Source organism: Notamacropus eugenii, chromosome 4 (assembly GCF_028372415.1).
Source record: "Notamacropus eugenii isolate mMacEug1 chromosome 4, mMacEug1.pri_v2, whole genome shotgun sequence".
NCBI lineage: Eukaryota > Metazoa > Chordata > Mammalia > Diprotodontia > Macropodidae > Notamacropus > Notamacropus eugenii.
In genome coordinates this window covers 56,567,593-56,639,681 of record NC_092875.1, presented here as the reverse complement: position 1 = coordinate 56,639,681, position 72,089 = coordinate 56,567,593, and the positions used below count along the sequence as shown (strand labels likewise).

Sequence of the window (72,089 nt, the reverse complement as noted above, 5' to 3'; positions counted from 1 at the left end):
GATTATCATTGTCCTTCCTAAAATGTTATCACAATGGACCAAACAGGTAGAGAAGAGAGCCTGAAACTTGTCTGAGCTCCAGAAGTATTAGTCAGCAAAGGAGAAGGATCAGGATGCAAACAGAAACATGATATTGTGGTCATAGTGAATGCATTATTTTTGCCTATAATACTATAGCCTTTTGTTAAGATTTTATTGAAGTTTTTACATCAATATCCATAAATACTATTCATCTATAGGTCTCTTTCTCTATCTTTTACTACTTTAGATATTAGGACCATAACTGTCTGAATGTGGAGTTTGGCAAGATGCTTCTTTTTCAATTATTAAGAATAATTTGTTTAGGGTGGAGCCAAGATGGTGGAGCAAAAGCAGGAACTTAACTGAGCTCTCCCACAAACTCCTTTAGATATCTCTAAAAATGAATCTGAACAGATTTTGGAGTGGCAGAATTCACTTGGAGACAGAATGTGGCAGATGCCCAGCCCAGAACAGCGATGGGAAAAATCAGTTACACAGGGCTGGGGACACACAGAGGGTGCAGGATTCACCAGTGCAGACTAGGCTGTAACAGAGCAGGAACAGGTCGAGGTGGACCAAATCAGAAGCAGCAGTGTGGGTTCTCAAATCTGTCAGCACAGAATAGGAGTCCAGAGTGTGAGAGAAGTACAGGGCCCCCAGTAGCAGCAGTAGCCACTCCTGAGGCTATCAGCCAACAGACTACATGTTTGAAAGTCACCTACTCAAACTTCTGGGAGCCAAGATGGCAGAATAAAGTGTAAGTGCTCTCACTTTCCCTTGTTGACCTTGAGAAATCCAGAGAAGTTTCCCCATAAAAACTCCTGGAATAGTGGAGGGTGCAGAAGGGGTAAAGCAGTTTTTCAGCTCAGGAGACTAAAGAAATTGATGAGAAGAGTCCCTCTTACTGTGGCTGAAGGGTACCAGCTCAGGACTGGAAGCATCCTAGCAAGCGTCCCCTCAGTGGATCAGCAGGAAATGCTGAGCCCCAGAGGGGTGGAGCTAGTAAGCACCAACACCAGGACCCCAGGAGTGCCTTAGCAAAGCCAGGGGAATTGGGCAGATACCAGCACAGATGGGGGTTCACCAGTCGCTGAGCCTGTCTGTGCTGTAGCTCAGATCTAAGGGAGTAGGAGACTTCCCACAGCCAGACCAACCTCTACCACACATCACACCATGAGATTCAGTATAACCCTGGGGAAACTGAGAAAGACTTCACCTCGTCTCAGCATTGCCACACACAAACCAGCTCAGCACCAGATAAGCTGCAACATTACATAGCTTCTAGCTTAAAGAACCAGAGTCTGCAACTCACAAAGTCAGTAACCAGGCCTCAAGATTTCAGCAAAAGAAACATGGGACAGAGCCTCCTGTGCCCTAGAAGTAGAGATTCACTTTAAAAGTCAGGAAAAGGGCAATCGCCACGAGCAAGAAGCAAATCAGAAAAACAAAGACTATAGAATCTTATTAGGGGGACAGGAAAGATCAAAATACAAATTCAGAAGAGGATAGCACTGACAGTATGCTCACATCTGAAACCTCAAAAGGGAATATGAACTAGTCTCAAGTCCAAAAAAACATTCTTAGAAGAACTCAAGAAGGATTTTAAAAGCCAAATTAGAGAGTTAGAATAAAAATTGACCAATAATTTAAAAAAATATAATTCAGGAGATGAAAAAAGAATTCACTGAAGAGAACAGCTCCTTAAAAAGTAAAATTGGTCAAATACATAAGGAGGTACAAAAGCTAACTGAAGAAAAAATTTGTTATAAGTTAGAATTGTGTAAGGAGAAGCTAATGACTCTACAAGACATCAAGAATCAGTTAAACAAAATCTAAAGAATGAAAAAAAGAGAAGGAAATGTAAACTATCTCAGTGGAAAGACAACTGACTTGAAAAATAAATCCAGAAGAGAAAATCTAAGAATTGTTGATCTACTGGAAAGTCATGTTGAAAAAAAGAGCCTTGATAATATCTTCCAAGAAATCATCAAGGAAAACTGCCCTGAGGTCCTAGATCCAGATCTAGTCATCAAAAGAATCCTGAAAGAGATCTCAAATTGAAAATGCCAAGGAACATTGTTGCCAAATGTCAGAACTATCAGGTCAAGGAAAAAATATTACAAGCAGCCAGAGAGAAACAATTCAAATACTGAGTAACTACAGTCAGGATCACACAGGACCTTGCAGCTTCTACACTAAAAGACCAGAGGGATTGGAATATGATATTCCGTAAGGCAGAGGAGCTTGGATTACAATCAAGGATCAATCACCCAATAAAATCAGGCATAATCTTTCAGGCAAGGAGATGACTAATTTGATGAAATAAAGGATTTCCAGACATTCCTGATGAAAAGGCCAGAGCTCAATAGGAAATTTGATGTTAAAATACAAGACTCAAGAGAGGCATAAAAAGGCATGTAGGAAGGGGAAAGGGAAAGAAAAGGGAGGGAGTGGTTAGAAGGGAGGGAAGAAGTAGTAAGGGTAAAGGGAAAAAAAGGAAGGGGGGCTGATAAAAGGAATGGAAGATTGAGGGAGGTGGTGGTCAAAAGTAAAACTCTTTTCAGGAAGGGAAGGGAGAAGGGAGAAATAAAATCATAAATGGGGGAGGGGAGAAATAGGATAGAGAGAAAGACAGATCGTAATCATAACTGAATGTGAGTGGGATGAACTCTTCCATAAAATAGAGGTGGACAGCAGAATGGATTAGAAACCACAATCCTACAATATGTTGTTTACAAGAAACATATCTGAAAGAGGGGGATACATACAGGGTAAAGATAAAAGAATGGAGTAAAATATACTATGCTTTAACTGATGTAAAAAAAGCAGGGGGTAGCAATCCTAATCTCAGACAAAGCAAAAAGCAAAAATAGATACAATCAAAAGAAATAATGAAGGAAACTATATCCTATTAAAAGGCACCATAACCAATGAAATAACATCATTATTAAACATATATGCACCAAATGGATTAGCATCCAAATTCTTAGAGGAAAAGTTAAGGAAGTTACAGAAAGAAATAGACAACAAAACTATACTAGTGGGGGACCTCAACCTCACTCTCTCTGAATTTTATAAATCTGACCTCAAAATAAACAAGAAAGAAGTTAAGGAGGTGAATAGAATCCTGGAAAAAATAGAATGCCAGAGAAAATTGAATGGAGATAGAAAGGAATATACCTTTTTTCCAATAGTACATGTCACATACACATACACATGTGTGTGTTCGTCCTTCCTTGCCAGAGAAGACCACACCATCAGAGAAATAATGACATGGCTTGCACTTGAGTTTGCTTTAAGTGAGGGAAGATTGCGCAGGTCACCAATCTCACTTCTCCTCCAGAGCCATCTGAATCCAGTGACCAGATATTCATCAGGATGACTGGTGATGACCTAGGCTGAGGCAATTGGGGTTAAGTGATTTGCAGAAGGTCACACAGCTAGTGAGTGTCAAGTGTCTGAGGTGAGATTTGAATTCAGGTCCTCCTGACTCCTGCACTGATGCTCTATCCACTGCACCACCTAGCTACCCCTCCCCCACACACATACACAAAAACTGACATGTACTAAGACATAAAAACCTAGTGCAGAAAGACAGAGATAGTCAATATAATCTTTTCAGATCATGATGCAATAAAAATTATATATAATAAAAGGTCATGGAAAGATAGACCAAAAATTAGATGGAGAGTAAATAATCTAATCCTAAAGAATGAGTGGGTCAAACAGTAAATCATAGAAATAATCAGTAACTTCATTCAAAACAATGAAAATAATAAGACAACCTACCAAAACTTATGGGATGCAGTCAAAGTAGTTCTTAGGGGAAGTTTTATATCATTGAATGTCTACATGAATAAAATAGAAAAAGAAGAGATCAATGAATTGGGCATGAAACTGAAAAAGCTAGAAAAAGAACAAATTGAAAATCTCCAAATTAAAAATATTGTAAACCAAAGGAGAGATTAACAGATTTGAAATTAAGAAAACTATTCAAGTAATAAATAAAACTAAGAGCTGGTTTTATGAAAAAACCAAAAAAAATGATGAACCTTTGATCAATTTGATTTAAAAAAGAAAGATGAAAACCAAATTATCCGTATCAAAAATGAAAAGGGTGAATTCATCTCCAATGAAGAGGAAATTAAAACAATAATTAGAAATTACTTTGCTCAACTGTATGCCTATAAATTTGACAATCTTAATGAAATGGATGAATATTTTCAAAAATATAATTGCCCAGATAAACAGAAGAGGAAGTAAAATATTTAAATAACTCCATATCAGAAAAGTAAAAATTGAACAAGTCATCAATGAACTCCCTGGGGAAAAAATCTCCAGGGGCAGATGTGTTTACAAGTAAATTCTATCAAACATTTCAAGAACAGTTAATTCCAATAGTATATAGACTATTTGGGAAAGTTGGTAAGGAAAAAGTCTTACCAAATTTTTTTTATGATACAAATATAATTCTGATACCTAAACTGGGAAGAGCCAAAACAGAGAAAAAATTATAAACCAATTTTTCTAATTAATATAGACCCAAAAATTTTAAATAAAACTAGCAAAAAGATTACAGGAAATTATCATGAGAATAATACACTTTGAGTAGGTAGGATTTATACCAGGAATGCAGGGCTGGTACAATATTAGGAAAACTATCAGCATAACTTGATCACATCAACAACAAAACTAACAGAAACCATATGATTTTCTTAATAGAGGCAGCAAAAGCTTTTGACAAAATACAACACCCAGTCCTATTGAAAACACTAGAAAGCATAAGAATAAATGGAGCCTTCCTTAAAATAATAAGTACTATCTACCTAAAACTACTAGCCAGCAATATATGTAATGGGGATAAGCTACAAGCATTTCCAATAAGATGAGAGGTGAAACAAGGATATCAGTTATCACCACTGTTATTCAATATGGTGCTAGAAATCTTAGCTTTAGCAATAAGAGAAGAAAAAGAAATTGAAGGATTAGAATAGGCAAAGAAGAAACGAAATTAATACTCTCTGTAGAAGATATGATGGTATCCTCAGAGAATCCACATCACTATTATGAGGACTGGAATTCTGAAAGCTTGTAGGTGATGGTGGCACTGATGAAGGAAGGTCTTGAAAATTTAAAACCTTGTGTCGTTGGTGGTGGTGAAGATTCAGCATGAAATTTATCTGGAAAAACTCTGCTCAATGTCAGATGTCTGGGATGCATGTAGTACCTGCCTAAGTAATTCCAGTCCAGCAGATCAGAGTCTTTCAGTTCTGTTCCTCTGGATAATTCTTTGGCTACGCAGAATCCATAGAGAAGCTGATTGCAGGACTTATCTGGTGAACAGGACCTCCTATCAACTGATCATAAGAGATATGATGAAGAAGAAGAAACTGAAAAGGATCTGCTGAATATTAAGTCTCCCTTTTCTTTGGATCGAGTCCCTCATGAAAAGAAAAAGCAATACTGTGTACACAAGAATTGAGTTTCTGTACTATTGCCTTCTCATGGACGTTTATTATCTATAAAACAAGAACTTCAAAACATAGGGATCACATATTAAGGAACTCAAGCTAATTTAACTAAAAAATTCTTCATAGAAATAAATTAAACTTTAGAGAAAGTGTCTTTTCTTCTTTTAATTAGGGATAATGGAAAACAGGTCACTACAGAAAAAGACAAAAAAGATTTAAAAAATGGCAACTTATTTCTACCATCTTTAGAATAAAACCCAACAGGTAAAATTCATTGTTTGATTTACTTGAGTTTTATTTATTTAGGTATTTTTCCTAATTTCTCCACTGAAATATGATTAGCTGGTAAACTAAAAATATGGAAAAGAAAACATTCCATTAGGAAAGGCTGACAATATTAAAATATACTTTTTTATATTAAGAAATTTTCTTTTAACTTTTTTTTGTTTTTGAAAATTATAACCAAGTATCACCTATAATTTGCTAAACATAAAGACGCAGTGATTGCCTTCCTGATAATTCAAACCATTTTTTCCCCAAAGGGTCCAGACCCTAGTAATGAATGCTCCAGAACTTATTTGAAACTGGCTTGAAAGTAGCCAGTTGAGTGAATCAATCAATAAACATCAATTGCACCTACTATATGCCAGGCACTGTATTAGACAATGGGGTCATAAATACAAAAGTGAGACAATCCCTGCTCTCAAGGAATTTGAACTCATGTTGGGGCATATATGAATACTATCATTCCCTGCATAAGAAAGGACTCTCTTTAGCTGATATGATTCAGAGACTCATCATCCACAAGAATATGTCTATCTTTGGTCCTTAAGAATTAATTTTCATTTTGAATATCACTCCCTACAAGCCAAAATTCATTTCTAAAATAATAATGGAAGAATATTGCCTTTCTCTCAGATATAAACTAGTACAAAGAATTTTACATTTTGTTAAATGTAAATCCTAATTCATTTCATATGCCTTTTCTTTCACAGGAAATAAATAAATAAAAATAAAGTAATATTTTATTATGTTGCGAAACCACCAACGTAAAAGAGCTACCATGCATTGATTATAGCAGCCAAGATTTATGCTACATTTTGCATACCTTATCTCAAGTATTCCTCACAACAGTCTTATAAGATAGGTCCCCCAGGTATTTTTGTTTCTACTTTATAGATGAGTAAACTCAAACCTGAGAGGCTATGAATGGCCTAATTAAACATTAAATGTCAAAGCTCTTCTGAATTCAAGTCCAGAGGTCTTTCCAATAGGCCATGTTGACTCATTTTTAACTTTTATGAGTATACAAGGTATATAAAATAAATTTGTTGTTATTCTTAAATTTAGAAGCATTTATGAGCATTTCTGATTCATGGTAGCTCTATTTGGCATGTTCATTCACACCGTGTCCAGTTCTGCCAAATTATACAGATAATTATCTCAAAAAAAAAGTAAATATTACCTTTGAGTAACTTACTGTCCCATAAGACAAGCAATTCCACTGTTGGACAGCTCTCATTATTAGGAAGCTTTCTGGCATTGTTCCCTGTTGACCTATAGGGAGCTGAGATATTCCAAAAATGGAAAGACAATTGCATAATTTACTAATGAAGAGCTATGAGGATTCAAATAATCATAAATATTCTCCTACCTGCTAATGCCCCCAGAGAAGCCATCAGTTCTGGCATAGGAAGTAGTCTACTTGTGCCTCACTGAGATATTAATCTCCAAACCTGAGGTCATCTCTTTTTTCCTTTGAGGGGGAGCTGGTGTCTTATTTCTTGACATTCATCTATGACAGAAGCAAGATCAGTCAAAGGTGGCTTCTTGGTGATGCCCAGTAAGTGCTATGAGGGAAGGGGAGGCAATGTGAAGGAAGGGAAAGCAAGGGCAAGAAGTACCCCTTTCTTCCTCAGAAACCCAGAAAGATCATGCAAAGACCAACAAAATCCAAATCATCTTCCAATGTAGCCCGGAGTCCAGTCCAGTCTGATTCAACCTTTTGGATGAGAGAGATTCTTACTCTTCCCTCCATTATGGAAGTTGGCACAGAATTCATCCTCATAAACACCTCTTGATGCATTCCTTAAAGAGTACAAACCTGCAAAGACCTTTGTTAGGATATTGTATCTCCCACCTGTGTCATCAAGGATCTGTCACTTCTGGACCTGTTTCTTGATCTGCTTAAAGCGGTGAGACTAGATAGTCTCTGTTTCTTTCAAATCTAAAAATATCACCCTATCATCCTATAATCCTACCTGGAAAGTTTATAAGACTCCTACCAGGTCAGGCAATAAGCATTCAGTAAGTGCCTATTGTGTGCCAACCACAAGTGCTGTGGATACAAAGAAAGGCAAAAGATATTTCCTGCCCTTGAGGAGCTCATACGATAAAGATGGAAACATAAAATAACTACATACAAAATATGCTATCTACAGAATAAATAGTAAATAATCAAAAGGAGAACAATTTTATTAGAGGGATTGGGAAAGGCTTCCTGGAGATGGTGGGATTTTCACTGTCTCTAGCTTCCTGGAAACTAGAATTTGATATCTAGAACAAGAATATATTGACTGTGCCTTTAGTCCTCTATTTTCAATCATCTCCCCAAGGAGAATATTCTCTCCTGCATTTTCTGATCTTTTCAATTCATCAATTTTTTCCTTATGTATTGATACCCACTGGTCTCTTCTTTGTTTTTAGAATTCAGGTCAACAGTAGTAACAAAGTTCTCCAATATTGTTTGAAAGTAAAAGCATATAAAATCTTTGTGTCCTTCTAATTAATAACAGGTCCAGGATTTTATCAGTGAGGCTATGACCTCCATGGCCATACATGATAATCCCTCTATGAGGAATAGATACTTGTGAGGAATTATTGTAGCCAAATAAATTTCCCATCCAGGGGCCAACCTGGTGATTATTTGCTTCAAATTTAGCTAAAATACTCTTCAGATAACAGTCATAGTCTGTCAATGGATCTCTATAGCTAGTATTCTATAACAGAGACATTCATATGGGAGTTGTAAATCAGTAGTGCTTTGTATATGTAGCTATTTCAAGTTTGATTCAAATTAAGTGGGACATTTCACCATATGTTGATGCCACATCTCTCCCCATTACATCTATCCACTTTTTCTACCCTTTGTCACCTTGCCCATTTCTTCTCTATGTTGTTGTGTCAGTAATTTTTTTCTTTTTTATCTTCATAAAGATTTAAAATTTATGTATTTATGAAAGAGCTGCCTCAGAAAACTGTTGCAGATGTTCAAAGAAAAGCTGAGTATACACTTAACAGGGATGTCACTGGAGATTATTATTTCATCAGGTGGACATTTGGCTAGATGATCTAGACCTGAAAGGCCATAATTCAATGAAACTGCAAACAGTGAGATTCATCACTGATATAAATAAAAATTTTCTAGAACTGGCCAGAGACAGTCTGACTTGTGAGATTGTGTATTCATCCTTAGGGGAGAATCTCAAAGTGGAAGACTGCTGATTCATTTTCTGAGATGTCATAAAGGGGAGTTCTTGTCTTAGTAGAGATTGAATTTAATGACTGCTGAACACTTATCCCATTAAGAAATGCTAGGAATCCATATATAAGAACAGTGAGATTCCTGATCATGGTGCTGAATTTACTCCATGAATATGACATGCCACAAATTCCAAATTAATGCAATATCTCTACCTTGCTGTGTTAATGAGATGGCAACAGGACTTTTCGTGGAGGCTTTAAAGACCGACATTGCCTCTAGAACCTGGAAACAAAGCCCTATTCTTTTCTGGTTTCCATTTATACAACTGTTTTTCAGGATGTTGAGGTGTTTTATCTAGAAGTTTCAAGAATATTAATTTTTAAGGCTCAAAATTTTGTTATCTTTAGGTATTTATATTCTCTCACTTCCTACATCCCCTCACATTCAAAGTGCTTTTGATTTTATGTCCAAAACATCTGCCATCCACTTTTTCTTCTTTATTCCCATTGTAATGATCTTAGCACAAGCTCTCATTACCATGTATACTCTTGAAACCTCTAGACAGGCTGTTTTGCTTATATTTGTCTGGTATCAACACCAACTAATTATTGAAGAAAAACTTCTTTTATATGAATGCCTGGCAATTAACATAATTGGTGCTGAAATATGTAAAGTGTCAAATAACTTCTTTGAATCTTATGAACCTGGAATAAATGCATTGATCTTTGCAGTCTTGATACAAAATTAATGCACAATTCACATTTGCAAAAATATAAAACAATGGTACTCTTATCTCTAAAATTTTTCTTTGAGAGAATATAGTTATTTTTTATTAAAATATATCATTTAAGTTAACATATAGTACGTTTTGCTGGTGTTCAGTCATTTCAGTTACATCTGACTCTCCATGACTCCTGTTGAGGTTTTCTTGGCAAAGATACTACAGTAGTTTGCCATTTCCTTTTCCAGCTCATTTTACAGATGAGGAAACTGAGTCATTTGCCCAGGGACATGTAGCTAGTGAGTGTCTGAGGTCAGATTTGAACTCAAGTTCTTCTGACTCCAGACCTGGCATTCTATCCACTTTGTCACATAGTCCTATAATGGATTCATTGCATGTAATTGAATTACTAAAATATTTTAAATATTTATTATTCTTAATTATTAACACAGTTAATATTGATATGAAACAAAAGCTCTTTCTCAGGGTCCTCAATAATTTTTAAGAACATAAATAGTTCCTGAGACCAAAATGTTTGAGGATCATTGCCTTGGATTAGATCATACTTGCTTTGCTTTGCTCCCCTGGACCAAACACTGAAGCACTGCTGATGTTGACTTCTGGATCTTGGGTTCACCTCCTCCCTCTGGCACCCGCCTAACTTTTTGCCTTGGGGCAGTGGATGAAGTGGTCCCAAATGACCTGCCCTCCTTGTCTATCAGTTCTGGAACAGTTGTCACTGCAGGACAAGCTTCCCAACCTCTACTTTCCCGCTGGATCATTATCCCTCTCTCCCATAATTGGCATCCCTCTGCAGATGATTAAAATTGGTTCTGGTCATACATTCTAAAAACACTATTTTGATTTATTATTTATCTTTTTATCATTCCTTTCTTTTTAAATTTTGAATTCCAGATTACCTTGTTCCACAGCTGATGAGAAGGCAGCAATATTATATTGACTGTATATGTGAAATCATGCTAAACACATCCCATATTAGCTATATTTCTTTAAAAAGCAAGAAAAATAAAGAGAAAAAATTATACTTCAATTTTCACTCATTTCATCTGTTCTCATTTTCTGAAGGTATGTAGTGTTTTTCATCAGGAATCCATTGTAATTGTCCTCTATAATTTTATTAATCACAGAAGCCAAGTATGTCACAGTTGATCATCCCTGATTGTACAGATTTAAAAAAAAATAAAATAGCAATAGGACCAATTAAACTTGATTAGCAGCTATTTACATTTACAATAATATATTTCAATGTATAAAGTATCATAGTAAATTTTTATCTACTTCCTCAAGGTCCTTATCAGGATTCTTTGTCCATTCTTTTATATTCACTTTAATTTTTGCATGATCATAACTAGTGTGCTCTTGGCATATGGCTCTGACTTTTTTTATTTGGCATTATTTCACAAGGGTTTTCCTCTAATATTTAATATTCTTTAAAATTGCTTTATATTGCATTACATTTTTGTAACAACAATAATGTATAACAAGAGGGAGAGGAGCCAAGATGGCAGAGTAGAAAGACACACATATGCTAGCTCCAAACCCACAGCCCATAAAATATCTGTAAAGAAGAACTCCCAACAAATTCTGGAGCAGCTGAAGCCACAGAACAACATAGCAGACGAGACTTCTGTTCCAGAGAGCCCTGAAAACCTAACATGAAAGGTCTGTAGCACACTGGACCTGGAGCAGAGCCCAGCCCTGCCTTGGCCATGCGTCACTGAGAGGAGCAGACCCGAGCAGGCTTCAGGGAAGGAATCTCCAGTGGCTGCATGGGTCCTGCCACCCACAGGTGACAAGGGTCAGTGAGAGAGTCTTTTTGGGTGGCCGACAGGGGAGTGGGGTGTCCCCATAACTCAGGTCCCCTCAGCAGGCAGCAGAAGGGGCAGTGGCAGACAGGGGCTCCCCAAGCAGGCAGGAGCCAGGATCCATTGTTGAAGGTCTCTGCATAAACCCCCTGAGGGAACTAAGCCCTGAGTGGTGGCCCTGCCCCCACCTGAGCACCTGAACTTAATCTCACACTGAATAGCAGCCCTGCCCCCACCCAAAGCCCTGAGGCTGGGAAGCAGCATTTGAATCTCAGACTCCAAGCACTGGCTGGGTGGATCTGGAGGCGAGGTGGGGGTGGAAAGAAAACTCAGAAGTCAAGTCACTGGCTGGGAAAATGCCCAGAAAAGGGAAAAAAAATAGAAGGTTACTTTCTTGGTGAACAGATATTTCCTCCCTTCCTTTTTGATGAGGAAGAACAATGCTTACCATCAGGGAAAGACACAGAAGTCAAGGCTTCTGTATCCCACACATCCAAAATAAATATACCATGGGCTCAGGCCATGGAAGAGCTCAAAAAGATTTCGAAAATCAAGTTAGAGAAGTGGAGGAAAAACTGGGAAGAGAAATGAGAGAGATGAAAGAAAAGCATGAAAAGCAGATCCATACCTTGCTAAAGGAGACCCAAAAAAATGCTGAAGAAAATAACACCTTGAAAAATAGGCTAACTCAATTGGCAAAAGAGGTTCAAAAAGCCAATGAGGAGAAGAATGTTTTCAAAAGCAGCCAAATGGAAAAGGAGGTTCAAAAGCTCACTGAAGAAAAGAGTTCTTTCAAAATTAGAATGGAACAGATGGAGGCTAATGACTTTATGAGAAACCAAGAAATCACAAAACAAAACCAAAAGAATGAAAAAATGGAAGATAATGTGAAATATCTCATTGGAAAAACAACTGACCTGAAAAATAGATCCAGGAGAGACAATTTAAAAAAATAATGTATAACAAACTAATTATTCCCTTATTGCAAGCTTGTCTCAATATTTTTTTCTTGCATTTATATGTAGTCTTACTAGGAAAATCTTTGAACCAATGAATTTTTAATGCTTTTATGATACAGTCCAAAAATGGAGTTATTGAGTCAAATTTTTGTTGTCTGTTTTTTATTAAAATAAGTAAAATTTTATTTAAAATAAATAAATTTTATTTATTATTTATTTTTAACCTTATATTATTTGATGTCAGATTTCTGTTCAAAAAGATTTTAGAATCCTGTGATTCCATCTTCATTTAATGAATGGGCCTATTCTCCCCCAAAATGATAAATTTTGGGGTTTGTTTCTTTTGATTATTTTTACCCAATTTCATGGGTGTTACATCTTTAAGATATCTTTTTGCATCCTTTTTAATTTTTAGCAAAATTAAGCATTATTTCAATGATTAGAGTTGAATCCTTCTTTTGGAAATTCTTCATATCTTTTACCATTTATACATTGTTGATCAAATTATCTCTGAGATTTTAAAAACTCAACTCCATATACACACACACACACACACACACACACACACACATAGTATATATATGTATTTGTAGATTCTCTACTTTTTTATGTATTAAAATAAATCAATTTATAAGTTTTAAATTTTCTCCATGACCTTCCATTTTCCTCTCTCCAAGAAGGTGAGCAATTTGATGTAAGCTCTATATATACACTCTTATTAAGCATATTTTCACATTAGCCATGTTGTGTAGAAGAACAGACGTGAAAAAGAGGAACCATGAGAAAGAAAAAAACAAAACAAAAAGGAGCAAATGGTATGCTTTGATCTGCATTCAGACCCTGTATTTCTTCCTCTGGATGTGGATGATATTTTCCATCATGACTCTTTTGGAATTGTTTTAGGTCTTTGCATTGCTGAGAAGAGCTAAGTCTATCAAAATCAGTCATCAAACACTGTGGCTTTTACTGTGTACAGTGTTCTCTTGGTTCTGCTCACTTCATTCAGTATCAGTTCATACAAGTTCACGTTTTTCTGAAGTCTTCCTGTTCATCATTTCTTACAGTACTATAGTATTTCATTACATTCATATACCACAACTTGTTCAGCGATTCTCCGATTGATAGGCATACCCTCAATTTCTAGTTCTTGGCCCCTACAAAAAGATCTCTGTGACACAGCCTTGGAAGTGGTATTGCTGAGTTAAAGGGTTTGCACATTTTTGTAGTCCTTTGGGCATAGTTTCAAATTGCTCTCCAGAATGGTTGGATGAGTTCACAACTCCATCAACAATGAATGTGTTCCAATTTTCCCACATTTTCTCCAACATTTGCCATTTTCCTGCTTTGTCTTGTTTGTCAGTCTGGTAGGTATGATGTGGTACCTCAGAGTTGTTTTGACTTGCGTTAAAACAAATAATGATTTAGAGCATTTTTTCATATGACTATAGAAAGCTGTAATGTCTTCCTCTGAAAACTGCCTGTTCATATGCTTTGACCATTTATTAATTGGAGAATAACTTATATTCTTATAAATTTGATTCAATTTTTCTATATATTTTAGAAAGGAGGCCTTTATCAGAGACACTGGTTGTAAATTTTTTTTTGCCAGTTTTCTACTTCCCTCCTAATCTTGGTTGCATTGACTTTGGGCAAAAGCTTTTCAATTTAATGTAGTCAAAATTATCCATTTCACATTTCATAATGTTCTCTATCTCTTGTTGATCATAATTTCCTCTGTTTTTCATAAATCTTACAGATAAACTATTCTTTGCTCACTTCCTAATTTGTTTATATTATCAGCCATTATATATAAATGGTGTACCCATTTGGACTTTATTTTTTTACATGGTGCCAGACCTTGGTCTATAACCAGTTTTTGTCATAGTGTTTTCCAGTTTTCCCAGGAGTTTTTTTCAAATAGTGAGTTCTTAGTCCAGAAACTGGAGTCTTTGGGTTTATCAAACAGTAGATTACTATAATCATTAACAACTGCGTCTTGTGTACCTAAGCAATCCCACTGATTGACCCCTCTATTTCTTAGTTAGCACCAAATTGTTTTGATAACTGCTTTATAATACACTTTGAGATCTGTTATACCTAGGCCACCCTCCCTTGCATTTTTTTCATGAATTCCCTTGATATTTTTGACCTTTTGTTCTTCCAGATGCATTTTGATATATTTTTTTGTATCTATAAAAGAATTTTTGGTAGTTTGATTGTTATGTCACTGAATAAATAAATTAATTTAAGTAGAATTGTTATTTTTATTATATTAGCTCGGCCTACCCGTAAGCATCTGATGTTTTTCCAGTTATTTAGATTTGACTTTATTTCTGTGAAAAGTGTTTTGTAATTGTGATCATATAGTTCCTGGGTTTGCTTTGGCAAGTAGACTCCCAAATTTTATAATGTCTACAGTAATTTTAAATGAAATTTCTATTTCTATCTCTTGCTGTTAAGCTTGTTAGTAATATATAGAGATGCTGATGATTTTTGTGGGCTTATTTTATATCCTGCAACTTTACTAAAGTTGTTTATCATTTCAAATAGTTTTTTTACTCGGTTTTCTAGCATTCTCCAAGTATATCATCATATCATCTGCAAAGAGTGAAACTTAGTTTCTTCTTTGCCTATTCTAATTCTTTCAATTTCTTTTTCTTCTCTTACTGCTAAATCTAACCTTTCTAGCACCACACTGAATAACAGTGATGATAATGGACATCCTTGTTCACTGCAGATCTTACTGCAAATACTTCTAGCTTATCCCCATTACATATAATGCTTGCTGATGGTTTTTAGTTCAATTCCTTATGTATTTTCAATGTCTTTTTTCTTTCAGCTACTGTAAATACTTTGTCTAATTTATTGTCTGTTTTTTTGAATTCAGTATTTATGCTTTAGAGATATTTCTATCTTCATATAGGAAAGCATATATATTTGGTCCCAATTCATTTATTGAATTGGAAAATTGAATTGGAAAAAATAGTATTTCCCCTTCAAAATTGAAATTAATTCTTCATTCCATGTTTCTCCATTTTTTATTGTTCTGTGCTTAATATTTAACTCACAGAACATTTTTAACTTCAATGAATGTTGTTGTTCAGAAGAGATTTCTCATTTCATTCAAAATTTCTTAAGTTCTAAGTATGATTCATGGAGTTTCCTGCGATGTGAGACCTGGAAAGAAACTAGACCACGTAGTCCAACTATATTTTACATATGAGGAATTTGAGTCTAATAAAGTTGGGGTGAATTGCTTAAGATCACTCAGGCATTAAATGGCAGATCTGGAATTTAAACGAGTCTTCTGAGTTCAAATCTAGTTTTTGTTCTGTTACAAAAGTATGAAGTGCCTGTATTTCCAATTTAGATTCTTACCACAACTTTTTCTTTGTAGATACACTAGATGCATGGGACCAGAAAACCAAACACATATATCAGAATTTCTCCTCCTGGGACTTTCTGAGAAGTCAGAGCAGCAGCTGCCCCTCTTTGGGCTCTTCCTGGGCATATACATGGTGACTGTGATTGGAAACCTTATTATTATGTTAGCCATTGGCTCTGACTCCCATCTCCACACCCCAATGTACTTCTTTCTTTCTAATTTGTCCTTTGTTGATCTTTGTCTGGTATCTACTACAGTCCCCAAGATGCTGCTGAACATTCTAACACACAGTAAGGTTATCTCCTATTCGGGATGCCTTACTCAAATGTGTTTCTTCATGGTTTTTGCTTTTCTAGATAATTTTCTCCTCACTGTGATGGCCTATGACCGTTTTGTGGCCATCTGTCACCCTCTGAATTATGTCACCATAATGAATCCACGAATTTGTGGCCTCCTGGTTCTGATCTCATGGACTATTAGTCTTATAAACTCCACTCTCCACACTGTCTTGGTGACAAAGCTATCCTTCTGTAGCAAACGTGAACTTCCTCATTTTTTCTGTGATATTAGTCAAGTTACAAAGCTCTCTTGTTCTGATACCCTCATCAATGACATCTTAGTGTACTTGGCAGCTGGTCTTCTGGGCATTCTCCCCCTCACAGGGATCCTTTTCTCTTATGGTCAGATATGTTCCTCCTTATTGAGAGTCCCATCTCCTGGGGGAAAATATAAAGCCTTTTCTACCTGTGGATCTCACCTCTCTGTTGTTTCATTATTCTATGGCACTGGTCTTGGAGTATATCTGAGTTCCTCATCTACCCACTCCACCTGGAAGACTTCAGTTGCCTCAGTGATGTATTCTGTGGTCACCCCTATGCTGAACCCTTTCATCTATAGCATGAGAAACAAGGATATAAAAGATGCCATGTGGAGAGTTATTAGAAAAATGCTCCCATCTCATTGATGTAGTCTGGTCCTAGCCCTGGAATGTGGCATTGATATGTAAGGTCAAAAGTCTGGGAGGCAGAAACTTTGAATGCAAACTCTAAAGGTCAAGATAGTCCAAAGGTCACAGTTCAGGGTGGTTTTCTTAGTTATATTATCTCTTTCACTATCACTCAGATTTTTCTCTTTCATGGCATTGGTTTATGGACTTTCTATAAAGTTACCATCATGTTTGCCCCAACATATTTTGTTATAACATCTGCTTTTTCTAAATGAGCATTAGATCTAGAATTAATAGACCTTGTTTTAATTTCTGGGGCATAATCTATGTGCCTTGGGCAAGTAACTTAATGCCTGTAAGTCTCAACATTTTTATTTGTATGATGGCAATTATGTGAACTGTTCTGTGCTATCTATGGATGAAATGAAACAATGTATGGAAAAGCATATTGTGCACCATACAATGCTATACAATTTAAGAAGAAACAGGAAGAGTAGAGAAGATACAATTTGGACCTTGCTCATGGTCCCTCCACAGAATTAGATGCCCATTTCCCTATGTCCTTAACAAATTGCCTTCGTGACTTCTTTTGAGCAAAATAAAAAACTGTCAACTGGTACCCGATTCTTCTTGTTTTTAACTAAGCTGGTCCTTGGACAACAGCATGTCATCTATCCATTCACTTATTCTCAAAACCCCTCCAGTGTGGTTAAAACCCAGCACAGATCATGTTTTGCTGCCTCAGTCTTCAAGAATCAAGTGTAGTTATCTGACATGATGAGGTACTGGAACAGACTATTTTCATAAGCATAAATATAAAATTTTGCTAGGAGGTAGCATTGCCTGGGCAATCAAATAGTGGATTTTTCCTCGGGAAGATATGGATTCATAGCACCTTTCAGACTCTTACTAGTTGTAGGATCTTGAACAAGTCACTTCATGTCTCGCAGCATCTGCCTGTTCACTTATAAAAGAATAATGATAATCATGGTAATAGCAATAATAATAAAAACCTAGCATTTATAGAGTTCTTTAAGGTTTGCAAAGCACTTTACATTCATTATCTCATCCATTATTGTGGGGATAATAGCGCCTACCCCAGAGTTGATGTGAGGACCAAATGAGATATTTGTAAAGTACTTTGTAAACTTTAAGGCATTCTATAATCTATTATCACTATCATCATTATTGTTGTTTTCTGCCTCCTTTCCTTCTTAGAATTATTAAGCCATAGAATATTGGCTCTGAAATAGTAGTCCTCTAGATCAGCTTCCTACAGATCAAAGTGTCCATTTTATAATATATAAGTTTCTAACTACTTAGCTATGTCTTTGAATAAGATTTGCTTTAAATCTGACCTCTATTATTTATTAGTTAGTGTTCTTGGCCAAGTCTCTTTACCTTTCCTAGCTCCAGTTTCCTCATTTGTAAAATCAGGGAGTTTTACTTCATGAACTGCAAGCAATCTTTAGATCTAAATTCCATTTGTCCTTTTACAGCGACAAGGAATTTACTATCTCATGTAACTATCTCGTAAAACAGTCCAGACCACTATTTATGGGCCTCTTTCATTGATATATTTGTTCTCCACGGATGCTGGCTAAAAGAATTGGTAGCACAAACTGCAAAGGACTGAAAATCTTGCTTCCAGGGGATATGGAGAAAGCACAAAAATCTACAGAGACCTGAAAGGTGGACCATGATTCGCTTTCTTCTAAAAGTAGTCAATTGTGATCTACACTCGAAGTGCAGGTTAGACTGATTCATAGGAAAGAAGGGAAGGGGCCTTAAAGATTTCATCTCCACTCTGTTGAATATTAGGGATAAGGAAGTGTTCCTTTCAAAATGGAAGGGAGTTTTGGTATTAAAATTAAGTTAAAAAATTCATGTGAAAGGGCAAAAGAAACATTGACATGTGAGAAAATTAAATGTGGGGGAAAGTACCATAAGGGAAAGAAATACAAACACTTGCAGATCATTAATAGATATGTATCTCTTTCAAAAGAAAAGGAAATTGGATTTTCTACCCCAAAATATGGCACTGTCAGATGAGAAGGCATTCAGGAAAAGCCAGATGAGAGAGAGGCGGGGGGTGGGGTGGGCGGGGAGAGAGATTTCCTATCTTCCTGGGGAATAGATTCAGGACATGAGGGAGAACTTCCCAAGATGTATAGAAAGCGTTGGTACTCGATTCACTCTGGCACAAATCTAACTGCCTGAAAGAATTAGGAAACAGTTGCTAAGAATTAAAAAATCTGAAATAAGAAACTAAAGACAGATCATGTTTTCATTGCTGCAGTTGTTTGCAGACATGACTATCAGAAGGGAAGTGCAGATATTGGAAAGCTGTAGGAGTTTAAGAAGGTACTGCTTACAAATAGGATTTGAATTTCTGGATCAGGTGAACAATGTAGAAATGAAGAGCTCTTAGCCATGCATAGCTAACAAGAATTGCATAACTCTATATATGCAGACCTGAGGCTATTCAAAAAGTATAGCTCCAGCAGCTGAGATGGAATAAAGAACTTGCTTTGGTGAGAATTTGAAAATGTATAGAAACGATCTCTAGTGATTGGTTTTTAGGACAAATTTAAGATTTAAGATGTAAGTCCTGGTAATATTCTTGATTAGTGAAAACTTTCATTGAATGCAAAGCCTCTGGGACCATTACAAATTGTGTTCTATTACTCAGAGAGAAATGTGACTGTTATAGCAGATCCTTCTGGTTCAGTTCAGGGGAAGGAATGTAGAAGGCCTTCCCTACTATGAACTCCATTTTTAATAAATTTTTCTTGATACTTTTTTGTGTGTGTCAAGGTCATCTCTAACAAGGGAATATGATAAATTTGGCCATTTTTGTCTCATTGTTGTCATTCTCTTTAATGAAAGTGTTATTTCTACAACCTGTGCTTTGACACACTTATTCTTTAGGATTAGATTATTTAGTTTCAAATTGATTTTCAATCTATCTTTCCATAGTCATTTATTGAATGTAATTTTTATCACATTATTATCTGAGAAAGGATAGTTTTACTGTCTATTTCTTCCTGTAACTAATTTAATTTCTCCTTTAAAAATCTGGATGCTATTTCATTTGGTGCATATATGTTTAGTATTGATATTACTTCATTGTCTGTGTACCTTTTAGGAAGACAGAGTTTCTCTCCTTATTTCTTTGAATTAGATCTGTTTTTGCTTTGCTTTGTCCAAGATCATGAATTTTACTCCTTTTTTATTTTTACTTAAAGTGAAGCATAATATATTCTGTTCCAGCTCCTTAGATTTGCTTTTTTTCTGTGTCTTTGTGCCTCATGTGTTCGTAGTAAACAGCATATTGTAGGATTCTGCTTTTTAATCCATTCTGTTCATTTCTGTTTTATGGATGAGTTCATCCCATTCATATTCAGAGTTATAACTATGTATTTCTTCATATCCTACTTTTCCTGTTTACCTTTCTCTCTCTCTCTCACACACACACATATACACACACGTTCACACACATTCCCCTTTCACCCTATCTCTCCTCTGAAGTGTTATATTTCTGATCATTGCTCATCACCCACCCTTATCTTCACCTCCACTATAACACTTCTTTCATGCCTCCTTTATGTAAAATGATTTGTCCCTTCCCTCTTCTCCTAGTACAATCTTTGTCACTCTTAAATTTTTTTGTTACTTTTTTGAGCATCAGCCCATTATAATCAATTCACACTTATACCCTCTGTCTATATAAACTCCTTCTAATTGCCCTAATAATTATAAAGTTCTTAAAGGCTACAACTTTCATCTTCCCTTGTAGAAATTTAAACAGTTTCACCTTTTTTAATTCTTTATTTTTTATCTTTCCTATTTATCTTTTTATACTTCTCTAGAGTGTTGTATTTAAAAATCAAATTTTCTATTCAGCTCTTGTATTATCACCAGGAATTTGTGAAAGTCCTTTACTTCATTGAATATCTATATTTTCCCCTGAAGGATTGCACTCATTTTCACAGGAAGGTGATTCTTTTGTTGCAACATTAACTCCTTCATCTTCGGGAATATCATATTCCAAGCTTTCTGGACACTCTTGACATAAACCCTGAAAAAGAGAATAACTCCAAAAAAATACATACAGGTAAAGACTCAAAGAAAAAAGTACATACAGGGCACATGGTCAAGTAGAATTATAGGAAGATATGAAACAAAAGTGTTCAAAGGAATTAAAATATTTGTGTAAATGAAATGAAGTAGCTAGAAAAAAAATTGGCAAGAAAATGAGAGCTCTGGAAGAAGGAATTAGTAAGGAAATTAGTAGCTTGATACAAGAAGTACGAAACCCTACTCATGCAACAAAGTCACTGAAAATTAGAATGCACTAGCTAGAAACTAATAACCGTGTGAGACAAAAAAATAATAGAAGAAAGACTATTTTTCAGAAGATTGAAAAAAATAAGAAAATGCAAGGTTTCTCAGAACAAAAACAACTGGCCTTTAAGAAATGAGGAGAAAAAAAATTATGATTCACTGAACTGCTTGGATACCATGACCAAGCATAATATTAAAATAGACATAATATTAAAAGAAACAGCCCAGATTTCTTAGAACTAGAGGGTAAAGTAGAAATAGAAGGAATCAATCAGTTATCTTCTGAAAGAAGACCCAAATTGAAAATTCCCAGGAATATTACAACCATAATTCATAGCTTCTGGGTTAAAATAAAAGCACTGAAAACAGTTAAAAAGAAAATATTGAAGTATGGAGGAAACACAGTTAAGATCACACATGGTTTATCAGCCATCACCATAAAGAACTGGTGATCTTGAAATATGGTTCTCTGTTAGGCAAAGTATATACACTCACATCCAGGAATAACTAACCAAGCAAAACTGACTAGAATCCTCTAGGGGGAAAATGGGCTTTTAATGAAATAGAAAACTTCCAAACATTCCTGATGAAAAGACAAGATCTGTGTAGGAACTTCGAAGTTAAAACACAGGAGCAAAGAGAAACATAAAAACCTAAACTTAAATGAACAATGGGAAGGAACCAAGTCGGTATGAACTACTAACATTCCAATATTGGGAGATGATACATGTATCCTCTTTGAACTCTAGGATCATCCGAGGTGATAGTAAATTTAGAGAGAAAGCCTTGGAGTGGTTCAATTATGCTTTGATGATCTTAAGAGAAGAATAGAAATGGAGGAGAAGAGGACTACAGTAGGGAGAGGAAAGAAAAAATTGTTGGGGAAAATTATCTCACATTATCAGAGTGCATAAGTAGAAGTCTTTACAAACAGAGGAGAGGGTAGAGCTGACACTTGAACCTCATTTTCATTTGAATTGATCAAAGGAGGAAAGAATGCATATAAACACACACAGTGTTGGATACAAAAGAAACATTTCACTCACCAGGATAAAGGAGGGAAACAGATGCAGGGGGAATTAGAGGAAGGGTAGATTAAGGGAGATTTCAACCCTAAACAAAAAAGACTCTAATGATGTAGAAAATGTTTATAGCTTTTGAGGTGGCAAAGAATAGTCATTTGAGGGGATGTCCATCAAGTAGGAAATGGCTTAACAGGTTATGGTATATAAATATGATAGAACACTACTGTGCCGTAATGAATGGTGAAGGGGATAGTTTCAGAGAGATCTTATTAAGAGCTTATAAGAACTGATACAGAAGGGAATGAAGAGAACTAGGGGAACAATTTATACAATGACAATAAGGTAATGATATACAGTTCTGAAAGAATTAGAAACTCTGATCATTGTAATGACCATGATTCTTGGGAAAGAAAATTTAGCATGCACCATATTAGGAGGAAGATAGGAGTTATTTAAAGCAATTGATGTGACCACACAAAAAAATCAAACTTGGGCAAGGTTCCTGAAGGCTCTAACTTAGGGTTAGTTATAAGGCAACACCTCCAGTTTCTGTTGCTCATGAAATCTCCTGTCTTTAGCCAGATTCTAAGAACACTTTGCCTGAGAATTCTTTTTTTAAATTTAAATTTATTTATTTAAGTTTTCAACATTCATTTCCACAAAATTTTGGGTTCCAAATTTTCTCCCTATTTCTCCCCTCTCCCCACCCCAAAATGCTGAGCATTCTAATTACCCCTTTCACCAATCTGTCCCCCGCTTCCAACAACCTCCCTTCCCTTATCTCCATCTTGTCTTTTGTCCTGTAAGGCAAGATAACTTTCTATACCCCATTACCTGTATTTCTCATTTCCTAGTTGAATGCAAGAACAATACCCAACAGTTGTTCCTAAAACTTTGAGATCCAACTTCTCCCCATCCCTCCCTCCCCACCTATTCCTTTTGAGAAGGCAGGCAATTCAATATAGGCCATATCTGTGTAGTTTTGCAAAGGACTTCCATAATAGTCGTGTTGTGTAAGATTAACTATATTTCCCTCCATCCTATACTGCCCCACATTGCTTCTGCTCTCTCTTTTGACCCTGTCCCTCCCCAAGAGTGTTGACTTCTAATTGGTCCCTCCTCCCATTGCCCTCCCTTCCATCATACTCCCCACCTGGCTTATCCCCTTCTCCCCCACTTTCCTGTATTGTAAAATAGGTTTTCATACCAAAATGAGTGTGCATTTTATTCCTTCCTTTAGTTGAATGTGATGACAGTAAGTTTCATGTTTTTTCTCTCACCTCCTTGCTTTTTCCCTCCACTCAAAAGTCTTTTACTTGCCTCTTTTATGAGAGATGATGGCCCCATTCCATTTCTCCTTTTCTTCTCCCAATATATTTCTCTCTCACCCCTTAATTTCATTTTTTTAAAGATATGATCCCATCCTATTCAATTCACCCTGTGCTCTCTCTCTCTCTGTCTCTCTCTCTCTCTCTCTCTCTCTCTCTCTGTATGTGTGTGTGTGTGTGTGTGTGTGTGTGTGTGTGTGTGTGTGTAATCCTACCAACTATCCAGATACTGAAAAAAGTTTCAAGAGTTACAAATATTGGGAAGACACTTTCCCCCAAGATGGTGCCTAAGGCAAAGAAGGAAGCTGTTGCCCCCCCAAGACAGAAGCCAAGTCCAAGGCTCTGAAGGCCAAGAAAGTGGTGTTGAAGGGTGTCCATAGCCACAAAAAGAAGAAGATTCGAACATCCCCCACCTTCCAGCGACCCAACACTAAGACAAAGAAGGCAGCCCAAATACCCTCGGAAAAGTGCCCCTCGGAGAAACAAGCTTGATCACTATTCCATCATTAAGTTTCTCTTGACCACTGAGTCTGCTATGAAGAAGACTGAGGACAACAATACCCTAGTTTTCATTGTGGACATCAAGGCCAACAAGCGTCAGATCAAGCAAACAGTAAAGAAGCTGTATGATATCCATGTGGCCAAGATCAACACACTGATTGGGCCTGATGGAGAGAAGAAAGCTTCTGTCTATCTAGCTCCAGACTATGATGCTTTGGATGTTGCCAACAAAATTGGAATCATCTAAACTGTGTCCAGCTGTCTCACTGCATCTACAATAAAAAGTTCCCCTCTCCCCAAAAAAAGTTACAAATATTGTCCTTGCACGTAGGAATGTAAACAGTTCAACTTTAGTAAGCCCCTTGTGATTTCTCTTTCTGTTTACCTTTTCATACTTCTCTTGATTCTTGTGTTTGAAAGTCAAATTTTCTTTTCAGCTCTGGTCTTTTCATCAAGAATGCTTGAAAGTCCTCTATTTCAATGAAAAACCATTTTTTTCCCCTGAAGTATTATACTCAGTTTTGCTGGGTAGGTGATTTTTGGTTTTAGTCCTAGTTCCTTTGGTTTCTGGAATATCATATTCCACACTCTTCAATCCCTTAATGTAGAAGCTGCTAGGTCTTGTGTTATTCTTATTGTATTTCCACAATACTTGAACTGTTTCTTTCTAGCTGCTTGCAATATTTTCTTCTTGACCTGGGAATTCTGGAATTTGGCCACAATGTTCCTAGGAGTTTCTCTTTTTGGATCTCTTTCAGGTGGTGATCGGTGGATTCCTTGAATACTTATTTTGCCCTCTGGTTCTAGAATCTCAGGGCAGTTTTCCTTGATAATTTCATGAAGGATTATGTCTAAGCTCTTTTTTTGATCATGGCTTTCAGGTAGTCCCATGATTTTTAAATAGTCTCTCCTGGATCTATTTTCCAGGTCAATTATTATTCCAATGAGATATTTCACATTATCTTCCATTTTTTCATTCTTTTGGTTTTGTTTTGTGATTTCTTGCTTTCTTATAAAGTCATTAGCCTCCATCTGTTCCATTCTAATTTTTAAAGAACTATTTTCTTCAGTGAGCTTTTGGACCTCCTTTTCCATTTGGCTAATTCTGCTTTTTAAAGTATTCTTCTCCTCATTGGCTTTTTGGAACTTTTGCCAATTAAGTTAACCTATTTTCAAGGTGTTATTTTCTTCAGCATTTTTTTAGGTCTCCTTTAGCAAGGTGTTGACTCACTTTTCATGCTTTTCTTTCATCTCTCTCATTTCTCTTCCCAATTTTTCCTCTACCTATCTTACCTGATTTTCAAAATCCTTTTTGAGCTCTTCCATGGCCTGAGCCCATTGAATATTTATTTTGGATGTTTGGGATACAGAAGCTTTGACTTTTATGTCTTTCCCTGATGGTAAGCATTGTTCTTCCTCATCTGAAAGGATGGGAGAAGATATCTGTTCAGCAAGAAAGTAATCTTCTAAAGTCTTAAATTTTTTCCCCTTTTTTGGGCATTTTTGCAACCAGTTTCTTGACTTTTGGGTCCTTTATCAAGAGTAGGATATATTCTGGGAATCTGTAAGATCTCAGTTCCTCCAAAGTGGCACAATCAAGCGTGTACACTGGTCTGGGAGTAGGAAGGGATTTTTGTGCCCAGAATCTTAGCAGTTTCCTCTGTACAGCCACCTGGCTTCCAGTTATGCTAAGCCAGCACTGGGGGGCTGGGATTCAGTCAAGCTGTGGGAGCAAGGCAGTCATTCAATGCAAGACAAAGAACAGCTCCCTCAGGGCCTTTACACAGGGCCAGGGTAATAATTAGCTCCTCAGTGCCCCCAAAGATTTTTACGATACAACAATGGATGCAGGCTTCTGCGGGGGCTGTCATGGGAACTGCTTCATGTGGCCTCTGCAGCTGCTGCCTGAGGCTGGAGCTATGGGAAGGTCCTTCTCCCTTCCTGGCCAGCTGAAAAAACCTCATCACTGACCTTTGACGCCTGTGAGTTCAGGGATCTGCAAATGTTCCTACTGTGACTGGAAATTTTGACCCTGAGGTGTCCTCCTCCCAGAGCTGTGCCACTCTGCCTTGCATGGCCAAGGCTGGGCTGGGCTCCACTCCATGTCCCGTGCAACAGACGTTTCCCATGGGCCTTTCAGGTCACCCTGGGCTGGAAATCTCCTCCACTCTGTTGTTCTCTACTTCTGCTGCTCCAGAATTTGTTGAGAGTCTTTCTCTACAGGTATTTTATGGGCTGTGTGGGGAAAGCCTGCATATGTGTGTCTTTCTACACCACCATCTTGTTGCCTGGGAATTCTTGCCCCTTCTACTAACTAGAGACAATGTTAGTCATGAGGGCTTATGGAAAATTATGTCAAAATTTGGTTGCCTGGAGAAGTTCATCAGTATTGTACATCAATTTCATGATGGCATGTTTGCCCAGGTTCTGGATAATGGACAATGCTCTCTTGCCTTCCCAGTCACCAATGGAGTGAAACAGGGCTATGTGCTTGGTCCCATATTTTTTAGCATGATGTTTTCAGCTATGTTGACAAATGCTTTCACTGAGGATGAACATGGCATCAAGGTCAACTACCATATTGATGGCAAGTTCTTCGATTTGAAAAGGCTACAAGCCAAGACCAAAGTGGAGGGAGTGTTGATGCATGATTTTCTGTTTTCAGGTGATTGTGCACTCAGTGCAGCCTCTGTAGTTGGGATGCAACAAACAATGGATCAATTCACTACTGCTGGTGCTAATTTTGGCCTAATAACACCAAGAAAACACAGGTGCTCCATCAGCCACCACCACACCATCCATATGTGTAACCATCAGTTACAACAAATGGAGACGTTTTGAATGCTATGGATAAGTTCACTTACCTTAGCAGTATACTCTCCAAGCATCTAAACAATGACAATGAGGTTGATGCATGCATTGCCAGAGCTAGCTAAGTGTTTGGGAGGCTCTGAAGAAAAGTTTGGGAGGGAAGAGGTATTAGACTGGCTACCATACTGAAGGTCTACAGTGCCATTGTGCTGACCTCATTGTTGTATGCTTGTGAAACATGGGCAATCTACGAGCACCTTGCTGGGAAACTGAATTACTTCCATTTGAACTGCTCAGGATGATTCTGAGGATCACCTGGAAGGATAGGATCCCAGACACCAAAGTGCTTCCTCCAGATGAATTGCCAAGCATTAAAACTATGCTTCAGAGTTCACAACTCCAGTGGGCTGGCCACTTTGAATGCAAAAAATGTACACTTGCCCAAAAGACTATTTTTTGGAGAACTCACATGGGGCAGGTGATCACACAGTGATCAGAAGAAGCAATACAAGGACACTCTCAAGGTCTCTCTCAAGAACATTGGATTTGATTGTGCAACATGGGAGACACTGGCACAGGAGCGCTCAGCATGGTGTGACCACATCAGAAAAGGTGCTGTGCTCCATGAGCAAAGCAGAATTGAGACAGCACAAAGGAAACATGGGATGAGGTAATTTGGAGTATCCAACCCAAATATTCACAGGAAGTATTTGTGCCCAACCTGTGGTAGAGCATTCCCAACTTGTATTGGTCTGATCAGCCACAGTCAGACACACTGAAATTTCACTTTATCATGGTGATGTCATTTTGATCCTCTTCAAGAATGAAGTACAACAACCAACCAACCATACTTTCTATACTAGTTCTAAATTAAATAACAATCATCAAAAGTTAATGCTTTAATAAATTCACACCTGTTTTTCAAGCTTCCCTATATCTTTCTAACCATACTCAAACTAAAAGCATGAATTATACATATAAGTTTAAACACTAACTTACATCCATGAAATAAATTAAAATCAAAACGGAAGCATTTAACTTTTTCATAAAAGCAAAATATTACCAGAGGTTATTTGCCTCTAAGAGACTTAGACTGAAACTCTTTCCCAAACTGAAGATGTCTCTGATTTAGTCTCAGTAATTAATTCAGTCAGTTGCATTTACCCAGTTGGTTTTTGTATCATGTAAAAACCATATTCCAAGTCATAACCTTTTCCCCTTACCCCAAAAGAGTTTTAGTCCCATTTGTCTAACAAGGCCTTGGAAAACATCACCTTGAAAGCTCCTTGGATCTTTCCCCACTTGAACTGGCTCTCTTGAGGCCCATCAGCTTTTCCCTATCACTATGCCCTATCAACCCAATTCTCCAGGCTACTGGCCACTCCCATCAAGACGATCCCTGGAACCCTCCAGACCACCTGGGGCCACCCCAGACTCCTTTCACAGAGTCCCTCTGCAGATAAGATACATCTTGTTTTGGCATTACAAATGCTCAGATTCCCTAAATGTTCACCCAATATTGAGAAATCTCAACAAATTTTGACCTTCTTTTGTTGAAAGAAGACTTGGGTGGAATTAATTTCAGCAGGACAGAGTGTGTCAATATTTTTGGGTCCCAAACACCCTTAACCTCAACAATTCCGTACCATTACAGTTAACTTTAAATCCTAGCCTTGTTCTGTGGAACAATGATACAACATCACATTTATACTTGGTTTTCCTTTCCTTTATCTAATCATTCCCATAACATTCAGAAATAATGCTCTATTTCAGGGATTTAATCTTTCACATGTCTATACAGGAGTATTAATTTACCCATCTGGAGTATAAAATAACTACCCCTTCAGATTAACCACGTGCCTTGTTTACAGAAATTTGTCATATAAAGGAAAAGCAAGGACATGACTAGAGAAAACATCACAGTTTTGTAAATAGGTAGTATCAATTCCATTTCATAGCCAGACTCAGAAATAGCCAAGGGGGAAAACATCCCTTTTCTAAGGAACACAAATGGGGAAACTGAGCCAGAAGGATCCCATCCAAGGCTGAGCACAGGAATGTCCTCGGAGGCAAACTTCTGCCTGACAGTCACATTCCTTTCTGAGCAGCAGAACACAATTTGTCATGGTCCCAGAGGCTTTGCATCAGATGGCAGGTTTCACTAATCAAAAATATTACTAATACATACATCTTAGATCTTAAGTTTGTCCTAAAAGCCAATCACTAGAGATCATTTCTATACATTTTCAAATTTTTGCCAAAGCAAGGTCTTTCTTTAGGAGCTCCATAACTCAAATAAGCTCCTTAGAGCTGCTGGGGCTGTACTTTTTGACTAGCCTGAGGACTACTCCTTTCCACACATATACACACAGTGTATTAGCTTTAGGTTTTAGCATTAAAACTATAAAGAGCACATTTACAATTTTCATAAGTGATAAGCAAATTGTTTTAGCTGTAAACACAAAAAATAAACTTAAGATGACATCAACTGAATTTCCCTATCATATAAAAATTATTGACAGAGGGATGAGCTGTCTTACCGAGTGCAGGCAGTGACTGGCTAGCTTCTTTATCTTAACCCATCTACCTTCACCTTCTCCTCAGGGTTGTGACTATGTGCAGAACCTGGACACTTCCAGGCTGTAGTTGATGATCCTTCTATAGAGTCAGGATCCAAATTTGTATACTTTTTAATAGTTTCTAGTAGTCTGTTTTGAAAAAGGGCAGAGTTTTCCTTTTCTCCCTGAGTAATTTCCCAAAATTTTTGAAAATTTGCTTGCTTTGAAATGCAGTTCTCAGGACTTCTGATAGGCAAATTATCATATGATCTCCCTTTTGCCTATCCTCATTTTACTGATAATCCCATCCTGGGTCACTATTGGGAGCAGCAGCTATTCCAGAGGGATATTTTCTGGAGCCATCACTAGCCAGACAATCCCCAAATTTTTGGGCTTGTTCCCACATTCTCCTCAATGGCACAACAGATAGAGGAGTACATACAAATCACCCCAAGAAAGCTCAAATTGTAGGGATATGTCCTTAAAACCCTCAGTAAATTTCTTGGAGTCTTCCAAATATCTCCCCAGTTTCTCTCTAACTTGAATGAAATCTAAGAAACAGAATGGGACATGTACTTTAATTGTCCCACTAGGTGAGGCAGGCACTTCCTTCAGGGGAAAAATCCCTGAAGGCACTATAGGGATGGGGTCTGAGGCCTGAGTGCGTATCCAGTAGGGGGAGGGACTGCAGAGGTAGGAATCTTAGTAATAACCATGGTTGGGGCCAGGGGAGGGCTGAATCCCTGGATGCCATAAAAAGGGGTCATTTAATTGGCTTCCATTTTCCCTTTGTGGGGAGGCTTTAGCTATGAGCATCTTACAATCTTTTCTGAAAACAGGGTTCTGAGAGAGCTCAAAAAAGGTTATTATACAGTATACTTCTATCCATTTTCCTTCTCTGTGGTAGTATGATTCTAACTGCAAGAGATTATTAATTTTTAAAGTTCCAAAGATGGGCCATGCTTTGTGGCTCTCTAGGCGATACTGAGGTCAAACAGTGCTGCAAAAGAACACCAACTTTTTCTTTTTAAGTTCTTTAGAGAAACTAAATTTTCCCAAATTTTGTAAAGGACAATCCCAACTTTTGGGAATTGCAAAGAGGTGATCCATTATCCTTGTCTGATTTACCTTTGAGACTTAGCAGACTAAATAATGCCTATCCCTCAGGGAGGGAAAGAAAAGGATAGAGAGAGAGAGAGAGCTTACATCTAGGCAGTTTTTTTAGGTTCATGTTCCCAGGGTGGGGATCAGGCTCCTCTTTTCCTTCTAAATAGGAAAGAGTTAACATCTTTTCTCTGAGAAGCTCTGAGTTCAGATTAGATCTTAAGAAATTCTTCTGTAATAATGACTGTACTTTGAAGGTGAATGAGTAGACTGTCACCAGGCTGCCTTAAATATATCACAGAGCTTCCTGGAGCCATAAAAGTCCTAGTCTCCTTTATCTTGTCCCTTATTTTCCAACCCCCATAAAACCTTTATATAGCAAATTTGCTTACAAATACAAATTGAGTAGGCCTTCCAAAAATCGCACAAAATATTTTACAAAACATTTATTCATACAGCAGATATTTTCCTCTCTTAAGAACAGTTTACAATTTATCACATAACCCTCTTGAACCTAACTGACAACAATTAGAAGAAAAGACCTAAAGGCAAGGCCTTTGCACATTTATCAAGCTTCCTTTCACAAACATACTTTTGTAAATGCTTGATTTGTAGCAAAAACAATCTTATTTAAAACTTCCTTCTTAATAGCAGAAATAAACTTTTTAAAAAATTTATTAATTTAGCTTTCAACATTCATTTCCACAAAATTTTGGGTTCCAAATTTTCTCCCTATTTCTCCCCTCCCCCATCCCAAAACGCTGAGCATTCTAATTGTCCCTATCACCAATCTGCCCTCCCTTCTAACATCCTTCCCTTCCCTTATCCCCATCTTCTCTTTTGTCCTGTAGGGCAAGAAAACTTTCTATACCCCATTACCTGTGTTTCTATTTCCTGATTGCAAGAACAGTACTCAACAGTTGTTCTTAAAACTTTGAGTTCCAACTTCTCCCCATCCCTGCCTCCCCACCTATTCCCTTTGGGAGGGCAGGAAATTCAATATAGGCCATATCTGTGTAGTTTTGCAAATGACTTCCATATTAGTCGTGTTGTAAAAGACTAACTATAATTCCCTTCATCCTATCCTGCCCCCCATTGCTTCTATTCTCTCTTTTGATCCTGTCCCTCCCCAAGAGTGTTGACTTCAAATTGCTCCCTCTTCCCACTGCCCTCCCTTCCATCATCCCCCCCACCCTGCTTATCCCCTTCTCCCGCACTTTCTTGTATTGTAAGATAGGTTTTCATACCAAAATAAGTGTGCATTTTATTCCTTCCTTTAGTTAAATGTGACGAGAGCAAGCTTCATGTTTTTTTCTCTCACCTCCCTTCTTTTGGAAATAAACTTTTTAACATACTTAATACATCCTTCCATGCAACAGGCTTGAAAATCACACCCACGTATAAAGCTATATGTGCTATTTTTTTTCAAGGATTCTCATTTTCTCAATAAGAATTCTACAACAAAGAAACTCTTACACAGAATTCATAGCAGCTTCTTAACAAATTCATCATTAATTTAACAATGCAGTTCCAAATATAACAACATTTCAATGGATTACTTAAAAATTTAAACTATTTTAGCTTTCTTAAAACTTAAAATAAGGCATTACTCATTCAAGTGAATGCATTTCCACATCACATTGCACAGTAATTCATCTCCTTACCACGACGTGGGCACACTCTATCACCTGATCAGATAGAGTCATCTCACATTTGATTGAGCTATTGACTATTAAGTCAAGTTAACCATAGGACAAGATAGCTCATAAGTTATTACTTTTTAACTCTGTGTACTGGAGTACATAGTACTTTGTTTGAGTACAGCTTAACCAAAGCCAAGAAGTTAAATTTACCATTATATAGCAAACACCAGCATTATCACTGCTTATTTATTATCAAATACAAGTTTCAAATTATCAAATTTCTATCACATCCTTTAAAAACCCCAATCTACGTATAATAAAATGCAAATTTAAAAACTGTGTAACAATTACATTAGATGAATGTTACACCTCATATGTATCCATCCCTGTGTTAAGCACTTTACAGCCACCAATGCCAAACAACAGTATCTTTTTCTGCTTAATCCTGAGAGGAAGAGCATTCTCAGATGCTGCTCTGTATTCCTCCAGAACAGATTTTAACCTGAATCATATCAAACCTGAATTTATAATCACTAATGATAAACATTTTAGCCTTTCTTTTCTTTTTCTTATTTTTTAGTCAAATACTCTTGCTGTTTAAAAGAAAACTTCCCTTGAAGGAACACATGCCCATTCTCAGCTCTGAATAGCCTTTTTTCCTTTTACTCTGCTTCCTTAAAGAGCTGAAATGTCATCTTCTGGCTCCCCTCTCCCCTCAGAGGCCCACCAGACAAAGAGCTATTCCAGTTAAATCAGCCTGGGAAGAGGAGATGGAAAACTCTCCTGATAAAGAGCATGTGGATATTCTGCTGTTCCACCCATGTCCTTCTGCCTTGGGAATTTCAGGTTATATACTAGGAAAAGCATATAAAGTTTTACAAAGAAAGTTTGAAATTACACTTGTTCTCCTCAGGTGAGCTTAAAGTATGCCAATATTCTAAGACAAGACTTTTATCCAGGAGAGACCTGACAGGGCATTGTCTGCCTGGGGAGAAACCTTCATTGTGTCAAAAGATTAAGCAATTGACTGCCTAAACACTCACTCTCCTTGTCTTCATTCTTCAGAATCTGGAGAGAGTCAATGCCTTCAAAAGAAATCACTGAAATTCCAAAGTGAACTTGCAATTTTAAACACATTGTCCATTATCAGATACATTGACCCAATTCAAACCCAAGTACAGAGTTTAGCTTTGACATCTCATCAGATCAAAACTCAGCTTTTCTTTGTAGACTGCCTGTGGCTCATTCCTTCTTTTTCACTTGCTAATACAAAAGAGATTCTCCTTAGGAGAGGTAAGGAATGACCTGCCTCACCCCTACCTTTGATAGAAAGGTTTTCAAGATTCAAAAAGTTGGTCATGGTTTTTGAATGCAGAAAGAAGGATTTCTTCTTTTTCTCTCTCTCTCTTTCCTGCCCCACTCACTCCTCTGGGGCAAGCTCCCAGAAGAAATGAGTGGAAGGACATGATCAAGGACACATGTAGTAGGGCTGGTCCTAGTAAGGAGAAGAGACCCCTCTTCCTCAGATAAGGCAGCAAAAGAGAGAGATGATGTCAAGGGACTTTGAAATGTGAGGTATAGGGAAGAGGGAGCTCATGGAAGAAGACCTCTATCTTCTCAGTAAAATAAGGTAGTAAATTATCTATTGAAAGGGAGGCAGAGAAGTTTGGTGTAAGAGAATGGAGTGGAGATGACAGGGAATGCGATAGAGATTCTAAAGATTAAAAGCACTGTTGTACATCTCTCAGTAGAGAACACATTTATGGTGGCTTTTCCCAGTAGAATTCAGCATCATGCAGATGTGAGCAGAGATGGTGGCAGTCCATGTGAGGTGCTGTTTGGAAAGGCCTGAGTATAAGACAAAACAAGAAAGAAGCTGATTTTTAACTAACTCATCTTGGTGGAGAGGCAGCCTTGAGTCAGGAAGAGTTGTGTTCAGATTTTGCCTGTGACACGTCCTGGGTAAATGACATAAGCTTTCAGTGCTCTTGGTAATTATCTAGGAATTTAAATTTCTGAACTACCTTGGTAGAGGGAGTTCCTTCACTGGGAATTGCTCATAGCAAGGAAATCACAGATATAAGGAATAAAATAAAGAAAGAAAAGAAAAGGAAAAAAAGTAAATTGAATTATAAAATTAGAGGAGAAAAGAAAGTACAACTGACTTCAAGGTTCTGTGATGATGAAGGGTGGTATCAGTTTGGGCAGTCTTGAGATGCCACAAAGAAAGGATTGTTAGTGGAGAATGAATCAATAAATACATGAAGTACAGGTCCCAAGGGCTGGGCTAGACTAGATTCATACATTGTCCCAGCTCCACATCTCAATCAGTCAAAAATTTAATTAGTTAAGAAGCATTTATTAACTGCTTTCTATTTCTCAGACAGTGTGAAGAACCATATAGATTCAGACACAGAAGTTAAATTAAATTCCAAGTCTCTGCTTGTAAGGAAATTATATTCTATCAAGGGAGAGAACACATATACATACATATATGTATATATATATATATAATATACATAAAATAACTGTGAAATAAATGCAAGATCATTTGAGAGCTAGAAGAAATAGGAATAGGAGGTAAGAGAGGAAAGGTTTTATGTAGGAGGTGATATCTGAGCTGACGTTTGATGGAAAACAGATATTCTAAGAGATGGAGGTGAGAGGATGCACTCCAGGTGAACAGTCAGCTTTTGCTAAAGCATGGAAAAGTGAAATCGGATATCATGCATTATTAGGATGCATGCAGTCAATTTGGCTGGACCATAGAGTGTATAAAGGGGAGATGTGTATCTGGGTTACAAAAGGCTTTAAATGTTAAGCAGAGGAGTTTGAATGTAATTGTCAAGCTGATAGGGAACCATGAGAGTTGATTGAGTAGAACAGTGACATGATGGGGCTTATGCTTTAGCAAGATTGCTCTGGCAGATGTGTAGAGTATAAGTTGGCTAGGGTAAATATTTGAGATAAGAAGAACAAGATGAGGCTTTTGAGTAGGCCAGGTAAGAGACTGGAAAGGCCTGAGCTAAGGTGATTATGGTGAGAAAAGAGAGAAGGGGACAAAAGGGAGAGATCTTATGGAGGTGCAGTTGATTGAATGATTAGACTCAAAGGAAATGTCATCCTAGAGCAGTGGTTCTTAATCTGGGGTCTGTGAACTTAAAAAAAAAGTGTATACCTCTATAGGTATATAGATAGATATAGATATATAACCTGCATTTCAGTATAACTAGTTTCCTTTGTAATTCCTTTGTAATTAATTGTAATATATCTTCTAGGAAAGATACATGAAATGGAAATACAGACCTAAGTGATCAGGAACTTTTAAAATATTATAATAAATAATAATAGCTCATGTTATGTATCACAAAGCACTTTACATATATTATCTCATTGAACATTTGTATCAAACATAGACATTTGTATTTTATTTTATTCATATAAATACATTATTCCAGGGGCATGGAGCCAAGATGGAGGAGTAGAAAAATGCACATACTGGAGCTCTTCCCCCACAGTCCATAAAATACATGTAAAGAAAGTCTCTCAACAAATTCTAGAACAGGCAAAGACACAGAATGACAGAGTGGAGGAGATTTCCAGCTCAGGGTGACCTGGAAGGCTGATGGGAAAGGGAAAGGTCTGTCACACAGGGATGAGGAGCTGAGCCCAGCACAGCCTTGGCAGTGCAGAGTAGGGAGGAGGACCACAGCAGGCTTTGGGAGCAGAATCCCCAGGAGAAGCGGCGGTTCCCAATTCCTCAACTCACAGGAGCCAAAGACAGTTTCAAAGGTCAGTGAGAGAGCTTTTTTATCTCCATGAAAAGGGAGCAAGGTTTTCCCCTAGCCCCAGCTCCAGGCAACAGCCCAGGTGGCAGCAGCAGCAGCTGCAGTGGCTATGGTGGCCAGGCTGGCAGTGGCTGGCTTCCATTGTTGGATAAAGCCCTGCAGGCTGTTGAGCTGTAGATCTGAACCTCAGCCCTGAGAGGAGGCCCTGCCCCCACCTAAAGACCCTGAGGGAATTGAGCAGCTGATCTGTATCTCAGCCACCAGTCAGGTCAGGGAGTAAACTCCTCTCCCTTGATTTTATCACCTTGGAGGAACTGGGAACTTACAGGTTCCCAGAGTATACCCTACTCTTGACAAAGGACCCAAAATTCAAGTAACTGGTTGGGAAAATGCCCAAAAAAGGGAAAAAAATAAGACTATAGAAGGTTACTTTCTTAGTGAACAGGTATTCTCTCCCATCCTTTCAGATGAGGAAGAACAATGTTTACCATCAGGGGATGAGATAAAAGTCAAGGCTTCTGCATCCAAAACTCCAAAATAAATATGCCATTGTCTCAGGCCACTGAAGAGCTCAAAAAGGACTTTGAAAGTCATGTAGGAGAGGTGGAGGAAAAATTTGGAAGGGAAATTAAGAGTGATGCAAGAAAATCATGAAAAGTGAGTCAACAGCTTGCTAAAGGAGAGAGTTACGAAAGCCTATCTTATGCTACAGGAAAGTAGAGGAGAAGGGGATATGCAGGATGCGGGGGATGATGGAAGGGAGGACAAATGGGAGGAAGGAGCAACTAGAAGTAAACACTGTTGGGGAGGAATAAGGTCAAAGAGTGAACAGAAGAAATGGGGTGCAAGATAAGATGGAGGGAAATATAGTTAGTCTTATACAACATGACTATTACGGAAGTCATTTTCAAAATTACACATATATAGCCTATATTGAATTAATTGTCTTCTCAGTGGGGATGGGTGGGGAGGGAGGAAGGAAGAGAAGTTGGAACTCAACATTTTAGGAACAAATGTAGATAACTGTTTTTGCGTATAACTAGCAAATAAGAAATGCAGGTAAAGGGGTACAGAAATTTATCTTGCACTGTAGGACAAGAGATAAGATGAAGATAAGGGAAGGAAGGGGTGTTAGAAGCATGGGCACATTGGTGGAAGGGGCAATAAGAATTCAAGGCATTTTGGGGTTGGAGGAGGGAAGAGATGGGGAGAAAATTTGAAACGGAAAATTTTGTGGAAATGAATGTTGAAAACTTAAAATAAATTTTAAAAAAAGGAATACACAGATAAGGTTACAGACCTCATATCAGTTTAAACATATGCTAAAACAATGAACCAACTACTGTAACTAAGACATTAATAGATACTGGAGTACAGGCCTCTCTTATATAGGGAAATCCTACAGGAAGGAAGATAGGAATTAATGCAGTTCTAGAGGATTCCTGGACTCCAGAAGTACAATTGATGCTATACTTACTATTTCTGGTTATTGTCTCCTTATTCTTTTTGACATTTTTTATTTGTTTAAACTGTTTGCTAGATTTGTCTTCTGCAGGCTTAGTGTTCTCCACTTGTAGATGACTGATTGCCCAAGCTGTATGTTACTCTCTGTCTAAGACTATAATATGTCACCCCTCAACCTGGCATTGACCATGTTCCGGATACAAGCTACCTTACATCATCCTTGGACCTGTCATTGACCACACTCCAAATACTGGCTAAAGAATTGACCCTTTGAATGGGACCTCTTGGGTCAGGAACAGCTCTACATCTAATCTCAGCAGGAAATAGTTATAGAAGAAGAGAACTTCACTCTTTATCCCAAGGGATTTTGGGTCCCATTTGTTTGAGTGGGGAACGATGAGGTGTTTGTACTCAAGCCCCTACCCTAAGATACTTTTGTGTATTTATTTTATGTTATCTTTGTTACATTGTTGTAAAGTTGTGTTGATTCCAGTTACCCCTAAACTCCTATTGACCTATTAATGAACATGAAAGATCTTGGGGCCAAATGTAATGGTAAGGGATTTGAAGATTTTCCCTGCCCCTTAATAGGCCCATGTAACCTGTTCTGAGTTTTGGCCCAGCCCACACCTTGAGTCACATGGAGCCAATGGTGGGAGGAGCTTGCCAAATGGATGGGGCAGGAAGAGAGAGTGAGGTAGAACTGAGAGAGAAAGCAGGCAGAGCAGCTAGTGTGAGTGAGAGAGGGAACAATTTTGTCTAACGGAGTTTGTGGGGAGGCCTGATGAAGGGAAGGCTTGGGGATGGCTGTGCTACCTGCATTGATAATGTGTATAGTTTTCTTTGTTACTATGATGATTTTGGCTTTCTAGGATCTAGTATCTAAATAAATGTTTTGACTTCATCTTTGAAAAAAAAATACATTATTCCCAGAAATGATTGACCAAGCTGCCAAAGGGGGTCCAGGACAGAAGGTTAAGAAGCCTTGTCTTGGAGGGAGGTTTTTGGTGGAGTGTCTCAGGGATCTTTCCACTGACCTGTGGTGTTTAAACTTTTTGTCAGTGATTGGGATAAGAACACTGATGACATATTCATCAACTCTTTGAATAACATAGAGTTGGGACAGATCACTATAACACATTAGGTGACAAAGTCAGTATTTCATAAGACCTATTGGGCTAGAACGATGTAATAAGATGGAATTTAACAGGGATCACTGGGTTAAATGAAACTTCAGAAGTACAGGATGGGGGAAGTGTACTTGGAACAGGAGTTACACCCAAAAGCATGTGGGGTTTTAGTGGGCTGTAAGATTAGTGAACCCAGAGTGTGATATGGCTGCCCACAATAGGTCATTTTCTTAGATGTTAATAGAGGAGTGGTATCTAGAACCAGGGAGATGATCACCCCACTGTACTCTGCACTGAATAGACATAACCTGCACAGTTGTGTGTGTATATATATATACACATATACACACACACACACACACACACACACACACATATATATATAACATGCACAATTTTCTGTGAAGGTCATTGGCAAATGGAATACACCCCAAGGAGGACAACCAGAATGGTTAGAGGACTGAAGACTGGCCATACAAGGATTGTTTGTAAACACACAAATGTATGTTTAGCTTGGAGAAGACTTGAGGATGGGGTGGGGACACAGACAGACATAATAGTTGTCTTCAAGTATCTGAAGAGAGTTTAGACTTGTTCTTACATCCAGAGGGGCAGAGCTGAAAACAATGGGAGGAAATTTCAAAGAGAGAGACTCCTTCCGTGATGTAAGAAACAACTTCCTAATAAATAGAGTTGTTCAAAAGTGGAATAAGTGGCCTCAGGAGACGATGAGCTCTCCAGCACTGGAGCTTTTCAGGTAGATGTCTAAGGTGTCATATAGGGATTTTTTTGTTGATAATTTTAAAAAAATGAACTGGAGCTGCCAGTCACTGGCTCATGGAACTCTCAGTGAAGAAATGCCTTCTACCAATACAGATCAACAATGGCTCTGCCACTTTGTGGCTCAATAAGTTTTTGTTGGTGTTGAAGTATGAGGCAATGTTGTATAGTGGATTGAGTACTAGACTTGGAGGTAGGAAGATGTGAGTCAAAATCCTGCCTCTGATGTTATATATGTTATATAAACATGTGCAAATGATGTTATATAAACATGTGCAAATCATTTAATCTTTGATAGCTTCCCAAGCACTTAACTAATGAGACATAGTTGGAATCCAGTTCCCATCCTTGAACTCCCCCAGGTTGATAATATCACAGATGCTTCTTCTACTTCTGTATGGTTTGGACTAGATGACCTTTCAAGTTCCATCTGAGAACCTGGGATACTGTCTCCAGGAAGCCCTCTTCTACTCGAGTAGTAGACTTGGATGCTCAAAACTATTGTGTCTCATTAGATTTTTCTTCTCCAGGCTGAGCATCCCTAGTCCCTTCATCTGATGCCGGTTGTCCTTTCTAAGATGATCTCCAACTTGCCAATATCACTCTTAAAATGTGGTACTCCCTACTGTGATCCTGAAGGGATGACTAAAGTGAATTACCTCAAGACCTTGGGCTGTAGTAACAAAAGTGACCAATGTTAAAAACAGGAAGCTGCCTGCCTTAGGTTGATTGTCTCATGGTGTTCATGGAGACATGGGTCTCGTGTCCCCCCACGTCTATGACTCCATTACTGTGAGGATGATGTTCTGCTGAACAGTTTCCTCAAAGCCCCCTTCATGTCCCTATTTCTCAGGCTGTAGATGAAGGGATTCAGCATCGGTATGACCACTGCACACATCACGGCAGCTGCCTTGTCCTTCTCTGGAGATGAAGGTCCTGAGGGCTGCAGGTAAACAGCAAAAATAGTTCCATAAAAGAGTAAGACCACAGTGAGGTGAGAACCACAAGTGGAGAAGGCTTTCCGTTTTCCCTCAGCAGAGGGAATCCTCAGAACAGCAAAGAAAATGCAGATATAGGAGAGAAGGATGCACACCAGGGGACTTATGCCCATAAAGACACCAAAGACTAAAACCACCAACTCATTAATGTGGGTTTCAGAGCAAGAGAGCTTCAGCAGGGGCATGAGGTCACAGAAGAAGTGGGGGATTTTGTTATCTGCACAAAAGGTTAACTTTGCCATCAGGGAGGTGTGCACCACCGACTGGAGGTTGGTGACACTCCAGGGTCCTCCCACAAGCAGGATGCAGAGTCGAGGGCTCATGATGGTCGCATAGCGCAGTGGGTGGCAGATGGCTACAAAACGATCATAGGCCATGACGGCAAGGAGAAAGCTGTCCATGGTTCCAAACAAATGAAAAGAATACATTTGCATTAGGCAGCCAGCATAGGAGATGGCCTTGCTGTGTGTCAGAATATTGATCAACATCTTAGGCATTGTAGTGGATGCTTGACAGAGATCCACCAAGGACAAGTTGGAAAGGAAGAAGTACATGGGGGTGTGGAGGTGGGAGTCAGAATAAATGGCCAGGATGATGAGCAGGTTCCCAACTACGGTGACCATGTACATGGTCAGGAAGAGCCCAAAGAGCAGCCACTGTTGGTCTGGCCTCTCTGAAAGTCCCAGAAGGAGGAATTCTGATACACTTGTGTGGTTGTCTTGTCTCATGTAGCTGATGTGTCTGCCAAGAAGAGTCCACAAAGTGGAAATATGGGTGCCCCTAAGGAATCAGAAACTTTACTGATAATAAAATAGTAGGAACCACTCATGCTTCTATATTGCAAAGCACTTTATATCACTGAACACGGTCCACACATTTATTAAGCATCTACTATTTATTCCCTGCTTATAATCCTTACACAAAGATAAATATGACAATAGACCATACCCTCAATGTGTGATCTAATCTAATATATGAGAAATAAACTAACATTATGCAAAGTAGCATGGAAGTCCAGTGGGAAGTATCTCCTCAGCATGAAATAGCTTTTACACATTATAAAGGGAGAAAAATTGAGTTTATGCTGAATTCCTCTTCAGGGAATTGGAAAGAGCTCTAATGATTTTGTGTTCAGTTTTACAGATCCTTGTATCCTCCTGTCGATTTGGAAAAGGAAACTGCAGTCTTGGAACACTCTCAAAATTCAGTAATTTAAGCCAGATTGACATTGAGTTTGATAGAGTAATTAAGCATGATTATTATCCATGACATAGTTGACTTGCCTTTTGCATAGGAATTGATGGACAATGTTGACATTAAAACTGATCAATACTCTGTGCTAACTTTTGAATGCAAAATTGCAAAGAATGTCAAAATCGGGAGATATATGCATGAAATTTTTGTCTATGTAGATAATTTGGAGGTGTATTGAACTGGACTATAATCAGACTAATATCACTATGTTTTATTTGTTTGTGGGATTATTTTCTATTAATGCTACATTTATAAATTCCAAACATTATAATTTTGAAAAGATTTGTAAAACTGTGCTATTAACGTTTTGGGTTGATTGTCGTATTATGTAAATATAGCCTTAAGGGGCTGAATTCTCTTTGATGTGAATACCGTGATTGCTTTATAAGAACTATCACGTCATGGAAACGTTAATCTGGGGGACATAGTGCTCCCTCTGAGTAATGATTGCATGTATTTGTGAGACTACTATATGAAGAGTTAATTTGTTTTTGATAAATAAGTCAGTGACCTTGAGAAATAGAAAAAAATAGAAGTACAATTAAGTGTGAAACAGGTATTGACTAATCACGATCTCAAACCAGTTACTTTCATTTCTAAGTTCTCTAAAGGCAGGGAGAATAAATGTCACTTTATAGCTGATAAAGTACAGAAAAGGCAGTTGAAATAGCTGAAAATCTTGCTGAATTTGAAGCCTAAAAATTAAAATCAGAAATGAATGGACTTTTGGAGGGCCTCTGAACATGATAATTAGAAAACTATTTGGGGCTTAAAACTTTAGATTGCCTTTCACAAAATGCAAGATGGATTTTTATTGATTTATACACCTGAGTATTGGCTTGTTTTTACAGATTGTCTAAACATATTTGGATCCTGTCCCTTCTCTTCCACCAGATGGGAATATGATACTTTGGCAAATTTGTTTGCAAGTTATTAAAATGTAAAAAGGACAGTTAAAGATTTTGTTTGATAGTGGGAGAAGGAAGTTCCAGTTAAGAACCCAAGGAGACTGTGAAGTTCACAAAACCCAAGAATATTTGGAAAGTTATTAATATGGTAAATTAGCTTCCTACAGTGCATTTAAATAATGAGCTTGGAGATTTTCCCTATGGAAATGTGAGCCTTACTGAATAAACTTTAATGTATGTAATGTCATACATTATGCAACAGCTATGAACAAATCCCAATAGCTGTTGGTATTAATGTTGATTTCAAGACAGTTGCATCTGGTTTTAATTGTAAGTACTGGAATTTATTGGGTGAAGTGGAATCTCTTGGGGTTGTGAATTGATTTACATATTGCCCATCATCTCACTTTGATCCTGATAAAAGCCTTTGTTGACAAATCAAGCTATTTGCCATGCAAAGGGAAACTGTCAGTGGTTGCCAACTGGTGAGTGCTAAATAGAAGAGTTTGATTTTTTTTTTAATTAAAGGAGCCATCCCTTGACTCATTGCTTAAAGAGGCCTATTCACTGAATGGGCTTCACTCAAGTGAGAATGTGAAAAGACTTTAGCCTAAAAGGGCCAGGGTCTCCCATTGCATCCTGGGCCATCTCCAGTCATCCTGATGAATATATCTGGCCACTGGACCCAGATGACTCTGAAGGAGAAAGTAAGGCTGGTGACCTTGCATAGTCCTCCCTCACTCATATCCAAGTCAACTTCAAGCCATGCCATCATCTCCCTGATGTCATGGTCCTCTTTGAGAATGAAGGGCAAACACGACCACAACAATCTATGCACCAGTACTATAGTGGAGATTATGAGGAAGGTCAAGGTGACCATCTTGCAAACACAATGACAGAGTCTCCTAGATTCTTTTCCTCTGTTAAGAATGGATGTGTTTCTACCTGTCAGTCCATAAGACTAGCCATTGTAGGCCTTGAATAGGGTGAAGTTAGGAGAAGGAGAGGGACAGGGCCTATGAATCCACTGGCATGGGGAACACTTTGTACAAATACAGGTTTCTCTACAACTTAAAGAGTTGCCTAGTGGTTAAATGACTTGCTCAGCCAGGGTCACACAGCCAGGATGTGTCAGAAGAGGGACTTAAACCCAGGCTTTGTTGGGAGCAGAGAGACAAGGGAATAAACATCTATGTAGCACCTAGTATGTGTTAGGTGCATATTATCTAAGTGCCTTTTACAAATATTATCTCATTTGATAATATATTTTTGAGGTCCCTCTCTGTCTGCTGAGCCACAATGTATATATTAGCTATTCCAAAAAGATGTCTTACCTGGATTGTTACCTGGGATCAGAGCTAAGGGATTCTTGCCTCTACATACCTACGTGAGATTCATTTGTGTCTTTTAGATAAAGACCTGGTAGAATATTTTAACATAGAGCTTATGTTTTGTCCCTCTTCAGGATGATTAAGCTCAATGATATCATGCTTCCCTGATGCTCTAAATGATAATAAGACAGGGGTACAATGGTTTTTCTGTAAACATTTCAGTAGTGGTCCCTGCCAGCCCCATCACCACTTACCTAATGAGATAAGAACTTCAGGGTGTGGAATAGTTTTCTGTACCTCTGTCCACACCTCTGTCTCTTCCCCTCCCTAAGGACCGACTGCCTCTTTTAAGTGACTTTTGAGGATGTTGCTCTTCCTTAAGATCAGACCCCAGAATCTGGGGTGGAGGGAGGGGGCAAACCTCAGAGCATGACAGAATATGTTTCATACCCTGAGTCTATATGGTATGGGATAGTACTTATATGCCTTGCTCCTATAATCCATAGTATGGCAGATGGTATTTATGTACAAGGAGCCCCAAATAGGAGGATGGCCACAGTGGTCCAGAGAGATGCTTCTGCTACTATAGCTTCCTAACCTGCTTGTCTCACAACACTGGCCAGCATGTAAGGCCCACCCCTGCTGCCCACCCCTTACCTTGGGTACCTTTTGTAAGGTTGTAAATCAATTTCATTGAGTTACCTAACTGTTAATGCTGTAAAGATGTTTTTGTTATTGACGTGTACCCTGAATAGGTGGGGACCATCCTTGTGTTCATAGAGACTCCATCTCTGTTACTAAAAAAACTCCTTAATATTCCCAGACTTAGATGACCTGCATACACTAGACAATGACAGACACACATTTTACGTTAATAATAATAACTAGCTTTTATGTAACAATTCAGGGTTTGCAAAGTATTTGACAAACTATATTTCATTTGATCTTCACAATAACCCTGAGAGGTAAGTGTTATTATTTCCATTTTTCAAATGAGGAAACTGAGACTGGGGTTAAGTGCCTTGCTTAGGGTCACAAAGTGAGGGTCTGAAGCCAGATTTGAACCCAGGTCTTCCTGGCTCCAGGTATAACCACCGTACCACCTATATATATGTATGGCATTTAAAATACAGCAACAGCTGAACTACAACTGCCACCCAGATTTGCCATAGAACACAAAAAATTCTGTCATACAAACATGCATAGCCCACGTTGGCAAGAAAGTGACCCTAACTTGATTAACGTTCATCCAATAGCGCTCATGTACATTAGGAATACTGAAAATAGAAAGCAAAGCCTAATACTCTATAATATTCTCATGGCATACCCTCTGTGAATGCCATCTAGGCTTCCAATCCCTCCTTACCAAATAGACTTCCAATAAAAGATGAGATTCTTTTGTATCACTGAAAATGCTAATGAAATACAGTAGGTATTTTTACCAACAGTTATCAGAAGTCACCCTGATTACCTAATTCCCTCTGCCTCAACCTTCGGCCGGGAGAACGAGTGTAAGTGAAGGCCTGTCAATAGGGAGATGCCTTTCACGCCCCACTGGAAGAGTCCATTCCTAGTCCTACTTTTCAGCAACACTGTTGCCTGCTGTCAGGAGCATCAGGACCCATATGTCACACTCTGGATCTGGATAATTCTGCCTCTGCAAGGCAGGGAAGGTCCCTCTTGGGACCAAGGGAAAAAGCAATCCAGAACAAACCCATCAACTTGCCTCTTCTCCCTCCCACCCTCAGCAGCTTCCGACCTGATTAGAGAATACATATGTACAGTTGAGGGGAGAGCAGGAGACTTCCATTATCACTGACTTCACGCCTGCCATTAACCATAGTATTCCCAGCGATGTCCAAATTAGATACCCAGATTGATGTGTGATCCTATCTGGCTTTTGGGAACTCCATATTTAGTTGTGCAACATAAATCTCAACCTCCATTTGTTTTCTCTTTTTATGCTACTCTGCTTATTTCATTACCTGATCTATGGTCACTTCTAAGGGATGGATGGGTAGCGTTTTCTTAAACCTGATCCGGATGTATACCTCTGTAGTGAACCGAGGTTTCTGTTTTGTTGGGTGTGCTTGCATACATTAGCCACCATGGTAAAGCTCCTATTGATTAAAATACCACCAGACAATCAGCTTTTCTGGATGGCCAGCAACAGTTTTCATTTCATAAATGTGGGCTGTACATGTTCTGGTGACCCCTTAAGTCTTACACAATTCATCTTTTTTCCTCGATTCTAACCCTTGATTTACATACTGTGTTACAGCTGGATGTGTAGACTTTTTCTCCCAGATTCACTATATCATAATTTTCTTACAAACATTCCTCCTGTTCAAGAGAATTCATTGACATGCCTTGGTGACTGTTCTGGAGTGTAACTTCACTTTAATTTCCACTTCCTTCCTGGCAATCTATGACATGCTCAGTTCATCCCTCTTAGGTTACTTGCATATACTTTGGGAATATGGCACACAGTGGAGACAGGGAGAAGTCACACCTTAACCACGCACATCTTTCCTATAGCCAACCTTACCTTCCATCAGTACAATTATTCTGCTTTCTCCCTCTTGCCATTCAGCCTTTACCTGTTAGCCTATCTGAATACTACCCTCTTGTAATCTATTCCATTTAACCAAATAACATTTTTTTTGACTATGGATGAAGAACACATAAGCATCTGTCCTGGTACTTCTCTGATACCTGCATGGTGAGCAATATCTCTCCTGATTTATCCCTTCCCATGACCTTTCTTTCTTCCTGTATAACCTCACACACAAAACACTGCTAACCACCAGTAGCATCACCTCCCACCAGCTTCTTGAGTGCTGATAACATCCCTTGGGATTAGTGAACATGAAAGGCTTAATCTCTCCAACCCTCTGTGAAGTGCTAATGGTGCTCTCAGACTGAAACATCATTGCCTTAGCAGTTCTTTGGTGACTTTCTTTTGCTTCACAAGGTGGAGTCTGTTCTCTGATCAGTGTCTCCTGATGCATCTGGAGTTATAGAAACTGTTTCTTCTTACTATCCAGAGCATTTTGCCCTCTTTATGCTGCTTGTCAACTGAAGAGAGGAGCTATTCCCTGGATTCCCTAATTTAAGCGTCTTGTCTTAGGTCTGCCACCTCATCCAAGCATGAATTTCTATTCGTTATTCATTTATTGTTTTTCCTTGTCTCAGACGTGGAGTTTCCACATGTGTGACTATAGCTCTCTGCCATTCCAGGGCTGGCAACACCATTTAGCTTCCCTCCTTAACTCCCTACCTTCAGTGACCCCATGCTGATTCTTCATTTACCCAGATATTAGAAATGGGCATAATTTAACAAAACTACCAAAGTTTCTCTGGGGAGGCAAAGAGATGAGGACTTTGTGCCTCCTTCTCAGCATGAATTGGCATCCACTTTAGGCAAAACAATCAATCACATACAGTTCTCAGAATCTGAGTTTACTCCAGCCCATCCCACAGAAAAAGTTTGCCATGCTCTGCTTCCAAGGCCAACCACAAAGGGAAACGGGTTGCCCTGCTCAATTTTCAAGGCTAACTAACTGGACACAAAAACAATTTGTTTTTCTTAGTGTAGAAAACAAACTGTAAGCTCAGTCCAGTGAGATTCCTCCCATAATTATGTGTTTCTAAATGCAATTTCCTCTGACCAGAATCCTTAATTGTGAGCTGTGGTTTTTGCCAGAACAGCAGAATATGACAAAGTTTATGCGAAATGTTCTAGGGAAATTTGAGGAGAGAGAGATTACTTTCAACTGGGCAAGGTCAGGAGTGGAGACTGGGATGGAAAATTGGGGAAGACTTCATGGAGGAGGTGTCACCCAAGGATTTATAGAGTCAGGAGACAACAGGATGGGACTAGAAAGGGTCTAATCCAGTTGGATTAGATGATAGAGTACATGAAGGCAAATAGGGTGAAACAAAACTGATAAGTTAAATTGGAGTCAGGTTGTAGTGTCACAAATGCTTGGATAAGTTTGCATTTTATTCCATAGCCATAGGAAGCTAAGGAAAGTTTTTGAGGGATGTAGTTAATCCTCTACTTTAAGGAAGATTAATTTGCAGTTGGTTGAGAGACTGATGGGGGTGGGGAGAGGAAAGAAGGCATGTCAACCAGAATGCAAGGAATTCATAAATGTCTCATATTTGTTCTAGGGATCAGTATGCCTTGAACATTAAAATTTGAAGGATGTTAAATAATGTTAATTATCTGTTGTTACTAGTGAGAGAATCTGGTACTCCCCACCTTGTGGGTTAAGAAAAAACATAATGTTTTTTGGCAACTAGAGGTTTGACAATTAGTCCTTTGGTAGGATCCAGTACCAACAGCCCCTAAAAAGAACAGAAACCACCAGTTAAATAAACTAACCTTTATGTTAGGAAGGGAAAGGAACAGTTATATACAGTGTCTACTATTTACCAGCCTCTTTACAAATATCTCATATGAGCCTCACAAGAACCCTGTGCGGTAGATGTGGTTATTATCCTCATTTTGCCACTGAGGGAACAGGTAAATGAAGGTGAAGTGACTTGCTCAGGGTCACACAGCTAAGTAGTGTCTGAGGCAACACCATTTTCTTCTAGATTTGTGATCTGGGACTCATCCTGGACTCCTCACTATCTCTCATCCCCATTATCCAAGCTGTTGCCAATGTCTGTCAACTTCACCTGCTCAATGTCTCTCAAATTCACTTCCATCCCTCCTCTGCCACTACCACCCCTTGGGTGTGAGCCCTCCCCACCTCACACTTGGACTGTTGTGATAGCCTCCGGTGGGTCTGAGGGTCTCAGGTCTCTCTTTCAATTTATCCTCCATTCAGCTACCAATGTGATTTTTCTAAAGTGCAACTCATCATGTTACCCCATTACCTAGTAAACCCCAGTGGTTTCCTATTGCCTCCAGAATCAAATACAGAATCCTCTGTTTGGCATTTACAGCCCTTCACATCCTGGGCCCCTCTTACCTCTTCAGCCTTCTTACACTTCAGTCCCTCACACAAATTCTTCAGACCAGTAACATTGACCTCCTGGCTGCTTCCTGAACAAGACATTCCATCTCTCAATCTGGGCATTTTCTCTGATGGTACCCCTGAATGTTCTCCCTCCCTCACTCCAGCTACTGATCTCCCAGCTTCCTTTAAGTCCCAACTAAAATTCCATGTTTGACTGGAAGCCTTCTCTTAAGTCTCTTGTGTTCCCTTTGTTAATTTTCCCCACTTATCCTATATGTTGCTTGCTTTGCATATATCTGTTTGCTAGTGGTCTCTGCAATTTGATTATAAGCTCCTTGAGGTTATGGACTCTTTTGTATTCCTATCACTTACCACTGAGTCTTGCACATAGTAGGGACTTAATAAATATTTACCAATTGATTGAACTAATTCCTGATTCCACTTCCACTGTACCACCTACCTGCCAAATAGTCGCTCTGATTCTGTCCCAGACATCAGATGTCCTTTTAAAGGAAGGATGTAAAGGCAGATGTGCTCAACTCAAAAGCATTCAAGGGTTCTAGTCCCATAACTGCAATCCACTGGCTACACAATCTTAAATGAGTTATGTCACCTCTGGGGTTTTGATTCATCATCTATAAAATGAGACAATCGGATTAGATCCTCTATAAGGTCCTTTTCAAATCTACATTTCTAGAGTTTGATGGTGTGATGTTTTTGCCCTTAGTTTTATCTGATGATTCTGTTTCCTGCCCCAATATCCCATGATACACTCTATGTTGGTGAAAAAGTTTGATAAGTTGCTTATTGATTACAATCCATTAAGATCCCCCCCAACAGGCAAGAGCAGAATACTGATGAGAGCTTGACCATCTAGAGCTTAGGCAAGAATCCATTAATACTCCAGTACTCCAAAGAGATTGGGATCCCTTTGATATAATCATTTCCTCCAAAGACTCTGATTAAGACCCATTCCTGCCTGCCTGTACATTCACCATAGGAGGTCTTTGTAGTCTGTGAGGGGCCTTCTTTGAGGTCTCCTGACATCTTGAGGATATCAACAGAACATGTGGGCAGTTCACTGAATATCCTTTACTCTCACTTTGTGACCAGCCTATTTTTTTTTCTCCCCCCAATCAAATATTTCTCTGAAATCACCCTTTAACTACCTTTTCCTGAGCAATTCTTTGTTTTAAACATGTTGCAAATTGCTTGGACCTGTCATATGCCTCTCTATCATACTTTGGGCAATCCCTAACTTCAATTTTTCAGAGAGTGGAGTGTTTTATGACTCGAGGTTTTATAACTTTACTAGAAAAAAACCAGGATTGCTGCTTTCCCAGCTACCTTTTCAGGCACACCTTGAGGTTATTCAAGTAACTTGACAGTTTCCTAATGGCATTTACAATCTTCTGTTCTTTTCCTGTTCATTCTCCATTTGCTGTGCCTGTCCTTCAGGGATGAGCTCAGTAGTATGCTGGTAAATGTTTAATTACTGGCTCTCCAGAAAAGAAAAAGAAAGTGTGCACAACACACTGGTAAGTTTAGGCTGCATTCTTGACATATTCTTTAAAACTTTCTTAAGTTTAGACAGCCAACAAAACAACAAAGTCATGATTTATAGTGCTTGCCAAATTCCAAGGTGTAAGTGCTCACATACAAAATTTAACAACCAACTCTCTTGAGCTGCTATGAGCTAGCCCTAGCACACCCCTGGCAGGAACTCTACAAGAGGCCCATCTAACTTCATGTCATCATCTGCACAGCAGACATTCTTCATCCATTTAATTTTTTTCTGTGTGAATAGTTAGGTGACACTCTTTGAAGTCATTTCATGGTCAGAATCCAGGTAGAAGAAGACAGAGTCATCATGCTGAAGGGGAACAGCCAGAAATGAATAGGAAGATGGAGACAGGACTGAACTGAGCAAGAAGATTTGAGGGAAAGCTATGGTCAGAAGACAGTGGAGAGGAACAAACTCAGGGCCATCCATTGAAAGATAATATGCTGAGTTCAATGTGTGCTCCATTGTAGCATCCTTTTAATGACATGCTGGCACACGATAGCATGTTCCCTTCTGCCACTTAAGGGGAAAACCCATCAGAAGTTAGATCTGTTAGACCCCAGAAATTCCAGTGGCCTCTTAAGAGAGAATGAGAAGCAGAGTGATGTGGCCTCAGTAGATCAAGGAGGACCAACATACATGGATAAGCTGTAGGCAAACAACTCTCCTCTTCTCATTAGACCTCAAGCTTCCTTTCAGCTCTTTGTTGACATTTACCCTCTGAATCTTTCGCCCCCAGACCTTACTTCACATTTTTGCATCTCAGTATTTGGTGTTCACCTTCACTCCATCTTTGGTCTTTATGATCCATGGACCTGGACCACTTCATGTCTTTTGACTTTGAGCATGAGATGGTTCTAACCATTGCTCAGGTTCCTGACTGCCCCATAACCACAATCGTAGCTGGGTGGGAGCTCATGACCCCTGCAAATTTTTATGAATTAACTTCTGCTTACCCAAGTGATGACTTCAAGGCATGGAAGGACAAACTCAATAGAAATTTCAGGGTGTGACAAGTTCAAATCCTGATGAATATATCTGGCCACTGGACCCAGATGACTCTGAAGGAGAAAGTAAGGCTGGGACCTTGCATAGTCCTCCCTCACTCATATCTAAGTCAACTTCAAGCCATGCCATCATCTCCCTGATGTCATGGTCCTCTTTGAGAATGAAGGACAAACACAACCACAATCATCTATCAACCAGGACCAGGTGAGTGGAGATTATGAGGAAAGTCAAGGTGACCATCTTGCAAACACAATGACAGAGTCTCCTAGATTCTTTTCCTCTGTTAGGAATGGATGTGTGACCAGCTTCAATAGTGGCTATAGGTTGTGACAGCAAAGCAAAATCTGTTTCATTCTTTGATTTTTTCCTACCACTAAGCGGTGCAGAATACTTTTGCAAATGCAAAGTTTAGACATGGTACTTCTGGCCTTAGGTAAGAAGCTTATAATAGAGAGATAATCAACATCAATGCTATGTACATTGTAATTTCCTAACTGCCAAATCAGATGCTCTTTTTTCAGACTTTATCCTTCACATGTTTTCCTCCTGGGTTCTTTTGTCTTTGGTGAATTTTTGTGACCCAGCCCCTTCTGGTTTTCCTCTTGCTTGTCTAACTGTTCCTTTTCTGTTTCCTTTGCTGGTTCATCATGTAGACCATGCCTCGTAGCAGTGGGAGTCCTACAAAGCTCTGTCTTAGACACTCTATGCTTCATTCTGTACGTTTTCTCTGTCTTGGCAATCTCATCAGCTCCCATGAGTTTAATCATTGTCTCTATGCTTATGGCTCCCAGATCTGCTTATTCCTGTCCCAGTCCTTTCCCTGAATATTAATACTGTTGAGGGGTCAAACAGTTTGATGAGAGGATCAAATGAGATGTGACATTTGATTGAGATTTAAATGATGGGGAGGAATTCAAGAGAATTCAAATTCAAGTCAGAGCACATTCCAGGCAGAAAGATTCCTGAGTTCAAAATCTGGCCTCAGACACTAGCTTTGTGACCCTGGGCAAGTCACTTAATCCCAATTGCCTCCAAAAAATTAGAAGAACAAAATAAACAACAGCAGTAGTCCTGGCTGACTTCTGTGTAAAGCTGTAATATTTGCCCAATGTTTCAACATGATCTCATTTGAACCTCATAGTCCTGTGAGGTTGGCATTGCAAGGAGTTATCATCTCCATTTTTTGGATGAAAAAAATGAAGCTCACAGAGCTTGCATGGCTAACTACCCTCCCTCCCTCCAGCCTCTAGCCCTGACATAGAATAACTCCCCTCCCCCATCCCTGCCTTCTGGCTTCCTTCAACACCCTTCAAGCTAAAGTCCTGTCTTCTATAGGAAGTTTTTCCTGTCTTCTCTTAATGCTGATGCCTTCCCTGTGTTGCTTATCTCCTATTTATCTGACCCATAGCTTGTTGTCTGCATGTTGTTTTTCCCGTTATATGGTGAACTCCTTGAGATCAGGGACTATCTTTTTTCTTTCTTTGGGTTTCCCAGTGTTTAGCACAATGCCTAGCACACATTAGGTGCTTAACAAATGTTTATTGACAGATTTGCTCAAAATCTCAGAGGTGGGATTTAAACCTAGCTCTTCCTTACTTTGAGTCTGTCAATATCTCCACCATATTATGTGACTTCCTTCTCTTAGTCAAAAGCAGATTTGGCCTTCACCAAGCTGGTGTGTTGGACTGAGCTCTAGGCTTGGGAGATGATGTCTGATCTGAGCTTAAGGCTACACAGACTTGGTGGGGAAGGGCAGGGCTGAGATCTGAATTAGAATGGTCTCAAGGCTACTCTGAGCTGAGAGACTGATGTCTTGGATGAGTTCTGGTAGAATTTTCTTGAGTCTCTGTGGAGAAACAAATAACTTCCCTTCTCCTCTCAAGGCCCTCACTGGGCTACCCCTGCTCACCCTGAAAGTATCACTAAAGGGACAGACTTACCTGGCTACCCTTCTTTGCTGGATGATGTAGAAGACAGCAACTCTGCCCCCAAAGAAAGTAGAGAGGTAATCTAGGGTATGGGTCCCCCAGTCTAGACTGATGTCTCTGGAAGGCACAAATGAGTTCCCTTTTGATTTAGGACAGGGGAGATGAGGGGTTTGGGGCTGAGTAGAAGTCCCAGAAGGAATAATTAATTTTTAAGCCCTTGTGGATCCAATCCCTACAATTCCAATAGCTATTTAAGATGTTACTTGTGATTAAGTTTCTACTGTGATCTATAGGGATTTGGTTTCTTAGGGATTTCCCACTCCTTTACTTTGAGAACCCTTAAACCTATTTGTGTTACTTCTCTTCCTTCCCTCCTTCCCATTTCTTCCCCCTGAGTCCAGTGTATACTCAGAAGTGAGACAACTATGGAGTGGGTTATCTGGAAGCCTGAGACCTTGATATCTGTGGTGGGGTAGAAAGAGTCCCATACTAGTAAGCAAGAGAAACTGGATTCTAATCCACCTCCCCAGGTCTTAGTTTCACCCACTCTAAAATGAGGGGAGGTCCCTTTAGGTCCTGGCAAGCCTATGGGTCTTTGAGTCCATTTTGAAATCTTCAGGTATCTGAAAGGCTCTCATTATGAAGAGGGATAAGGCTTGTGAAACCAGGAGCAATATAAGGAAGGTATGGCTAAACAGAGGCTTCTTAAGCTTCCTTCCTTCCTTCCTTCCTTCCTTCCTTCCTTCCTTCCTTCCTTCCTTCCTTCTTTCCTTCCTTCCTTCTTTCCTTCCCAACTTATCACTAATCCTGCTCTCCCCCATCAACCAACTGAAAAAAAAAAAAGCAAATCCCTTGTGACAAATATTCACAGTCAAGCAAAATAAATTCCCATATTGATCAAGTCTTTAAAAAATGTCTCATTTTGTACCTTGAGACCATTAGCTTTCTTTCAGGAGATAAGGAGCTTGCTTTATCATCATTCCTCTGAAGAGACAGTTGTTCATTGATAGAGATCCAAAGTCTTTTAAAGTCTTCTTTTTTCTTTACAATCTAAAAAAAATTCTACATATTGTTCTCCTGGTGCTTCTCATTTCATTCCATAACAGTTCACACAAATTTCATAGGATTCCCTGAAACCACTCATTTCATCATTTCTGGAAACACAATAGAAATCCACCATGCTCATACACCATAATTTGTTCAGCCATTCCCCACTTGAGGGTCACCCCTCAGTTGCCAGTTCTTTGCTAACACAAAAAGAGTTGCTATAAATATTTGTGTGCATATATTGGTCTCTTTCCTCTTTCTTTGCTGTCTTTGAGATGTAAGTTTTTGGGGGCATGGTTCAAAATTGTTTTCCCAGAATGACTGGTGGAGTTCACTGTTCTACCTGCAGTGCCTATTTGCCCTCCAGCATTTGCCATTTTCCTTTTTTGTTGAACTTTTTCAATCTGACGGGTATGAACTGGAGTGGCAGCATTGATGTAATTTGCATTTCCATGATTATTAATGATGTAGGGGAAAGGAACAAACATTTATGTAGCATCTACTATGTGCCAGATGGACACTGCGCTAAGTGCTTTTTACAAATGTTATCTCATTTGATCCTCATAATAATCATACAAAATAGGTGCTACTATTATCTCCATTTATTTGAGGAAACTGAGACAAAAAGAGGTTAAGTGACTTTCCCAGGATCACACAGCTAGTATGTATCTGAAGCTGGATTAAAATTCATATATTCTTGACTCTAGACCCATTACTCTCTATCCACAGTACTACCAATTGACTCTGTTAGAGCATTGTTATATGGCCTTTGATAGCTCTGAAAAGTGCCTACACCTATCTTTTGACCATTTATCAAGTGGGGAATGGCTCTTATTCTTATAAATTTGAATCCATCTCTTCTGTATCTTAAGAATGAAAACATTATCAGGGAATCTTGTTGCAAAGATTTTTTCCTAGTTGTATAAAGTAATCCTTTGGTAGTTTGATTTGATTTTGCACTTAATTAGTACATTAATTTGTAGTATGCAGTATGATCGTTTTCATTACATTGGCATGACCCAACAATAAAGCAATTGATATTTCTCCAAATGTTTATATTTGCATTTACTTCTTAAAAGAATGATTTATAGCTGTATTCATATAGTCCAAATGTATATATTTATAGGTAGATTTCAAAACAGTATACACATTTTCTAGTTAATCTTTTGTATTGAGGAAACTAGCCAACGAGTCCAATCTTTATTTTGGAGGTAACTACTTCTGATCTACAACCACATGGTGAAGAGGAGCCTTTTTGACTATTTATAGAGCCAGATCTAGCAGCATTCAAAATGAACTAAGCAGGTCACTTAGTCTGGTTCTTTTGGCCTGAGGAGGATGAGCTACAATGGGTGTATAGGTTGAGGAGATACTTTTTTTTCTCTCTTTCATGGAGCTGGTATAAAAGCAAGAATGTGTGACACTGCTGTTGCTTCTAGCTCTGTTGTTTTATTTTTCCTTTTAATTTTAGGTGAAGGTATATTGGAAAAGGATATGATTTCATGAGTGTCAATAAGTCAGAAGAATGAATCACCAGAAGTCTGGGAGCTGTAGTTGATATTGGAATTTTCCAGGAGTCTGACTATATTACAAAGCCTGGCGCCACCTGTTCAGTTCAGTCTACAAGCATCAGAGAAGTGTATTTATCCATCTACCTACTATGCAGTATTTGGGAGTGAACTTGGTGGGGACAGATACAAAGTAAAAACTACTTTAAGTTTGAAACCATTCTACTTAGAGACTGAGTTGATATGGGGAGAATATGCTTCCAGGTGTTGAGAAGAGGAAAGTTTATCTTCTGTCCTTCTCTATCTTCAGTGTTCTCATCCACCCATTCCATCAGGGGAAGTCTTCCCATGCTTGAGGTAGATACCCCCTAACTCACCAATGGGCTTGAGAGCCCTTGGTTACCCTCAACCTGGTTTGACCCATCTGCTGAAATGATTTACCAGGGTGTGGCTGCTGAGCCTGCTGCAGCTTCTTGGAGCCACAGGTGAGAGTTGGGTGGAACAGATGGGTACCAAAAGTGGAAAGAGCCCCTGAAAAGGGCTCAGTAGTCATCACACAAAAGGTACTGGACCTATGCTAACCACAGATGGTTCACAACGGAAAAATACTATAGAATCAGAGTCGATGGCATTAGAGAAGAAACACTGAAGGAGTAGGGTGGGGAAGTTTAGCCAGCCTTGCTCTTAGAGAGTGAGTTCTTTGTCTTTGGCTAGATTTTTGATTTCTAACCCATTCTGATGGACTTTTTTTTGGTAATATGCAGAAATGCTGATGATTTATGTATGTTTATATTCTATGTTGCAAATTTTCTGAAGTTATTGTTTCAAATAGTTTTTTAGAGTTCTCTAGATTCTTTAGAGTTCCCTAAGTAGAATATCATATAATTGGGACCCCTTCCCCCATAGCTTTGTTTTCTCTTTGCCTAAGCATATTCCCTTAATTTCTTTTTCTTATCTTTTTGCTATAGCTAACATTTCTGTTATTGTTTCTGATGATAGCTGTAACAATGAACATCCTTATTTTACCCCTGATCTTATTGAAAAGAACTCTAGTCTTTTCTTGTTACTGATGATGCTGACTCTTGGTTTTAGATATATACTATTTACCTTATTAATGAAAGGTTCATGTCTACTTATTCCTATTCTTTTTACTTTCTTTTTAAAAAACAGAAAAGTTACTTACTTTTAGAAAATCTTTTAGCAACTATTGATATAATCATGTGATGTTTTGTTATTTGTTGTTAGAAGTAAGCCCGTCTAACAAGCCCCCAACAAGGAGAAACATGCTCACCTTATACAAAGAACAATTGACTGTTGTGAAATCAGAAATGCGTTTATTAATCTTTAGTGGACTGGTAGCCTCCCTAGTAGGATTACAGGATGACTACAGCATGTTCAGAAAGATGGGGCTTCTTATATTGTTTTCTGAATTTTGGATCTCCTACAATACTGTCCCCTGACCATGTGAATTCATATTCTCCTCTCTGATAGGCCCTTCCTCACACAGCTCGTTGGGCCTGGGTATTAGTTTCTGGCCTCTAACCTGTCCATGCTAGGTCACAACCCTTATCACCTAGAAATGTGGAAAGCAGAACTATCTTACTTTCCACATTTGTTATTGTCATGGTTCTTTTTAGTTTTCTTGTCATTCAGTTGTTTGAGTTGTGTCCAACCTTTTGTGTCCCCATTTGGGGTTTTCTTGGTTTCCTTATATTGAGTTCATCCAAACTAACCTCTCCAAAGTGCATAATTTTTTCTATTTGTTGTTGCAGCCTCTTTGATAACATTTTATTTAATATTTTACATCAATAGGATATTGGTTTATAGTTTTATTTCTAAGATTTCTTTCTTCTTAGTTTAATTGTATTGTTGTTTAGCTGTGTCCTACTCCACATAACCCATTTAGGGTTTTCTTGGCAAAGATATTGGAGTGGTTTGCCATTTCCTTCCCCTGTTCATTTTACAGTGGAGGAAACTGAGGCAAACAGGGTTAAGTTGATGGGGATGAGATCTGAGCCAGATCTCTAGTGTTTGCCTGAGGCACCTGGCACATCCCAGTCAATAATCCTTTTAAATGCCTTTTCATTGTGGCCCTCATTGTCTGAACCTGGCCCACTCCAGGTTACTTGCCACTCCCAGATCCCATCCAGTCTTCCCATAGTCTTTCTATATAAATTCTGTTTTGAATGCTCTGAATAAGTTCATTTACCTTGGTAGTGTACTTTCTAGGGATGTACACATTGAAAATGAGGTTGATGTGTGCATTGTCAGAGCTAGCTCAGTGTTGGAGAGGCTCAAAAGAAAAGTTTGGGAGAGAAGAGGTATTAAACTGACTACCAAACTGAAAGTCTCCAGAGTTATTGTACTGACCTCATTGTTATATGCTTGTAAAACATGGTCAGTCAACCAGCGCCATGCCAAGAAACTGAATTGCTTCCATTTGAACTGTCTTAGGAAGATTCTGAGGATCAGCTGGCAGGATAAGGTACCAGATGCTGAAGTCCTTGCTTGAGCTGAACTGCCACGTATTCAAACTATGCTTCAGAGAGTGCAACTCCAAGGATCTGACTGAATTGTTTGAATGCAAAATTTTCATTTGCCAAAAAACTATTTTATGGAGAACTTGTATGAGGCAGGTGATCACACAGTGATCAGAAGAAGTGATACAAGGACATTCTCAAGGTCTCTCTCAAGAACTTTGAATTTGACTGTGCAACATGGGAGACACTGGCACAGGACTGCTCAGCATGGCATGCCTACATCAGAAAGGGTGCTGTGTTTTTTGAGCGAAGCAGAATTGAGACAGAACAAAGTAAACACAGGATGCACAGATTTGGGATATCCACCCCAAATATTCACATAAACTATCTGTGTCCAACCTGGGGTAGAACATTCCGAACTCATAATGGTCTGATCAGCCACAGTCAGACACACTGAAATTTCACTTTATCATGGTGATGTCATTTTGGTCCTCTTTGAAGAAGAAGGAAAGCAACTAACCAACCAACTAACTCGAGAGCTGTGGCTCAGAAACTCTTCTCTCAGGTCAAGTGGGCAAAAGTTTATCACTACAAAGTCTTCAAATAATATTTATTTTCATAAGTCAACAAAAGGGTAGCTCTTCTGATAAGAATCCAACCCAAATCAAAGGTTATAAATTCATCTTTGGGGAAACCCCAGCTACTAAGATTTTGTAGAGATGTTCATGAAATACCAATAAAGGTTTATTGCCTTGTAAATTCATCATGTTGATCAGGGAACTTCCTTGATAAAACATCTTTGCACTAGCATGAGAGACTCTGTCAAATACTATGCTAAAGTTGAAATAAACACAAATTCTAAATAGAGTCAGGAGGATTCCATGGGAAGTGACCCATAGTGCTGCTGGGTATATGTGTGTATGTGTGAGTGTGTGTGATCCTATTCTTTGTCTTTTTCTTTCTCACTTATTCATTTCAATTATATAATTAGGCAGCTGAGTTGCATAGTGGCTAGAGTCCTAGATTTGGATTTAGGAAGACCTGAATTTAAATCTAGCTTCAGACACTTACTGTGTGACCCTGTGCATGTCACTTAACTTCTTTCAGTTTCAATTTCTTCTTCAATAAAATGGGAATAATTGTGGCATATGAATAAATGGTTATTTAGAGTATCAAGTGGGACTATATATAAAGAAACTTGCAAACAATAAAACACTGTATAAATGCTAATTATTATAATCGCTGCAGCTGTTATCTAATTATTGGAAGAAAGCACAAGCTTAACCATTATGATCTTGAATATGAACTGATTAAATTCCATAATTAAAGGAAACTGATTAGAGGAATGGTTGAGGAGCAAAACTCAATAATTTGTGTAAATGAAAAAGCATTTAAAGCATAAAGACACAAACCATGTAAAAATAAGAGATTGAATAAAACTATTATATAATAGGTGACTAAATAAAGCAAGGGTTGTAGCTTGTGATTCAGATCTCAGATGAAACAATAATAAGCACTGACAAAGACAAAAGAGATATATAAGAAAACAACATTATGCTTAAAAGTGCCAATTATCATTTCCATGCGAATGATTGCAGTTCTGCTCTTTTTTCTGAGCTGCAGACCCACTTCTTACAACTGTCTTTTGGACACTGCAGACTGGAAGATATTATGAACTCATCATGCCTAAAATAGAATTTATTAGACCGTTCATTCCAAATCACTTTTCTGCATTTCCCTAGTTCTATTACAAACATCACCATTCCAATATTTTAAGGGGTTTTCAACTACAACACAATCCTAGACTCCTCACTTTCCTCCTCCAGGGAGGAAACAGGGAGATCTGTTTGCCAGATCTTGCTAATTCTACCTCCACAATGTCTGTTAAATTCATACCCTTCTTACTCCTTATGCAGCTACCCCCTTAGTTCAAGCTTTATCATCTCTCACCAGGATTTCCACAGTGGCCTCCTAACATATATCATTCATTGTCTCAAGTTTCTTCCTCCTCCAACCACCCTACACATAGCTGCAAAAGTGATTTTTCCTTAGGTATAGTTCTGACCACATCACTCTCACAGTCACTAAATTCAACTGGCTCCCTCTTGATTCTAAGACAAAATTTAAGCCCTTACATTTAGATTTTAATCTCTCAAGTTCATGGACCATAACACATCTTTTTAGCATAATCATACACTACTCCAATTCCCACATGATGTAGTAGCCAAACTGGTCTTGTTGTTCCTCAGATATAGCACTTCCTCATGTTTGGAATGCATTTCTTTCTTGCCTCCAACTCCAACTTGCCTCCTTACTTTGACAAGTATGGGATCATGCACCACTTTCTGAATAACGCATTTCTGATTACCCCCAACTTCTACCATCCTCTGTCTCTAAATGAAATTGGAATTTTTATGTGTATTCTCATATGTGTACATATTCCCTGGTAATGGAAGTTTCTTAAGACCAAGGAATGATACAAACTGTTTTCACATCTCAACACAGTGCCTAGGATATAGTACTGTTTGTCCTTGGTTCTCAAAGAGGACCAAGACATCAAGATGACTTGCAGCTGACTTTGATTTGAGTGAGGGAGGGCTGTACAAGATCACCAACCTCACTTTCTTCTCCTCAGTCTTCTGGGCCCAGTGACCTGATATTCAACAGGACAACTGTAGAAGGCCCAGGATGCAATGTGAGACCCTGGTCCTTTCAGGCTAAGGTCTTATGACAATCTCACTCTGAGTGAGAAACACCCATTCAACGAATTCTTTAAATTACTCTAGGGATGGCACCTTTAATAAAAAAAATAAAACTGGGAGGGGAAGACATACTATTTGATTGACTATCTTAATATTCCTATAATGTTTCCATAGTACAACCACTGAAACAAGGCCCATGAGTTCAGGTCTCTGCTTCTCCCTTGCTCCTTGCATGAAGAGAAGAACAAGATCTCCATCTCCATGTTTACCCCTTCAGGTGCAGTGGTAGGGAATATTTCTACATCTGTACATATTGAAACTTTGGAAACCAAGGAGACAGATTTTCCTTTATTGCTTGGTGCTTTGAGTAGGTAGGGAACTGAAGTTCTGAGAGTAATGCAATCTTATTATATTAGAAAAAAGGACTGTTAGTACTAAGACTTAAGGAGAATAAATGGGAAATTCTGCTCTTTCCTAGAGAACTCAGTGAGTAGGGGATGATGCATCAATAACAGAATTAGGCAGAGAATTGACAGAACATTTTGCTTTTACAAACTCACAAACTAGAAAGAATGTCAGAAGAAATCTAGTACAACTCATATCTAAGTAGGAATCCCTTCACAGGTTATAGGACTTAAACTTAGGAAGGCAAATTAACGATCACAGGGGCTACCCATCTCATTTTGCAGATAAAAAAATGAGGTCCTTGTTCAAGGACAATAAATGGCAGATCCAGGATAAAAACTCAGGTCTTTTGACTCCAAATTCAGGTCTCTTTCTACTATGAACAATGTTTGTTGACCCTAACCTTAAAGATATCAGAAGTGAAAAACTTGCTGTCTTTAATGAGATATCCCATTCAATGATTTATTGGATGGGATTTCAGCTATCAACCACCACCACAAAGAAGGGATCCATTTGTACTATCCTTGTCATATGTTCCTTTATTCTTGTATGGCGTTTATAGTAAAGAGCGCTTCATAAATTTACAGTGCAGCCCATTTATGATTCATAGGTGGTTGGAATCAGTAGGAACCTTAGCATTCATTTAGTTCAAACACTTTCCAAATAATTAATACTCTCTCCAGTAATCAACATATGCAGTCCTCTACAATCTTGAAGATCACTAGTGTTGGATAACCTACTACCCCATAAAACAGTCAATTTCATTGTTGCGTAGTTATCATTTTTAGGAAGTTTTCTGCCAGGGTTCTCTGTTGTTCCACAGGGAATTTAGATGCTCCAGGAATGGAAAGACAATTGTATGACTTGTCTAATGAGGAGTCAAGGGGATGAATCTCAGTGACTCTAGAAATCCCAAGTATTTCCCTACCTTCCACAGCCCCCAGGGAAACCATCTGTTCCAGGACAGAAGGCAGTCTATTTGTACCTCACTTAGACATCACTCTTCATGCCTGAGGCCATCTCAATTCTCCAGTGGAGAGAGAAGTGGTGTCTTCATTCCTGACAACAATCCAGGACAGAAGTGAGATCAGTCAAACATTTCATTTTGGTAATGACCAGTAAGTACCATGAAAGAAAGGAAAAGAACATGAAAGGAAGGAAGGGAAGACCAGGAGATAACTCTTCCTCAGAAACCCAGGAGGAAAATGAGAAGCCAAACAAAATTCCAAATCAGAGTGCAATCTAGTTCAGAGTCTGGTCCAGTCCATTCTAGCTTTGAGTGTAGCTGAAAATTCAGAGTTCGCCACAACCCAAAGTTGGGAGAGTAGGCAGAAAGAGCCCCAGATTTTGAGTAAAGAAAACTCAGTTCGGGTCCCAGTCCTTGTACTGACTACTTGTAGGATCTTGGGCAATTCAATACCTTTTTCTGCACTGCCACCATGAAAAAGGGTAGCATCTGCCCTTTGTATTTCACAAGTTATACTGAAATTAAATATTTTTGTGTTTTTAGAAGTATTTGGTAACCTTAAATCATTTTAAAGAATTAGCTGTTATTGTCATTATACCTGGAGGTATTAGAGTCCAGTATAGATTCATGTTTTTAAGTAAATCTATCCCAGCATCCAGGAAGACTGAGTAACAGCTCATAAAGAATTGTCCATTGTGTTGCCTAATGGGAACAGAGGAGCCCATGACCTGTTCCCAAAGACAGAAGCCAGGACCATGGTTAGATTTTATCACACAAGCATTCTGACTCTACAAAACTGGGAAAGGTCTAGTAGGCCAAGCTTTGCACTTTCTAGAGAACTGAACTACCCACAGGGTTAGAGGAGGGATGAGTCAAATAAGGATTTTGTCCCCTATACAAGTTAATTGAGGTGGTTGTTTATTTTCTACATGCAAACAGAGGAAAAGAAGATAGGACATTGAGGAGTGGGAGGAGGATTGGAATTCCTAGGTAAACTGTCAAGAAGAATGGATTAGACACAAACTATTATTACTTATGTGTTGGGGAAGGGCTGAAAATTTGAATTGAGGTGCAAACAATGGGAGTGAGCAGGAATTCTCAAGGGTCCTGGATAAGAGGAGCAAAAATTGCTGTTCTTATGAATGTTACTGTTAGACCTCATGGTTACAGTGTGTTGCAGCAGACTGAATTGGAAGACTGGGATTTTAGTCCTAACTTTGTTACTATTTCTGTGACTTTGGACAAGTTACTTTTCTTCCTCATCTCATGTCAGTATCATTACTTGTAAAATCATGTGATTGGAACAAGGTAGATTAGACACTCTATGTTCTAAGGATGCATCCATTTTGGTATTTGATGTTCTAAGGCTTTCTATGATCTGATAATCCTTACTTTAAGACCCTTTCAACAGTAGAATTTTGTTTCCTTGAATGAATTCAGGTCAATGACTTCCATATTCAAATCCAGAATTGGCCTTACTGGATGGGGCATTCAGGTAGACCTGCCTTAAGTCCTGGAATGATTCTAATACTTACTCTGCTCTTCACTAAAGAGTACAGTACAGAATTCAACTGCAGAAGAACAACTTTCTGAGTTCCTTAAAGAAGGATAAATCTGTAGAGGATCTCTGGTACTTTCGTGTCTTTGTCACTCATCAAACCAAAAAATTTTTATTAAGTACTTTGTGGCAGGCACAGCCATCTATGTCACCTTGGACATGTAACTTCTGGGAATCAATTTCCCCAGCTGTATGAGGACAGACTAGATGACTTCAAAATAGCTTCCAGATCTAAATACATGACCCAATCATCTTATAATCCTACCTAGAAAGTTTATCCAGCTATGAGGCCAACACCAGTATCTCTGACTCCATAAAAACTTCAATTTGAAATCTAGAGTGAAGATATTTGTCTGTGTCCTTAGTCTTATTTTTGGCATCAGCTCCCCAAAGATAAAATTCTCTTCCACATCTTCTGATCTTTTTCATTTCCTTGCTTTACTTCTTACTCATTGATTCCCACAGGACTACTTTTTGTTCTTTGAACTCAAGCCATAAGCATCACAAAAGTTCTTGTCTATACTTCCAAACTAGAAATATAAATTCTTTGTGTGTTTCAACTCCTAATGTGTCCAGCATTTCGATCAGTGAGGTATTCTCTTCTATGGACATAGATGATAACATTCTATGAGTGGTAACACTTGCGAAGAACTTCTGTGGCCAAAAAGATCCCCACCCAGTGACCAACCCAGTGATGATCTGCTTTAAACTTAACTAACTGGTCATTGTATAACAGACATGTAGTCTATCATTGGCTCTCTACAAATAACATCCTATAATAAAGACATTTATAAATTAAGTATGAGCCAATACTGCATTGTAGAAGTAACTGTCTCAGGTTGAAAATCATTTGGGTAAGATATTTAGCCATATTTTGATACCCACATCTTTCCATATTATATTTATCCACCCTATTGTCTTTTTCTATCCATTGTTAACTTGTCTGTTTCTTCCTTGCCTTGTCTTCTCAGTATTTTTTCTTCTCTCTCTCTCTCTCTCTCTCTCTCTCTCTCTCTCTCTCTCTCTCTCTCTCTCTCTCTCTCTGTCTCTCTCTCTCTCTCTCTCTCTCTCCCCCTTTCCCTCTCCCTTTCCCTCTCCCTCTCCCTCTCCCTCTCCCTCTCGCTCTCGCTCTCTCTTTCTCTCTTAGCTCATAAAATAATGTGGCCCATTCAAAGAAGCACTATGTGTAAAATATGGGGTGGGAGATCATCATAGATGAGGATGTACTCTAGTGAGGAAATCTAGCTGCCAGAGTTAAGAAGCAAAGTGGAGAGCATTGGAATAAAAATCAATGGATTCATAAATAGAAAGAATGTTGTCATTAAATACACTAGGTTCTGATTGGACAGAAAGAAGAGTTAAATGAGTTCATGAAACAGATCATAGTACAAGGACATGATATATTAGGAAGGGCATACATCAATTTTTTGGACTTCTGCTTAATCCTTTTATTTTCTGAAAAAAAGGAGCAGCTAATATTTTCTCTACTTGGCTAATAACTTATTTTTTTTAAACTCAGAGGAATCACTAAAGAATTTTCCCCCCCAGCAATTCTTTCTCAGTTCTAAGCTGAACTAGATGGAAATTGATGTCCTTGACAATTCTGAAGTACTATGATTTCTATGAAGGCTGATCTCTCATCCAGGTGAAAAATATTTAAATTGTAAGACAGCCATCAGGGTCCTCTCTTCCTTTACTTATTGAGGAAAAAGCATCATTATCTCAACCAATCATTTCTTTTGGAATTGGATTTTGAATCTGTTCACCTTCCCAGTTACTTTTACCTGGTCATTTTAAAAAATTTCTCTATTTACTTCCTTAGATTCGAGCATGTCTGACCAATTACATCCAGCAGAGTATATCTAGGATCTGTGTCCAAGATATTCTTTCCTAGTACAATCCTTGACTGTTCCAGTACCAATGGAGTTCTGGTTCTGATGTGCACAAATATGTTGTCTTTTCCTCTGAGTTAGAGTCAATGTGCAACTTTTTCTAGGACCATACTTATGGGCAGTAATGTTTATCTTTTGATACCCTACCACATTCCACAAGGCAGCTGCTGCACACCTTTCCCATTCTCAAGCTCCTACCTCCACTTTTCTCTGCCCTCACTCTGGAAAGGGCACTGGATTTAGAATTAGAAGACCTGAGTTCAAAACCTGGCTTTGCCAACTCTGTGACTTTCAAAAAGTCACCTAACTTCTTATGATATCAGTTTCCTCATTTTCAAAATGAAGGAGTAGGGAAAAATAATTTCTAATTTCTGTTCTAGCTATCAGTTATTGACTAGAGTAATTCTTTGAAAAAATTGAGACCAACTGAAGTGATCACCCTCAGTTTCCCTCTTGCACATCTCAAAACTCCTTTACCCTGACCCTTTTTTCCTTTCCATTCAATCTCAAGGAAATGTTCTCTTTGCTTCCCACTCCTTCCACCTTTGCCTTTTCCTCTGCATCCTTGTACCATTAGCTTTGTTCAGCTGGTTGGCCTTTGTCTGAGCTTTTTATTTTCTGATCCCATCCACCCTGCTTTTGCATCTTTCATCTTTTCTTCTTTACTGGATGCTTTGGCTATGTTTAAAAAACTGCTTGGTTCTCCACAACCCGATAGAAGCCTCTTCCTGGTTATAAAACTATGTATACCCTTTGACCCAGAAAGATGATTATTAGTTTTGCTTCCCAAGGTGATCAGGGAAAAAGGATAAGAACCTATCTTTTCTAAAATATTCACAGCAGCACTTTTTGTGGTGGCAACAACTGAAAATTGAGGGGATGCTTATCATAAATTGTGGCATATGATTTTGATGGAATACTACTGTGCTGTAAGAAATGATGAGCAGGTTGATTTTATTTTATTTCTTAATTAAATTATTTTATTTATTTTCAGTGTTCTACAATCACTTCCACATGGCTTAGATTTTTTTCTCTTCCCTCCACCTCCTTCCTCCCTCCCTCCCCACTCTCTCCCTGAGATGACATTCTACACATACATTACTATTAAATACATTTTCACCTTAGTAATGTTGCATAGAAGAATTAAAATGAATGGGAGAAATCATAACACAAAACAAAACATAATACAAAAGAAAATGGTCTGCTTCAATCTGTGATCGAATTCCATAGTTCTTTGTCTAAATGTGAAAGGCATTTTGCCTCAAGAGTCCATTGGGAATTTTTTAAGTCCTTGCATTGCAATGAAGTATTAAGTCTACCAGAAAAATTCCTCACACACTGTGGTTATTGCTGTGTACAAAGTTCTCCTGGTTCTGCTCCTTTCACTCAGCATCAGTTCATATAAATCTTTCCAGGCCTCTCTGAAGTCTTCCTGTTCATCATTTCTTATAACACAATAGTATTCCATTACATCTATATACCACAATTTATTCAGCCATTTCCCAATTGATGGGCATCCCCTTGATTTCCAGTTTTTGACCACCACAAAGAGAGTTATTACAAATATGTTTATGTATGTGAGACACTTTCCCATTTTTATGATCCTAGAAGTGGTATTTCTGGGTCAAAGGGTATGCACATTTTTGTAGTCCTTTGAACATAGTTCTAAATTGCTCTCCAGAATGATGGGATTAGCTCACAACTCCACCAACAATGAAATAGTGTTCCAAATCTCCCACATCTTCTCCAACATTTCTCATCTTCCTGTTTTGTCATGTTAGCCAATCTGATAGATGTGATGTGGTATCTCAGAACTGTTTTGATTTGCATCTTTCTGATCAATAGTGATTTAGAACATTTTTTATATGACTATGGATAGCTTTAATTTCTGAGCACGTTGATATTAGAAAAATGTGGAAAGACTTGCATGAAATAATGAAGAGTGAAGTGAACAGAATCAAGAGAATGTTGTGTACAGTAATAGTAATAAATTGCTTGGAGAGTAATGTGAATGACTAAGCTACATTAGTATTCAAATCAACCATAAAGGACTTATGAAAGAATATGCTATCTCCCTCCAGAAAAAAGAACTGATATATGAAATTATTTATTTTATAGTTTCATATATATGTGTACACATAGTCATACACACACATACACACAAATTCCCAGCAGAGTACAAGGAACCAAATTTAGAAGGCTTATTATCCAGGAGAGCATTGCCAACAGATCACACAGGTAGGGTTCATGATGGCTACATAGCATAGAAAGTTACAGCGATCCACAAAATGGTCATAGGACATTACAGTGAGGAGAAATTTGTGCAAACCAGCAAAAACATAAAGTACATTTGGGAATGACAGTCAGCATAGATAATGGCCTTGTTTTATGTCAAAATGATTACCAACATCTTGGGCACTGTGGTGGATACCACATAGCTATCAACAAAGGACAGATTGAAGGGGTGGAAGTATATGGGGGTGTGGAGGCAAGAGCCAGAATCAATGATCATCATTATGACCAGATTTTCAATGATGGTGACCCATGACATGCCCTAAAACATCCCAAAGAGAGACCCCTCTTGATCTGGTTCGTCTGAAAATCCCAGGAAGATAAATTTAGTGAACTGTGTTTGTTTTCCTGGTACTATGGGCTTGAATTTTATGCTGGGAAAGAGAAGTGAGAAGAACATGACATTAAAATACAATTATGTTTGTAAATGAAATGGAAGGAACTCTGACTCTGACCAGGTTCTGGCTTGGAATTTCTAGGTTCTTTCCCTCTATCTGCCACTTATTACCTTCGTGATCTTAGAGAAGTCACCCTTTATACATTCCACTCAATGTAAGATGAAGGACTTGGACCAAATGCCCTCAAATATTACTTCCAGTTCAGGCAGTCTTTGAAACAAACAAAACTACATTCAGAAATGACCGATTTATGGACACTATTTAAAATTTGCTCAAAGTATCAATGACCATTGAGCACTGGCATAAACAAGGAGATACGTTGGGTAGGGCATGTCCATTTGTGCAACAAATAGCAGAGAGAGGACAGTGATCTGGTATGACAGAAATGTTTGCGCTGCATATTTTTCAAGTAGAATAACAAAATATAAAGAGATGGAAAGGATTTCAAAGACATATAGGAGAAAACTGTACCACACCAAAAATCCATTCCACAGTATCCTTGGCAAGTAGGCATCAAGCCTTCCTTTGAAGAACTCCAGTGAAGAGAAACCTCCCAGCTTTCTGAGACGGCATATTCCACTTTGGAATAACTGTCATTGTGAGGAACTTTTATATTGAGTCAAAATACATTCATTTTCAAGTTCTATCCAAGGTCCCAATTCTAGCCCCTTGAATTCTTACCAAAAAAAATCCCATTTCTCTCTCACATACATCCCTTTAAATGTGTGGAGATAGTAATGCCATTCCTCCCCCACCGTGCCCCCTGTTTCCTCTTCTCTAGGCTAAGAAACCTTAGTTCCTTCAGCTGATCTTCATAGGGGCTTCACTGCCCTGTTTGTTCTCTCTTGGGATCTTTCTAGATTATCAATGTTCTTTCTAAATTGTGATACCTAGAACTAAACACAAAACTTCAAATGTGTTCTGAACATGACTGAGGACAGTGGAATGATCTTCTTAGTGAAAAGTCTGGCTTTTCTAATGACTTTTCTGGTTGTCATATTCTTGCTGACTCATACGGGGTTCCTAGGCCACTAAAACCCATGGATAATTTTCAAATAAATTTTTTTTTCTAGGCAGAACTCTTCTATTTTGTCCTTGTATGGTCGATTTCCTCAACGGTGGTGCCAGAAGTCAACCTATGAGGATCTGAAGAGGTGTAATTATCAGTTATCCATTACTCTCCTCTTAATGTTTATCATTAATGATTATCACTGTCCTTACTAAAATGTTATCACAATTCACAAAACAGTTAAAGAAGAATACCTGGAACATGTATGAGCTCCAGAAGTGTTAGTCAGCAAGGGAGAAGGATCAAGATGCAAAGAAAAACAAGATACTGTGGGCATGGTGAATGCTTTTTTTTTTTTTCTATAATACTTTAGTCTTTTGGTAAGATTTTATTGAAGTTTTACAATGATATTCATTAACAATATTGGTCTATGGTTCTCTTTTTCTACTTTATCTCTCACTACTTTAAGTATAAGGACTGTCATTGTGTGAGGTAGGAGTTTGGCAAGATGTGTCTTTTTTAATTATTAAGAATAATTTATGTAACATAATTACTCATTATCCTTTACTGTTTAATAGAATTTATCTCTTACTCCATGTAGACCAGTTCCCTTGCTGCTTTTTAAATTTCCTAATGATATAGTTTTCTTCCCTGAGATTGTGTGGTTTATTACATCTGTCTCGTGTGCTGTCAAACTGGGAATTTTATATTTTCTGAGGGGATAATCATGCCATTTTTAAGTTCTTGTTTTTTCTCTCAAATAAATACATATAGTAAGTTCCAATAATTCTTTTTATCAGTTGTGAATTTACCTTCTCTCACATGAATCCACCTTGTTCCTTTTTTGTTTGGGAATTTTGTTTTCTGGTTTCCTTTTAAAAATCAGATTAGCTACAGGTTTTTAAAATTATATTAGTTTTCAAAATACAAGTTTCTAGTTTTACTATTCATAAGTTTTTTCTCTTTTATCTACTTAGTTCATTAATCTTTCTGCATATTTTGTTAACACCTATTGACAGATATATAATTTTTTTCCCTTGAGGACTGCCTTAATTCTATCCCTCAATTTTGGTATTTTATCATAATCATTCTCCTTTCACAGTCATTAATTGTTTCTACATTCCTTATTACTCAAAGTCAGTAACCAGCAGAACTAGAACATGAACCAAATTCATTTGTCTCCAAATCCAGGTCAATTTTCCCAATAAGAAGTATGCATTTACCCTAAACTTGATGATGTCCAGTAGAGGGGAATTCATTGCCTGATGAGGCACACTACTCAAACATGGAAAGGATCTCAGTCATCAATCACTTTAATAAGAGAAAATTCTATTTATACTGTTGTATATAAATGTTCTTTGATTCTGTTAGGGTACTTATAGTAAGCATGACTTATTGCTTTACAGGGAAGTTGATGTATAGATTTGTAGATTCTTCATAGTAAGAACCCAAAGGGACTTCAAAGTATATCTACTTCTAGGCCCATTCAAATCATGATGATTGCCTACAGTAATTCACATAAACATTACCCTAACATTCTCTTGAAAATATTAGCTTTGAGTAACTTACTATCCCATAGAACAACCAGTTCCATTGTTGACAGTTCTCATTATTAAGAAACTTTCTGGTAGAGTTTTCTGTTGACCTATAGGGAGCTGAGATATTCCAGAAATGGGAAGACAATTGTATAATTTGCTAATGAAGAGCTATGAGGATTCTAGCAATCACAAATATTCTCTTACCTGCTACTTCCCCCAGGGAAACCATCAGTTCTGGCATGGAAGGTAGTCTACTTGTGCCTCATTGAGACATTAGTCTCCAAACTCGAGGTCATTTCTCCACATTTTCTCTGAGACACAGCTGGTGTCTTGCTTCTTGATAATAATCTAGGACAGAAGCAAGATTAGTCAAACATGGCTTTTGGGTTACGCCCAGTAAGTATTGTGAGGGAAGGGGAGGCAATATGAAAGAAGGGGAGGCAAGAGCAAGAGTTACATACCTATTTCTTCCTCAGAAATCTAGAAACATATGTGAAGTCCAATAGAATCTAAATCATGGTCCAGTCTTGCCCAGAGTCCAGGCCACTGTGATCTAGGCTTAGGTCTTGCTCAAAGTCCAGAGACTACCATGGCCCAAGGATGTAAGGTTGGGGAAAGTGTTGGAGAAAAAGCCGGAACCAGCTATGCTACTGACTAGCTGAATGATTTTGAGCAATTGAATTCCCTTGGCTTTTTTCAATATTTTTTAAAGGTAATTATGGTTGTGATTTTCCCAACATCACACAACTAGTAAGTTTCTGAGACCAGATTTGAACTCAGGGCCTCCTAACTCCAGGGCTTATATTCTATTCATTGCACCACTTAGCTGACCCAATTCAATTCCCTTTCATGAACTGATACCATGAAATGGGGAGGTACTTGCTCTATGTATTGCACAGTTTTCTTTTCCCTGTGTTTCAGTATATACATACATTTATATCTATCTATCTATCTATCTATCTATCTATCTATCTATCTATCTATCTATCTATCTATCTATCTATCTATCTATCTATCTCTCTATATACATACACACA

At 38.4% G+C, this 72,089-nt stretch overlaps 3 protein-coding genes across 4 annotated transcripts; 2 read left to right on the top strand and 1 right to left on the bottom strand.

Moving 5' to 3' along the window:
- The first annotated feature begins 15,892 nt into the window (after positions 1-15,892).
- LOC140498126 (olfactory receptor 7A10-like) lies at positions 15,893-16,831 on the top strand. Its single transcript, XM_072599416.1, has one exon. It carries the CDS (start codon positions 15,893-15,895, stop codon positions 16,829-16,831), a length of 939 nt encoding a protein of 312 aa, XP_072455517.1.
- A 2,293-nt stretch (positions 16,832-19,124) lies between these two features.
- On the top strand, positions 19,125-24,261 carry LOC140502191 (large ribosomal subunit protein uL23-like). Its single transcript, XM_072606508.1, has 2 exons — positions 19,125-19,177; positions 23,934-24,261. The coding sequence occupies exons 1-2, from the start codon at positions 19,125-19,127 to the stop codon at positions 24,259-24,261; spliced, it is 381 nt and encodes a 126-aa protein (XP_072462609.1).
- Positions 24,262-35,972: 11,711 nt separating this feature from the next.
- Positions 35,973-56,015, bottom strand: LOC140498125 (olfactory receptor 1I1-like). Of its 2 annotated transcripts, XM_072599415.1 has the most exons (3): positions 55,996-56,015; positions 53,764-53,778; positions 40,080-41,022 (listed from the first exon to the last, which is right to left on the bottom strand). In XM_072599415.1, the coding sequence occupies exon 3, from the start codon at positions 41,016-41,018 to the stop codon at positions 40,080-40,082; it is 939 nt and encodes a 312-aa protein (XP_072455516.1). In that variant the 5' UTR covers positions 41,019-41,022; positions 53,764-53,778; positions 55,996-56,015. The 2 variants fall into 2 exon arrangements, with proteins under 2 accessions (XP_072455515.1, XP_072455516.1); XM_072599414.1 differs by lacking the exons at positions 53,764-53,778; positions 55,996-56,015 and adding an exon at positions 35,973-35,982 and having other exon boundaries at positions 40,108-41,018.
- Between the last annotated feature and the right edge of the window lie 16,074 nt (positions 56,016-72,089).

Coding starts and splice junctions, on each gene's coding strand:
- LOC140502191 (XM_072606508.1), top strand. CDS start 19,125: ATGACTATCAGAAGGGAAGTGCAGATATTGGAAAGCTGTAGGAGTTTA. Junction 19,178..23,933: donor AGCTGTAGGAGTTTAAGAAG/GTACTGCTTACA, acceptor CCCACCTTCCAG/CGACCCAACACTAAGACAAA.
- LOC140498125 (XM_072599415.1), bottom strand. CDS start 41,018: ATGAGACAAGACAACCACACAAGTGTATCAGAATTCCTCCTTCTGGGA.
- LOC140498126 (XM_072599416.1), top strand. CDS start 15,893: ATGGGACCAGAAAACCAAACACATATATCAGAATTTCTCCTCCTGGGA.